This window comes from Amia ocellicauda, chromosome 17 (genome assembly GCF_036373705.1).
Source record: "Amia ocellicauda isolate fAmiCal2 chromosome 17, fAmiCal2.hap1, whole genome shotgun sequence".
NCBI classification, from domain to species: Eukaryota; Metazoa; Chordata; class Actinopteri; order Amiiformes; family Amiidae; genus Amia; species Amia ocellicauda.
Genome location: NC_089866.1, coordinates 15,797,403 through 15,869,265, shown reverse-complemented (window position 1 = coordinate 15,869,265; position 71,863 = coordinate 15,797,403). Strand labels below are relative to the sequence as shown.

Below are 71,863 nucleotides of genomic sequence, written 5' to 3'. Positions count from 1 at the left end.
TGTTCTGGCAGACCACATGGGTTTGATTTCAGACTGCAGTGGCAGTGAAGCCTTGAGAAACTGCACTGATGTGTTCTAGGCAAAGAATATAATCTGGTGGGCAAAATGGCAAAACAATATGTTGTGGTGTTTTTGTTTCTCCGAATTTAGCAAAGCTGTGTAATTAAAATATAAATAATCAATCAATCAAGCATAAGACGTAAGCCAACGCCTTTCCAACTCACCCAATGAACAGGTCTGTACTGACTCCTATGGCATAAAACGCAGTCAAACTCAACTTTGGCGCAAAGCTTTGATTGAGTGCTTGCAGTAACGTATGCGGCCTTATTGACGGAGTGTCGATAGCAATGTATTATTTATACCTTTACTCATCGTATAAAAATATTAAAAGCTTTGATGTGCTTTGACCTGCTGTGGAACTTGGCGCCCCAGGAATGTGTTGAAGTAAAAATCAATTCAAATGCAATGTAAATAGGTGGATTGCCTGCAGCGCACAGATACATGGGTATATGAAAGCCATCTCAAGAGCAGGCAAAATTAATGCAACTCCTTGAACTGAAGAAAAGGGGGAGGAGGGGAAGAAAAAGGCAAAAAAGAGCAACGAGACCCCTCCTGCACACACCTGGGACTGTGGTCGCTGATCGTAATCGCTCACGTCCGTCAAAAGATTAATTTCTACGACATTCGCCCGAACCACAAGAAAGTAAGGCTCAACAATGTAACTGAATGAGAAGAGCTGAAAACAGTGTAATTAACCAACACGTTGGTATAAGTCACGACAAGAAACATTCACACTTCAGCACAAAAGAATACTTAATTGGGTTGTCACTCACCTCCTAATACTGCAATGATATCTAGGTGGAATTAAATAGCTCTGGTATGAAAACAAATTAAAAATAACTGGCGCAACAATGTCACAGCTCTCAAGTCTGACGCGCTGGGCGTGAGTCCCGCGCATTTCCCGCAAAATGTCGTGTGCGCACCCAGCGGGAGCGGTTTCTGTGGCTGCATTTGTATTTGTGACAGATTGACGTTTTGAAAACGTGAGAGCTCTGCATTAGGCCAGCCGAGGAGCCGAGCGGTACCATTTCCACAGGCCCCGTCAGGTGCCCCTGGGCCTGTCAGAGCCAGTCCAGGCGTTCGGACGTACCGTTACGTCCGCTTACGTAGCCGCACGCAGCGTCACGACATTTTGAAATTGGAACTACAATGATGGCGGCTGCTATTGATGCGAGAGATAGGATAGTAACTTTTCCCATGAAAGAATAGCTAGATAATAGAATAGTGCTTGTACACTACTGTTAAGTTTAGACACCAAGTACTTTTTTCATACTCAGTAGAAGAAAAAAGATCAATAGAAAGTTTACCAGCATTACACTTTGTTTTCATTAACCATAGAGTTGAGCTGTAGAACATACTTTGTATTGTTTTCATTAGAACTCATTATACCTATTCCTTTTTCTATGCATATGCGAGCTTGCATAATTAATCAGTATATTTGAGGATGCATGGCTAGATAGTATGACAAAGAAAATAGTTTGTTTTGGGAAGTTGTCTAAGCTATGGTTGGTAGCTTATGTTTGTTTTTGTTTGCATTGCCAAGAAGCAGTGTTTCCTTTGAAATAGTGCTTTATTCTGTACTGCATCCCAGTCTGAGTAAATGAGTTGTTTCTTGCTTTACCTGTAATAAATAATTTCCATACTCATTTCTTTTTATTTTTGAGCTTCTGGTACCCTTAACAAAAGGGCCTACAGTTACTGATTGTTAATTTGAGGCTTTTGTCGCAAGTAATAGCTGAAGCCCACTGTGCACTGTACTGTTGACTAATCTGATTGATACAAGTCATATACAAATGTATATGTGGGCATAGACTATTGTGTTTGTATTCTATTTTAAGAACTTGCTCCGGATTAATGCGTACTCAGGTAAAGTGCATAATGTCAGGGTGGTCCCAAGCCTATGCTATTATCCAGAGTACATTCACTTTTTGGCATGCAAACATGGAAAACTGTAAGACTGTGTGTTAGATATTCCAAAAACATTAATAATAAACAAGTTTATTTTCCAGGCTGTTTTTTTTAACACTGAACCCCGAATGCCAAGTGCCCCAAACCGCATTTTGAACTTTCGTGTCTCAGATTCACTTCCTGAGGCTGATGTACCTAATGAAAATGCAATGGAAACGCAGGCAGCAGTGTTTAGGTCAGTGGTCTCCAACCCTGGTCCTGGAGAGAACCTAATACACTTAATCTTATAGGTCACCTTAAATCACCAACTTCAATGGGAGTTATTAATCAATTAAGCAACTCAACCAAGGGAATTCTTGAACTCTGAAGGTATTCAGATGATTGCTCCAGTGGTTTCTAAATGACTGAATTCACCACACCACCGGCTTAATTGTTTCAAATTAAATAAATACTTTCAGGTGTTTAAAAATTGGCGATAGAAGGGTGACCTCCAAAACCTGCTGGATAGGCGCTCTCGAGGACAGGGTTGGAGACCACATGTTGTTTAGGTGTACGGGTACAGCTTGGACAAGCCAAGGTGCACCTAAGTGTGGACAGTGGAAACTGGGTATTAGGCCACTGCTAATATCTGCACTGGCATGCAGAGACAAATTACAGTTAATAGGATTAACCCTGTAAAAAAAGATCAGAAGATAGGGCAGACAGTCAATGTAGCCACTGTAAATACTTTGAAGGAAAACTACAAACAAACAGTAACACTAGTAGGTCTATTCATTCAGCATGCCCCACATTACCACTAATGTTGCTTTTGAACATATACTATAAATAAGTGCCTGGTTGTGTTCGAACAAAACTAAAACTTACCCTGGTCACATGCAACAAGCTTGATTCTTCTGATCTTTCATGTTGCACATTTATAGCTCAATTCAATGGTGTTTGCCTATTTTGGTTAATTAGTTTACATACATCACACAGTAAGTATTGCAGAAATAATCATAGCCAGAATAAACAAAGTAACATAATAAAAAGTAAATGAATTGCTCAGACTCCTAACACCATAATCAGCAGAACACCACCTGCTTGTTGGGAGTCCAAGAATTAAATATTAAAAGTTGAAGATTGGTATAAAGTCTCCTGGGAGTATGAAAATAGTCTCAACAGGACTGGAGAAATGATGCTGCTTTACAAAGCAAAACAGTGAACTTTTGATACCTGTGATACATTTGGCAAATGTTTGAGAAAAAAAAAAAATGTAATTGTGCACATTTGACGATTGTGGGAAAACTGGAGCCAAGGTCCCTATTTTCCAAAATGTTCTCTCCTCTGGGCTACTGCATGCAAGTTCAGACTAGTTTACTTATTACTTCAGTTGGGTTCTATTGGGAAATGCCCACTTTGTGTCTTTTTTTTTTTTTTTTTTTTCTTAGGACCTGTTATGCAAGAGATAAGGAAAATAAGATCCATTCAGTAGTTTGTCATAATGAGGAGGCTAGGATTATGAAAGTGACTTTTTTCTCAATCATTCAAGAAAAAAGGTTTCCAACCTTCTTAACAGATACGGAATGGACAGTTTAAAAGATAAAGCAAAGCAAAGCCCAATAATTCAACTGTTTACAAAACCTCAAAAAATATTTTACTGAAGACAAGCACAGAAGTGTGCATTAATATTTTGGGTAAAGACATTGGATAAGAAATTAATAATATATATTTGCCTTCCAAGAGCACTGTACAAAAATACAACTGCACCTCCTAAAGCTGCAGCAAAATCTGTGTACTTGTCATCTAAATACCATTACACTACCTTAGTGATATTTTGCTTCTTCCTAGCTGTGCCACTGGCAACAACCTGCGAGGGGGGAGAGAGAGTAAAAAGAAAGAAAGAAAAAAAAAAAAAAAAAAAAATCAGAACATCAACATCCTAGTCATTGTTCTTAAAAAATGACCCCATTCAGGGTCAATTGGCATGTGACACCACTTGGGGCACAGCTAAGGGGCCTGCATTAAAACGGCAAAGAACCACAAAAATGCCAACTCCCTTTTTCCAAGAGATACAATTCCCCTCCTTTCACAACGCACAGACAAGTAAAAACAAAGGGAACCCAGCTTCTGTTGGTTTAGTACCTTCAGGCTGGGGGCAGATAGATTCATGACACACTATCTTCCAGGGAGTTCGAGAGGGAGAGGGAAGGGGTAGGGGACGTTCCTGTGGGTACTGGAAATGAAGATTCCCCGAGATCCCAAATGAAACCCTGTGCCACAGTCCAGACCCCCAGTGGAGAAGGGGCCCCATCCTTTATTGCCATATCATCAATCACAGCCAGTCCAGATGCTGGAGCCCAACTGGATAATATTTTAGAATCTCCCTTCACTTTTAAGCAAAGTCAATAGAATTTTTTATATATATATATATTTTTTTTTTAGCAAAACAGGAAGGAAGTGAACACTTACTTTATTGGACCAGTTTTCATTGCAGCTGGCTCTCAGGGCAAGGCTACTAGGCCTCAGGATATTACCAAGAGGACACACAGTATATTGGCATGTTAGTCTAGTCTCAAGAGCGCAGGTTATGAAAAACATTTTTTAAACTAGACGATTTTTTTAAACAACTAATTTAAACTAGAATGACGGGGCGTTCAAATGTTTCCGTCCCAAATTAATTGTGAAAATGTATTCTGTCTAGACACAAGAGCTTCACATATTCAGTGGATACTTGCATAGAAGCACCTTCTACCTGAAACAGGTTCACCTTCCAGACATACTAGTTCCAGGGTGAGTAAGCTTAACCTGAAGAATATGCCACAAATGATACAGAAAGGAAAAATGCAAGTATTTTTTTTCCCTGTCTAGGGCCAAAAACAAAAACTCTTGAAGGCTTGCAGATCACATATACATTTTTTCCTCATGCCACACCTTACTGGTATATTGCTAGGAATGTGGAGGAGTGATCTGGCTTAGGGCACTACAGTAAACCAATGGCTGTTAGTGGGACTCTCTGTAGCCTCCACACAGATAGCAATGTGCCATTTTAGGGGTGGGTGAAACTACATCTCCACCTCTCCTCCATTTCAAGTTTCTGCACTGGTGGATTATACAAGGGAAGTTAAAAAGCATCTCCTTCTACCCTCTGCTGGGTTTGTGGAAGAAAGGGAGGAGAGAGAAAAAAAACAAAAAAAACAAACAAACACTAACCACTAATAAATAGTCATCACAGGCGTGCAATCTGCAGCACAACCACAGGTGTAACTCACAGCTGGTTTAAATCATTAAAGTACAAACAAATCAAAAGGGCCTGTCTAGTCATTTAAAAATAGAAAAAAAAAAAAAAGCTTAAGACTGAATGATTAGCAAGATGAGCCTGATGTTCTGTATCTAATCGAGGAGAAAAACATTGAAGACTTAAAACAGTTTTAATCACTTACCGTTTTTTTTATTTTTTTATTTTTATATATAATCTCATTCTGATAGATCAATATACTGCCAAACATGGTCAATTGTATCTGTAAGGGAGGAAGAAATTCATGCATGATGGTGAAATGACAAATTAACCTGTTGGCTTTACGAGTAACCATGAAGCGCACTTCAAAACGACAGAAATTGGGCAAACGTAGCTCTGCAGACATATCCGTACATTCACAAGTGTTAACAGACACGCTCACAGAGCCCGGCCATCACAGCACACATTTCTGCAAATCAGTGACAAGGTCCAGACACTAAGAAGAAGGTGATGCACATGTTCGTTTTCAATCAAGCTTTTAATGAAAAGATCATAAAATAACAGTTTCTTTTTCTCATTGCTGTACATTAAGACTGCAAGATTTTGAATGCTGAGGTCAGCACACGTTTTATACTGAATTATATATTTTTATGACACGTTGAGTTTTGAGCTGCAAACTATATGCAGCCCTGACCTGAATAGAAGCTCTCTTAGGAGTTGGAACAGAGCAGAGCTTGGGTGTTGCCAATAGCAAGGCAGGCTCAAGGCTTCAGTAAAAAAAAAAAATTCTTTGTCTCTCAATTATTTATGGTCAAACAACCTGCTCCTCGAATTCGGTGCCTTTGAACTGCAGATTCTCCATGTATTATTTACATCCCCAATCTTTTACCGGACTGCGCTTTTTAGAAACTTATTTTTTGTTGACCGAAAAAGAATGGCAAATAAAAATAAAAACAAAATAACTTTTCCCTCCTCGTGGTTCAGTCTGGCGCATTCCTTCTCCCTCTGTACAAAGAATAGCAGCTCTAATTAATGTGCGTTTAAATTTACACTTTTTGTTAAAAATTGCTAAATCACAATTACAGACGGGGATAGAGCTGTTGATCATTATTTTTATTACACTATCTGTTGTAATAACACACACACACACACACACACACACACACACACACATACACACACAAAGCAATCTTAGTCAGACGGTATCTGGAGACTGAAGCTAAACTCTTACAGCTGATTTCACAGACCTTGATTAGCATTAGTATTTGACCACCCTAACTATCATAACATAACATTGAATAGTGCTAATCTGTGCCTGTGAAACCAGTCCTTTAGGTTTTCATTCTCAGCGGCCTATCAAGATTGCGTGAGCAGTTGTAAACATGGTATATGGTTTGGTTTGGTTTGGTTTGAGGTACTTTAAAATGACACTTGCACAAAAGAATGTACCATGCCCAACTATTTACAGAGAATACTGCTGCATTAGTGGTAGAAGCATATAGGTTTAGTAAGGATAATGGGCTAGAGCTCACAATTACACTGGGGGGAGGAAATATCTGCAAACGTTTAGTGGAAGAGTGATGAAGTAAAGCTTGAGAAGATGATGTCAGAAGGCACCTGACATGACTGCATCTTATCAGTTTGGTAACTCTAAGTCAAACAGAACACATACACTGTTTGCATTGGATGTTATAGCTGACTTTGGTTTAATTTGACAAGAGAAAAACTAAAAAGCATTAAGGGCTACATATGTATTGGTAATTTAGGGCATCTATGGACCTAAGGAGGGATCGAACGGCTGTTTGCAAAAAGCCAGGGGATAAAGAAATGACAGGAACAAAACCGTTAATAAAAGCTAACGAAATTAGTAAAAAGTGATGTTTGCGTGTCCTATGAGGTCTAAGAGACAGAACTATATATATATATATATATATATATATATATATATATATTTAAGTTAATGTGGATTAGCTTTCGTAGGAAAGTGAAAACTAAAGCTCTTTCGAGTCCCTGCTATCTCCTCTATGTCGTTTAAAGCTTTGCAACACTGAATAATGAAACAGAAATATACACATTTATAACACTAAAATGAGGTAATGACACAAACTAATTAAATGAGGACAGGTATGGGTGACTCAGGGACTCGTTAGAAGTTTTTCAAACATAAAAAAGTGCATTTCATAAAGCTATTTAAATCCACATCTGTACAAGAAGATAAATCAAGAAAGAGGAGAAGATTAAAAAAAATAATTTAAAAAAATAGGAGGTCTTTGAGGTTAGAGTGTGTTTTTTTTTTGTTATTTAGTTAGTTTGTTTGTTTCAAAGAGCTTTGGCTTCCAGAGGAAAATATGCATCAAGATCAGCTGAATGTCTTTTTTTTTTGTCTGTTCTTTGCAAAAAATAACAAATAGCCTTGCACATCTATGCCTTAGCAACACCCATGCTTTGGATCTAGAAAACAAATAGAACAACCTAAGTTCAGAATCTGTACATCATTTTACAGTTATTCCTCAGGTGGTGGAAAGATACTGGCAGTGCTTAAATGACAACTTTGCCAATAGGGTTTACTTTTAGTGCCAACAAGAAATGAGCACTTACACACATGATCGGCAGTACAGAGTGAAGCCTAGGTTGTTTGTACATTTTAGCAGAGATAACAGAGTATATTTCAATTGTACAAAGAATGTCATTTATCTTCTTTGGGAAAAAATAAAAACAAAATACAAAAAAGGTCCATTCCTTGTACTAACTTCACAGGTTATGGTTTATGGCTATGTTTTGAGTCTCATTTTTGTTTTCTCTTAGCTTGAAATCCTGTAAAAAAAAAAAAAAAAAGGTTAAAAAAAATTAATAAAAAGAAAAGGACCCTGTGCACTCTTTATTTCACATTGCGTGAATCCTTAGCAAAAGAATACAGGATCTGAAAAATAAATACATTCATTACTGACAATAATAGACATTTGATTAAAAAAAAGAACACTGTCAATAAGTGTTTGCACCATCTTTGTATAAAGTGAGGCCAGTCAGAATACAGATTTGCTTTTCTCCAAAAAATAAAAAAAATAAAAATAAACAGGCAACACAGTTTAGGAAACTGGAGAACAAATAATTTGTATGTAAAAATAACCAACAGAATAACATTCAAACTCCAGGTTACTGTCACAGCTGAGGGGAAAACAAAAGGAAAAGATCTTCCAAAGCAGACCCATCTTCGGTACCGTATTTGCCTTAAAAAGATCTCCCAAAATCATAGATACAAATGTAAATATAAAGCTTCTGTGTATCTATATCATTTATGAAAACCCAACACATTCATATAACTATTTTAAATGTTTTGGGCAATCCTTAAAAAAAAAAAAAAAAAGATAAGACAAGACCCCTTTTTTAAAACTCAACCCAGCCCCTGGCCAACCGTCACCCTCCTATTAGCTCGTTCAAGCCAGGCAACACTGAGCCACAAAAGAGCAGGCATCTACAAAGACGGCACAGCCAGCTGGAGGGGGCCCTTGCTAAGACCCTACCCCCATTATTTAAAACAGGCACCGGCCTTTTCTCAGGGTCACAAAAGCATGTCAAAATGAATGCCTTGGCTTTGGCAGCAACTTAGGGAAAAGCAACAAAACTCTTGACTGGTCTCACTTCTGCTGAGGTCTGAAACTGTAAAAGTTTATGTAAACTGAGATAAATACATACGTATCTTTTTGAGCCACACAAGGTTCCATAATCATTCAAATGTGCTTTGGTTTAAAAAATAGTTTGTGAATTTGGGTATGAGCTTTTTTTTTTTTTTTTTTTCCTTCTTTTTCCTCTCTTTAATTCTGTATACAACTTTGCTACTATTTTCTGAAAACATTCTGTAACTAATGACTAAAGTATAACTTTTTTTTTTTTTAGTTTTGTGTTTTTTTTTTGTGGGTTTTTTTTTTTTTTTTTTTTTTTTTTGAGCTGCCCAACCTCTTGTCGAGGCTTTGTGTTAATTGAAAAAAGTACCCCCCTCTTAAAATCTTAAATAGGAAACTAGTGTTTTGCTTTTCATCATTAAAATACAGAAATTGATACAATACTATGTCTTACAAATGTAGCTGAAAGTCCTATACTCAACCGTACAGAACTATCCCTGAAGTTTTGAGTAGTAGTATTACTGTCACAGTTTGGAGTTTTTTTTTTTTTTCGTTTTTTTTTTTCGTTTTCTTTTAGAAGATTATTCTACTGCACGCACCTACTTATTTACTGAGAAAGAGAGATCCTGCTGTACAATATATCCTTGCTTAACACAGACATTATGCTGTACTGATTAAGTGCTGATAAGTACACATTGGTTTACAAGCAATGCATCAAGGATTCCTGAATGGAAAGAAAAAACAAAAACAAAAAAACAGCATGCATCGTTTCATCAGAAAATCAGGAAAAAAAAAATTAAGTGATGTCCTCCATTTCATACTAGCTTCAGCATTAATGGTGAAGGTTAAGACTATAGTTTTAAAATGGCTGGGGGAAGAAAACGTGGCACTTTGTGCAGCAAATAGAGCTGTATAGGCCCTTAAGACTGCAAGGTGCTGTGCCACAAGAGTTTTCAATTAACCTTGTTCTCTGAAAGACTACATGTGACTTAAAACTATTAAAAAATATATATAGGACATAGAGAACAAGGAGTTTCTTAGTATGATCTCTGAACACAACTAATTTTACTAAAGGCAGAAATAAAATAAAAAAAGCTTGGAATTTTCCCACAATAAAAAAAGAGAAGACGGCAGGAATCCAGGACACAGAGCCTTAAACTGCACTCATTCGTTCAAATTTTGACCATAGCTGCATCCCAACAATGACATAAAATGCACTGGTAAAATAATAAGAGGACTTTGGAGAAGGGAGAACAAAATATAAAAAAATCAATGAGTAAAGGAATGCCTATCCAAGACTTGCGCAGTGAAGGTCCCTCTACATACAACATCGTACAGGAATAAGAAGCTGGACAATCTCTCTTTCCTACAATCCAAAGGGCATCGGTTTCTCTCAGGGACTTGCTCATATTGGCAAGGGGTAACGGATTTGTTTTCTTGTAGTTTTCATTTTTGTTGTTATGTTTTCTTTAGTAACATTCACCCTTACTCAGTAACATCATGCAATTGGCCTACAAGAGGGCTCAGACTTTGTCATTGTTAATAGTATCATTACTATCATATCAACTCTGAGAATGAGGAACAACTGTAAAGACTCCAGTAAAGGGTTGATAACATTCTATACCAGTATCACTGTGGTGGGTACAAATCCAGTTGAAAATTTGGAAACAAGAAAAAGGTCGTTTCTAACCAAAAAAAAAAAAGAAAAACATCCAATCCACTCCTATTATTTTCAGTTCGAGCTTCACACATCTAACCTAAGCTAACAGGCAAACTTAAAACTTCACATCTTTAAATCTGATTACAATTTGTTTCCTTGTTTGTTTGTTGTCTGTTTTTGGTCTGAACTGAAAAGAATATACAACTCAAACCCTGTTAAGACACAGGCAAGTACAATTCTGAGAAGGACCCCTGTAACAAAAAAGAAAAAAAAGAAAGAAAAAAACAATGGATTGCGGGAACATTGTAAACTTTTAGCAAAACCGAAAGTTTACAGTTTTACCAGCCCACCAGTCAGCAGAAGTTTTACTTTGCAAAACAAACAAAGACTTTCATTGGTCATAAATACAGTGGTTAGATAGACACGAGAAAGGTCTCACTGTAGATTTTGTTTTGTACAGGAAAATAACTAACAAAAAAACGCTAAATAATTTAGTCTGCTATATCAAACATTTACTCACAATTTAACTTTGGTTATGAACTTCTCTAGTAAGTTTATCTGTTAGTCCGTCCCATTCTCCTTGGCATTTATTAGCTCTTTGGAATAAACTTCCACTCACCACTAGTCTACTTTCACCTATCTTCATCAGGAAAGGTAAATACAGTACATTTTGAGGAGGTAACCCTGAATACACAGGACCCAAAAGCTATCCTTTCTTTAAATAATAATAATAAAAATAATAATAATAATAATAATAATAATAATAAACAAAGCCTAGCACTGAAAACTTGTGTTGAAAGATGGGCAGGTTAAAGCATTGTTAATTTTACTGTTCTCTGTATATTTTATACATTTAATTACATTTAGGAACCCCCTAGTCTTCCACTAATCAATGTATTGTTCTTAAGAATAATTAAGAGGTAGCAAGTTAACAAGCCTATTCAAATAGACTTGCTTGTTTTTTTTTGTTTTTTTTTTTTTTAGTGAAGGGAGGAAAGCTATACATACACAAAAAATATTAAACAAAATGTACCTACAGAACTTGTAGCAAGTCCAACCTACACCAAAAAAAATCCCCCCCCCCCCCCCCAAATAAAATCCCTAACCACCCCGTCCCCCACATATCCCCCCCGCAAGAAATATTCCAAGACTTTCCAGTTTAAACATTCACATAAACATTACAACAAGTTTTCTTTTAATAAAACAAGTACCTCTAGGTTTTTGTTTTTCTTTAAGGAAATATCCCTCTGAACTACAAAACAAAAAACAAAAACTGGAAAAACAAAACTAGAAGACCCCCCTTCTCACTTTCAGAAAACCTGTCCACGCACAGACACCACATTCTAACCATGGGCACGGTGAAGGAGAACGCTATGGGTACCGAAATAACCATCAGGCCACAGCAGGAAGACAGCTCAGCCCCACCTCTCAGACTTGGGGAGACAGACAGAGAGAGAGAGAGAAAGAAGGCTGGCAAAGTCTTAAAAGCAATACAGAATAAGTATTCACTCACTTGTTACCTATTCGTCCAAATACAGGTATAAGTTAATTAATCTAGCCCCCCCCACCAACACACACACACACTATATAGTACCAATTCTAATAGGACAAGGATCCTTCGTCTGGCAATGATTTGTACCAGAGGTTAGTTTGCTATGCAGAGGTGCTCCCTGACTGCAAGAACATATTTAAGGCCGTTTCAGACAACAGTGTGTGCTGGGCGCATTGGGGGGTGGGTGGTCATGGGGGAGGGCTGTATGTCTATCAACAACCTAACACACGCCGTCAAAGAGAAGAATGCCGAAAGTATTTCATCATCGCCTGCTAAAGCGTCCTGACCTCAATCCCACAGAACTCCTCTGGAAGGAGTGGGAATGGCAAACCAGGAAATGACTACCGAGACCAACTTTCATGGCTACTGGGTTATGGGAGGAAGGGCACAGTATTCCTCTGGCCATCAATCAAAAGGATCGTAGCAGCAATTAAGCCCATGGCCGGGTCTACACACTATGAAATCCATCGCAAGTGGCCATCTTTCTGTGTTTGGTCTCAATATATATTTGGGAATAAATAGGGCGTATATTTTAAATTAAGGTAAAGGAGTAACTTTTTGAGAAAAGGTCTTCAACCCACAATGCGTCATCTCTCTGAAATGAACACGAACAAAAAATAATTCACAGAGAGCCTCCATATGCTCTACAGGAAAAAAAAAAAAAAAATGCAGCAAAATAAAATAAAAAAAGGTAGGGAAAGAGAGGGGTAAACAAGTATCTGCCTAAAGTGGTCATGATGCAATTTCAGTAGCCCAGTGGCTTTCACAGCTAGTATTAAATAAAGAGTCGTTTCATCACACCCATGGTTATCTTCTGAAGCGAGATGACCCATTTAGAAACTCTGAACAGAAGATTCTAATTTTGTTTGTTAGTTTGTTTATCTTCCTGCTGCAGACGGCAGAGAAAGTACATTCTCTGGAAATCCACGTACGTCTCTTTATTTGTGTAACATACGCATTGGTTTGTTTATTTGTTTTTACTTATTATCTTTTTATTAACAATTCGAAGTCTTTGGCTTATGTTGGGGAGGTATGCATTCGCAGATGACTGATCAGGTTGCGCTGCTGGGTGAATTTGCCACCACACAGTTGACATTCGTACGGCTTTTCGCCTGAGTGGACTCGCATGTGCTCCGTCAGTCTGTACTGCCGAGTGAAGCGCATCCCACACTCCTCGCAGGCGAAGGGCTTGAGGCCCAGGTGGCTTCGCATGTGGCGCGTCATGGTGCCCCTCTGGGTGAACATCTTGCCGCAAATGTTGCAGGGGAAGGGCCGGGTGAGCCAGTGGGTCTTCTCATGCTGCCGCAGGGTGGCGGGATCCTTGTAGCTCTTCTCGCACACCGAGCACTTGAAGGGTCGTGCCTCGGTGCCGAACGATGCATTCTGGGTGGACAGGTCTTCCGCTTCTTCCTTGATGTAGGAATCCTCTTCCTTGATATACAGCTCCTCCTCTGTGTGCGTCTCCACGTGGGCGTTCAGCTGCTCCGAGCTAGGGAAGCCTTTCCCGCAGGGGATGCACACGTACAGGTTGTCCCCGTAGGCCACCGGCTCAAAGCCCTCTTGCCGGTAGACGTAGTTGGCGCTCGTGTGGCCGCTCTCGTTCTCGCTGTGGCCGCTCTCCTCGCTGTTATCCTTGCCGTTCTCCACATCCTCCTCTTTGCACTGGAAGGAGTGCTCCGAGTTGTAGCCCACGCTGCTGCTGCTGCAGCCACTGCCAGTGCTGGATTTGTGGTCTGCACCCTTGGGCCCCACGATGACGCCGTTGGGCATGGGCTTGTCATCGTCAGCTTTGGTGCTCTCCAAGGCTATGTTCTCTTTTTTAGGCCACTCTTTCTTGCGACCAGAGTGGCGCGTGCTCTTGCACTGCTGTCCCGTGTCAGGGAGGGACTTGCTCTCCTCACAGCCCCCCCCGCCCAAATCCATGGGCTCCCCACTGTCCAGGCTTTGAGGGTTTGTGATGGAGTCTTCAAAAGAGGCACTGTTGGCTGTGGATACTGAGGCAGATTGAGGGGATTCCTGTTGGATGCTGCTTGGACTGACCTCCTCTTGGGTCGTGCACAAAGAGGGGCTCTTTTTGGACAGGTCGAGGCCCAGCTCCTGATCGCCGGAGCTGCTGACATTCCCGTTGCTCCCGGTGTTGTTGTTTGTCACCCTGTTCAAGGAGTTGGAGCCTTCAGCGTTGGAATTGCTGATAAAGATCTCGACGTCTGCGAGCTTGTCCTTGGGCAGCTCTTCGATCTGCTTCTTCACACCATCCTTTGACCCTGAATAGCGATTCTGAATGACCGGCGTGGAGGACAGCCTCTGGTTCCGAAGAGGCCTCCCTGCGTTGGGGGTAGTAGGCTTGCTGGGCAGAGGTTTTCCGTTGCGCTTGAGCTTCTTTCTACAGAGGGCGGCCAGGTCGTGGAGCTGGAGGTAGCTTGCTGCTGTCAGGAGGGCGTTGAAATTCTGATCGCTGGTTTGATCCGTCGATAGAAGCTTGCCAGTGTAAATAAAGTCCAAGATCTGCCGGAACACTGACGGGTTGACCATGTCAGTGTCCAGATTGATCAAGTTGTCGTGAAGGACCAGGGACTTAAAGTATATGCTGCTGGCCGCCAAAATGTTCTTGTGCGCCCTAAAGAGTGCATTTTCTACCACGATGATAACGTCACAGAGAAACCCTTTGGCTCTTTGTTGATTCAGCTGCAGCAGCAATTGTTTGGCATGATTTGGCAGTTCCATTTCCACCTTCTCTTCACACCCCTGTACCACCTGAAGGGAGAGGAAAAAGAAAACAAAAAAATAAATAAATTGGGTTTCCACACTCTGAAACACTGAAAATACTGAATAAAATGCCTTGAGAGACTATATATAATAGTCACGTACAAACCACATTTCTATATCCATGACTGTACCTGTGCACAGAAAAAAAAACTTGAAGTATACATGCAGCCCCCTAGCCTGCAGCATACGGTGCCCACACAATTGTTTAAAGGCAATACAATCATGTTATACATCAGACAGTTTCATCCTGCCTAATTACACTGGGCTGGCCACAAAAAGCACAAAAGCATCAAAGCTTGTTCAATTCTTAATGATGCAAAAAAAAGTTTAAAATAATTACAGCTTTACACAACAACGTTCTACAATTATGCCACCTACATAAACCGATTCATTTCAGTCACCCCCCCTCCAGGTCTGTGCTGTTCCTACGCCACATCTGTACCACACACAGGTCCTTGGCATTCAACAAGCAGCGCTAAACTTTTTAACTGTCAAAACTCTTTCCTTTCGTGATTTAGGAAAAGAAAAACATCACATACAGAGTACATATACATTGATAGGGCATACGTTAATTGATCTCAGCAGAAATTAGAAGTAAAATATTTATAGAAACACTAAAGGTATTACCCAATAGCCAAACCCTGCTGATGGAAACAGCAGCACAATCAATACGGTCAGAGATAATATTGAAATCAAATTAGCTACATGGTCTCTATGCCCTGTGGACCCAGAGGTTGCAGGTTAATTAGGATATTACTGAGAAACGGAATGCGGTTCTACCAGATTACAAGGACAGAACACAGCAGCACTGGGAGAGGAATGAAAATACAATACAAACTTAAGGAGAGAATGTCTCTCCAGGGCGCTTTACATTTTTAACTCCCTTTTTTAAAAAACATGACAGAAAAATCTGAGAAATTCAGCAGTGTTGGGGAAATGTAAGGGAAGAGCAAGTGAAACAAAGAGAAGACAAGAAAGCGAGGGGGAATAAGGAAAGACTTCTGAATAATTGAGCGTCTTTGCAGTTATGTAGGAAAACAGTCCACTATACCCACAGTGCAATAAATAACTAACGAAATAAATAAATCACTGCACGCCACAGCACTGATTTGAGTGCTTAAAAGCCGAAACAATTCACAGTTGTCTTTATTCCTTTTCTCAAGCAGGTGAATGATGCACATTTCACTTTCTGCCTCCAGCTCGGAGAAGTTCCAGCTGCAGAAGGAACAGTCTGAACAGTTACAATTTTCGTATTTTCCCAGCTCTCCAAAAAACCCTGTTTCGGAATGCTCTTTGTGCTGTCCATTAGTTCCACACAGAAAAATGTCAACTGCGGGCCCTGGGCCATTGTTTGCGGACGGGGGTGGGTCGGGGGGGTGGACATGAGGGGAGGGCAGTGCTGAGGATTAGCTGAAACCTGATCAGGTAAATCTGTGCAAAGTCACGCCTGGGTGTGGCAGGGGGCCGACACGCACCTGATCCTGTGACAAGTGGCTGGCAGGCCTCAGCTCGCTTTTCCCGTGGCTTAGCGCAAAACATTTGGGACTGGATTTTTTTTTTTCCTGCTTTCCAACCCCCCACCCTCCACCTACTCCCTCTCTTAAAAAATGACTCAGCAATGGCAGACACCGGGATCATTTTCACTTTCTCCAGTCAGCAGTGAACACGAGCCAACACAGGAACCCTTGGCAGAAACTCAAAAACAACTTTCTAGCATATTTCATAAGCGATTATATCACCGCCCTTTTACTCAACATTAGGTCCCCTTTGGATTGGGTGTTTATTCCTTGACATTCTGCCTGCTGTTAACGTTGCAATCAACCACTATCAAGCCACTTAAAATCGCTTTATCTGCCGACCACATCAATGAATCTGAAATATCTTTATAGTGGATTTAGGGCTGAATTGCTGCATCCTATCTTCTGTAAGATCAGTAGCATCATATAGCATCTGTGTGATAGAAGGAAAGTTTGATGTGACGTGATCTGAAACCAAAGGGGGGGAAAATACTAAAACAAAAACCATTAAACAGGATGCCTTTTATTGCCTTTGCATCATCATCACTACACATTCAGATTTAAGTTTTCAGTGACTGACATGAAACAACTGATTAGCTTTCTTGTGTTTTAATTAATGTGTGTGTATTTGTATGCAGATACACAGATTTAATTTCCTTGTGCAAGAAAAACTGGTTGCTATACATCTCAGAGTCAGTGATATCTCCTTCAAAGCAGTTAAAGAGAAATAAATTCTGTTGCTCTCAACTCTAAACTACACTCAAACCATAATCTAAACTGAACTAAAGCAGAATGACTCAGATTTGCAACATACAGCTTCAGAAAAGAACATTTATTCATCAGAATAAGAAGTGAGTGGCTGTAAATCAACCAGAAAGAGATAATCTAAAACCGAAGCTCCCGATTACAATGACAAAAACACGTTACTTTTCATGTATGTGGAAAACCAACTAAACAGAACACAATGAAATGCAAATGTGGAATAGTCCATTTTCTGCTCTTTTTCCCCCCCCCCACCCTTCTTTTTCAATTTTCTTGGCACTCAGTAAACTAGTCCCAGCTCAGTCATACACTTAGTACAGCCATGACCCCAGAACAAGTCACTTCACCTCCCCAGGGCTTCAGAGCATCCTTGTGTGAAAACAAGAGCAAGTACTGTACAGTCCAGCAGTAAACTGCACACGTCACCCCGGCTCAGTCTCACAAGGCTGTGGGGTTACTGTACTGGACTAAAGAATTAAAGGGCAGGGAGGGAGGGCAGACATGCAGTTAATGGATGTAGAACTTCCCAAATACATGCAATTTAATAGTAAAGTGATATGTGAGGAGGCTGAAACGGGCCCTCAAGCCAAAGCCTGCAGTCCATGACCGAGTGAGAGCACATGCAAGAAAACGGACAGAAAGACAGACATTGCGTCAAAAGTGGGCATTCTGCTCCCCTTGTCCTGAAGAAGCAATCACCCAGACAATGTCTTGGTGACCTTTGCTTTCCTAGTCTGAAAAGTTTTGAGCCCCATATAACAGAACCTTTTGGAAAAATACCGAAAACTGGAAGCAGAGTGCCGTGCAGTGCAGTAAATTACCCCCCCCCCATAGTATGCCATTCTAGCAGCTCACTGTTCTTTTGTTTTGACAACCTTCTCAATTAGATCCATCAAGACACTTTATATATATATAAAAAAAAAAAAAAATTGAACACTGGAAGAAAAACTGGCAAGCAGGATCCAGGTCTATTGTCTCAACTACAACACACAAATCTGCAATCAGAGGAGCAACTTCTAAACGAACAGATTTTGAAACTCAAGGAGTCTGCCAACACACACTGCATCTCTTCTCATGTGGCCTCTGGCACACTTTCAAAGAAAACAGTGTGTTTGAATGTCTGCCTGCTCCCACAATCAAACATGATACTGTGTTTGACATAACTTTGTGAAAAAACTCAAATGAAAGGAAAAACGATAGCAATGTTTTCATTGTCTGGGCAGCCAGCAGCAAAAAAAAATTTTTAATACCAGAATGAAGCATTCTCTCCGCTTAAACAAAGTTGATATTATCACTGCAATTAGATCAAGTGAAATGGCCTGATGAGATAACCAGTACTTTAATAATAATAACAATGTATATCAGAGTATATGTATATGCATTTTTCAAGGAATTAATCTGCATAATTAAATTCTAAATTTTAAAAGCAAGGTGGGCTGGAGCCATCACTAGAAAATGCGATTAACCCTTTAGCTACCACAAAAAACATAGATGCTGGAGGGACAGAAGCACTACAGATTCAAATGGCTGACAATACACAGAACCACAGGTTTTCAGAGAAGAAGAAGAAGAAAAAAAAAAAAAAAGTGGTTATGCCCTAAAGCCAAAGTGTCTCAACTTCACAGATAAGCAGGCAGTTAGAGGGTTAACTGCATCCTCCTCAGCCTTGCCTCTCCTAGGTGCCTTGGGAATGTGATTAAAATCGACAAGAACAGCCAGTTTACTGTTTGCAAGTCTAGTACAGGATCATCAGGTGCAAATTCTCCTGATTAACCCCTTCTGCGCTGGGCACAACATGTTGATGCAATAGGGTGGTAAGCACCATAAAATAACATGGGTGGAATTCCATACCTGTGAGTCAGAAATGAAAAACAAAGAAACCACAATAAAATTAAACCGAACATATAGGAGACAAAACAGACTTAAGGACCAGTATTTTCTTCACAACTGCAAGCATTGCTAATCCAAGCTTAAAGAAATACCAGGATGTTACCCAATCACAATGCACTGTTCAAAATGCTCATCCATTTAACATGCACCCAAGAACGAACTGTGGCACAGCATTGATCACCAGCATCAACAAATCTGCAACTCAGTAACTTATCTAATTCTAGCTCAACTCTCTTTCCATACTTGGGAGATGCAAGCTTTCCTACTACTAACAGGCTGTTGCCAAAAATAGGCAATGCAGTTATTAATAGATATTACACAATTGTAAAAATACAATATTATTATTATTAATAATAATAGTGGGACTATAAATGTACAACATGCATTTTATATTTACGCAAATTATATTGATTAAATGCAGAAAGCTGCGTAAATGTATCTGACTTCTTGCATTATCAGTGTTGATTGTACACACACTGGGGTCAAAGAAAATAAATATATACTGGCCAACCACAACCAGGTCTGTACAGAATATTCCACATCCAACTGAGAGGCCAAGACAGCTACCCAATTCACCAACCATTATAATTCAAGGTGAGGGAGAGCTAATACTAATATAGCAATAATTACTAATAATAGTAATCAAACAAACACAATCTAGTGATGGATGGAGTCACTCGCTGTACCTTCAGGGCACATGTTTATTGTTAATGTAAAAGCAAGAGATTATAAATCATTCACATATTAAGTGTTGTGAACACTCATACCACAGCAAAGCACAGCTGCGACTGAAAAGCACTAAACTATTGGTGTAAGACCTCCTGTCGGCCCTCCGAGCAGAAACACTGCAGTCAAGTGGCAGCCTAAAGTGCCCCTTTCAGTCACACGAAAACAGAGAGCACAAGGCGATTTTTTTTTTTTCTTTCTTTCTTTCTACAAAACACACTTTGTATACAAGGAAGTCAGCAGTAAGAACTGTGACCTCCCATGTGTGATTTTCATACAGCAGTTGGGCTCTTAAAGGGGAATGGCAAGCTGGAAAATGCAATCTGATGGATAAAATTGTTATGGGCAGAAAATAAACCCCTTGACGTGTAGGATTAATACATAGCATTTACAGTACAAGAGTGCCAGCTGTATTCTAAACGCATAGCTGGCATAAAAGCTGGCATTTCACAAGTACTATTATTTTTTATTTTTTTAAAGAGACAGAAAGGATGATTGATGATTTAAACAAAAAACAAAAAACTGGATGCGCTAGAAGGTGACAAAACAGTGCAACTACCATGCTGAAGGTTTTGGTGCCAAGAGTTATTCAGTGGAAAAAGGCAGTAACTATCTCACGTCCAGTTTAGAGATTGGTCCAACCTATAATGGCGGCTTTATCCTCTACAGGTTGAGATACATTAGAGGCACTATAATAAATCCTGTGTCCACACAAAGAGAAAGTGTCACAAAGACAGGTTTATAATGTAACTTCCTGTTCCAGCAAACTACAGGACTGTTCTGTGATGTTCACAGAGGTTGTCTCTGGTGGCATAACAGGGGATAAGTGGAATATAAATATCCAGTCACCTTCCACAGGGGATTTCCCCATGATCTTCTCTCTGCATGGTAAATTCACCAATCACCAATTTGTTCTCTACACTTGAAAAACACTGGAAAATTGGTAGCGGACTTATTGGAGGTGGAAAACCTGGAACAATTTCCTCCTCTCGTGCAGAACATCTTTGAAAACCAAAAACAAAAAACAAACAGCGGCTTAAATAACCACCTGAGATAATAGTAAAGCTTTTTAAAACTCTACACAAAGTTTGGCAAGAGCAAGAGACCTCCAGGGAACACCCGCACCTGAAGGGCATGGAACGGACGAGAAACCTACAATGGCGTCAAAGTTTCGAGAGGAATCTGCCACGGTGCACAAGACGACTACTGGCTCTGGTGTGGTGCGTCACAAGAGCAACTCAGCCCTGGGCAGCAGGAAGAGAGCTAAGGCAGGGGGTGGGGGGTGTATACTGCAGGGAGGACAGACCCAGTCAAGCCAGTCTTCTTTCAGCAGAATACAGAGCACAGAGCACAGAATCAAGTACAATCCTAAACAAACACATGGATGTCCAAGTCAATTGTATAAGAAATTAGAGACTAATGAGATCTGGAAAAAATACGGCATACAAATGTGACAACTGAAATGTTATTACAGAATGGATTGAAGACTAACCGTTATTTATGCCTTTATTTTTAAATTCAGGGATTTCTATGAGATTCCTGTATTATTTTTCATATATTCAAGAATGGGATACATCCACCGTGGACTGTTCAGAGTCATCAACACCCCTTAAAAGAAGCAAAATCGTAACATTTGCAAGATGGCCAAAAATAGGACATCTTTTACACACCATTTCTTTCAAAGGGTCATTCAAAAAGAGCAGCACATCTCAACTGACAACCCCGACAAACATTTTAACTTGTCATAAAGAACTCTTACATCATACATTTTTCTTTTACCTCCTTTATGTGCAATTCAAGCTCACAAAGTGTTACAGAAGGGAAGATGTTCAGAATCCCTACAGTGTCCTTTTTAAAAAGGTTTTCAGCAAACGTTTCCCCGTATATTTTAACGAAAAGGTGTTCAACGTGTTGAACAAAGAATGTGCATCAGAACTGGCCCTAAACAGGTCGCACTCGTCTCCCAAGAGCTCTGTCCAGCATTTATTATTCGAGCAACATGGCCAAAGCGGCTTTCACGGGCGAGGCTTCTCGGGTTGCGTTTGTCAGTTTCCCCTCTTGGTGATTTCACTCAGGTTCAAGCTGGAAAAATGTTAGGGGTTTTCCCTGGTTTCAGAGACTCCAATAGGACTTGATTAGAGAAATTCTTAAAAAATGTAATTGAGCACTCAGGGTACAAGCTGACAGTTACTATATTCATCTACAGTGTAGAAGGCCAGACTCACCCCCCACACCACCACCATTTTTCCATTTTGAATTCCTTCCTACAGTTCAAAGCCAATTAAGACAATTGTGCAATGTAGGCATTTCAGTTACTGCTGTTTTTTTCATTCTAATTATTTATTATTGTCATTGTTGTTTTTAACTGTATTCTCAGCAGAACGTGACAATTCAGGCTGCCTCCTAATACTTAATTAGATCTTGTGTATGTTTTACAAATTCAACCGCCTTTCATGCAGATTGAAGGCTTTCAACTCACAGAGCCGCCCTGGTGCAGAGGTGCCCATAATAGCGTAACGCAGCACCGCTCCTCAGTATCTGCTGGATCTCGTGTGCCAGTGATGGATTATGGGCAATCTATATGCAGTGGGGGACACGTGGGTAGAGACTGTACTCTCGCTGCATACACAAACATCACACACCAGAGTTGGCCTTTATTATACATTAAGCTGTGGAGGGGGGGTCTACTGCATGGCTACGGTACAGTGGTATTAGTGCATTCCGCCTGGCTTACAGAAACATATCTATATAAGACAGCACTTCAACGAAAACGAGCCTATGTTTCAGTGCAGGAGGAAATTCCATGTGCCGTACAGACGAAAAGCCATTTCCTGCTTTTGTTTAATCTCTGCCACATTCGCCAGGTATGAGTAATTGCATATTTTGATGATCGTCATGGATATACAGACAAAAAAAAAACAATAAAAACAAGGATGTTATGAATTGAAAGCTCTGAGTGAGCAGGCCACCGTAGCCAGGACACTACATGGTACTACAGGAGATCCCATACTTTCACCTTCGCAGAACGTGTATAAATGACAGAAAACTACAGCACAGCACCAAGAGAGATGGCAGTCGCCTCCCTCAGCCAATAATGGAGTGTGCCGGGGATTTTCTTTTTTTTTTCCTCCCTGACTATCAAAAGGACAGCACTGTTTATGGACAATGGGAAAGGCCTGTATCCTATTCTATACATTGTTTAATGCTGCATTTTTTGTGTGAGATGGGGGGGGGGGGGGGTGGACCTTCGTTAGGTGTACCAGTACTTAAAGCAAGCATCAGGAACTATCTGCAGATCCTCATCAGAATATGCCTGGCCATCATTGCTTTCTGTTACAATCAGCAGGCCTGTTTAATAACAGATGAGTAGGATGGGAGAGGGGTATGATATATATATATATATATATATATATATATATATAAAAAAATATAAAAAGGTTTGATTTCAAGCAGGCATGTTCCAAACTGATCGTAATCCATGGTAATTCCCTCCACATTTGCGATTGCTTTTCAACACCCTGAACTAAATGCCAAAATTGAATTTGTTCAGCATTCCTTATGCTCAAATCAAACTGGAGGCCCAAAACGTCTGCAACAATGGTGTACTCTGGTGCTTCAGCTGGCAGCCTGTCCATCCACAGTAGAGAAAGTATGAAATTGAGCACACCGACTGGAGACCTCGGGGAAGAGCTTCTCAGTCTGTCTGCAAGACGTCTCAAGACTCAGAAGCAAAGGACACAGGCCCTGTATGAGCAAATTTGACTGGTAAAGTTCAGTGAAGGTGCATATCAATACTCACATTTCTCACAGTATAGATCAATTGAACATTACGCATACTGACAGGGGAGTTAAATCATTGGATAATTATAATCTTAAAAACACTGGAGCGCGCGTCCCGAAACACACTGAACACGTGGTGCGATGGCTGTTTTCTCACTGTAGTGTACGGTTTCTGCACTAGAACAGCTATAACCTTTAAATCTGCCCAAGGCCTGCACACAGGACTGAACATCACTTTACAGCCACACATGGATCTTTCTTGCCATTCGTCTAAATATACCAGTCTGCTCATCAGACTGTACAGTACGGTACAGTATCCTCCTCTCCAGCACTAACCGCATCAAGTGTCTTAATATCCCCTTTACAACTTGGAAGAAACCTTCACTGCAGGTGCTCTACATGTTAATGTACTCTTGGTTTCTTCTCCTTGCACTCATTATTAACACCATCTAAAAAACAAATCGAAATGAATATACAAAAGGGGGGCATTTTGCTTTTTTAAAGCACTGCTCCACAATGGCAAGAACAAAACCATTTTAAATTAAATTGCCAGTAAGGCGGTTCATTGTGGTGAACTTATAAAGACTTGTAACCATTCCAGACCACAGATTAACATGTTGCCTAATGCTGAACACACTTGGGAAAGTCTGCAATTCTTTTGTAGAAAAGTCTCTTTGAACAGCTTGGGGCTTATGAGACAACTGGCTACAAACTCTCAGACTCAAACTATGAGCGTTTGCAAGTCTCCACAGATATAATATTAACAACAGCATGTTCATGAGTAGCTTTGACATAAAAGTGGGCCTGCGCAAACCGGGATATCCTGCAGAGAGAATTGCCTTAAAATTCTCATGCAGCATGAAGGGCATTTGTAGAGGGGGATTTCTTTCATAACATGTATGTTTATTAATCTGAAGCCCCTACTTTAATTATCTATTGCTCACCTTCCATCAACACAATTCAAACTGACAAACCAATACCCTGCAGCGAGAGTTAACCCTTTAGCGTTCATATAATTGAAACTGACCAAAAACCAAAACTGAATTTTGGTACTCTACAGTGCAAATTAGTATTTTTTTAAACCGTAATCTTAAGATATTTCTAAAGAATTTGTGAACAGCAAGTTATCCTGGACAACCGGTTTTCTTCTGACAAGATTACATGGCAACACAGTTCAATCTTTCACCAAACACAGCAGCTCTAAGTAAGTCTCTTATCCAATTAATCTGGATGGTCTTTCCTTTCCTTAGGCTGCATATAAATGGTTAGATCAGACTAGACTGACAGTCATTTCAAGACAACACCATATTTCTATGAAGGAAATGTATATTACACTGCATTCCTCCATTCACTTCACTACAACAAAGCAGGGTGCCTCTTCAAAAAGTCACTTTTGCAAAGGATCAGAAAACCCCCAGGGTGCTCATGTTTTTGCAATCACTATTATGGGGGACTAAATTACAAACAAAGCCAGACTAAACATGAGGGCTGGTTTAGTGTAACCAAGAGACAACTATAAACACTGATATCCAGACATGACCATCTCAAACAGACACATGGGTCCGGTCTATGTCATTGTACTACAGGGCTCTGGCCTGTACTAGAATATGCCACAAGACTGTCTTAAACCGTCTTCAGCAGCTTGCGGACCTTGCTGCCCCTGGGACCAAACGTCTTACCCACGTCACAGGCCCCAACCCAGCATCTGTGAAGATTTCAAGAGCAGCTCTTTCCTGCCTCTCTAACCACCATCAAAAGATCTTCCTAAACCTGTTCTGGAGCCCCATCCTATATTGCATAACCTTTGCTATGCATTTCATATCATTGCACATGACCCTCCAGGGCCGGAGCTCAACAGAGTCAAAATCCCACTTGTTTTAGGGTTTCTTCTCAGGGGTCCCAATGATGGTGCTCATCCTAAAATGCGACTATGAGCGATACCATCCAGACTACAGGGGGTGCAGACTGTTGGAAAGCAAAGGTGTGGAGGGCAGGTGAAGGAATCGACGGGCAAACAGGCTGTTATGCCCGTTGGCATTCACAGGGATGCCGAGGCTCCAGCGCGGACAGACGGCCATAGTTTATTTCAGTAATTTAACGAGCACCCTGTTAACATCGCCCGTCTTTGGATCTAATCTGTACTGACATGGCACAGTACAGCAGCTTGTAAAGCACTCAAGCATGGAGCTGCAACAACACAGGTGGAGAGGAAGCCAGGCATCCAACCAGAGCTTCAGCAGTGACCTCTGGCGACTTTCACAGAGCCTGCATACCAAGACGGGCCACACACCAGCAGCCACGCCAAGAACGCAGCTGGACCACATCATGGTACAGTCAAACGGACCCAACGCAACCCCCGAACTGTTTACAAGGTAAAGGACAGTGCTGTGGAAATACCATTTCTTGCAGACTGGGTACAAGTGCCTTACCCATTCATTCACACAGCATTCGAACTAGAAAACAAATACTTTGCAAATGAACGCTAATTGGTTCTCACTGCAAATGCACCCCCACCCCTCCCAGACGCATAGTTAAACACAACCACACCGGCAGGAAATGATAATGGGCTGGACGCAATAAAAAATATATATTTGTAAAGAGTAAAGTGCTAGTTCTGATTATCAAAACAAGAAAAACAACCGTTCATCAGAGGAGGGGGGGGGCGTGTAAATAAGCACCTTTTTCATTCACATTTGTTGTCTCTAGCTAGTATCCAAAGAATATCAGCGTCACCCTTTTCATCAGGAAACAAGGATTTTAAGGTTTGTATCTAATCAAATCAAAGGGCAGTTTCTCTGCACATCTACATCTTCTCAGCACAGAAGAATATAAATTTCACCATACTTTGATAGAGTGCGCATTGGTATTAATAAATAAAAAATACTCATGCATACATGGAGGCTTTCTGCATGAGAATGCCTTCCAATGACACATTTCAGTACGATTTATTTACCTGCCAACATTACAACACGGAACGATATGCGCATTACGAGACGCACACATGGGTTATGGGCTGGAACTTGTGAAGCTATCATAATCAATGTTGAGGACTGCTAAATCCATGTACATCCCAATGCTACCATAATTACAATGTCTCCTGATCGATACCACCGTGAGTGCTTGTGTCCCAATTCCACGTCTCTTTCGAATGATTGCAAAGGTTCCTCCAGAACACTACGGTACTACAGAATTTCCTACAACATCACCCGCGAAAAGGACACCCCCTTGATTTGAATTTCCGTTTCAGCTGTCAGGCAAACAGTAGCCCTAGTATGGTAGTTTACTTTCGTGTACAGATGCCTGCATGTTGTGTGCAGATGAATATTGCTTGGATTTGTTAGTCAAAGTCATGCTGACCAGCTGCATCTGAGTTTAACTCACAGACTATTTTATCATACAACACCCCCCCACCCCACCCCTCTCACATCCACACACACGCATACATCCCCACTTCCCCCACACAGAGGCTATCAGGGGAATTTACAGAAGTGAAATTTCAACATTTTCAGATCAGCAACATGCATCTTTCACCCCTTTGTCTTCACTGTAACCACAAAAGGACTATATGTGAAGGAAGAGTTTCCTTTATTACCTAACACACTAGAATCTTTAGGGTTGCCAAAAGGGGAAACGATGTACACAGAGAAGCATGGAAGACTCAAACTTCTCTGGGATGTTATTTTTGAGACAGCTTTGCTCCATCCCCTGTTGCACACAAAACAAAAATATACTGACATTCAAAACTAGAGGGACCACAATGTGTCACTTTCCTGCCTTCTTTATAGGAAATCCCTGCTATAAGAAAATGAATGTAAATAAATAAATAAATAAATAAATAATACAGAAATGTAATCTCCCAAAGACTGATCAATCCAACATGGAATGTCTTACAGCGCTCTATATATGCACTCCAAACCACAAAATAACAATCTAGTCCCGTTTCAGTCACTTATGGAAATACGCCCAACACACCAAGCGGTTGTCCACGAGTTATTTAGGATGGTCCACAATTTCTCAACTTTCTCATTCAGCAATAGCGACAAATAGGTAATTATATATCAAAGAATGATACGGTTTATTATAACATTTTACCAATAACTGAAATCTGACTGTATGAAGTTCTTTGAAACACGGCATATCAATGTATCGGTCATTAATCTCTTTCCTGTCACAGTCTAGTCTGATCATCGCAATGTCACTCTTCCAACATCTGAACAGAATCCACCACTCAGGTCATGTCCATTTTAATTAATATTTCTGGTTACTTTGTCTAACCACGCTGCTTTTCAGGAGATGGTGTCTTTATAGTGGCACCTAATGTGCCACCCTGCAGGGACACATTTTGTCCTTAGAGCCAGGCAGAATGGAAAATTGTGCCCAGTCTAAAGCTGGCATGTCATTCCAGTGATGGGATATATTAATATGCCAACACAATGGTCTAGAACATACGCCTATCTTAAAATACTGAAGCAGACACCTGAGTGGCAAGCAGCTACATTCCTGTGATGTCGGGTGCATTCAAATTCTTTAAAATTTAAACCGGTATGGTTTGAAGAGACTTGACAGTTTGTAATCTGAAGCCACAGACCTGCATAACAAAAACACCTTGGAAATCATCATGCCAACACGTTTTTGTCATTATGATGGGGTACGAAATTAAATGCTAGATTCAATCTGAGGCAGAGGTGTAAAAAGTGTGAACGAAAGAACCAAAACACAAAACGTCCAACTTACCATGTTAATTAGAGGTTGTATCACCAACCCAATGATTGAATTAGACACTCAGTGTTAGTTGTAAACCCCTGAGGAGCTTGTCTCTCTCTGCTATGCTAACTAACTCACTATCTCACCAGTCGAGCTCTCTCGGGCTAGTCACTGGGGCGGAGAGTTCAAGAAACTGCCACTTAAAGTTCTGTGGAATTCCCTGTTACTTGCAGCTTGATACAATCATACACACTTCCCTTGTCGGCTTGATTTTAAAATAAAATAAATGAAAGCTGCACTCATTCCGGATTAGGCAAATGAACTGCCCCCTCAGTGGAGTGGCAGGGCACCTTTGTTTTCCCCTGTACCTCCCGATCTGCTTGAAGCCCCGTGATAAAACAGGAGGTACTCAGCTCCAGCACAATACCTTAAACCTTAGTGATCACCCGGCCACAGTCACTTCACACACAAGAGCACTTTTGATAGACTACGATAAAACCCGAATAACCCCAAACAAGTTGTACCACAATTGCTGTATGTGTGTGCATGTGAGAGAGAGGGTGGCGAAGGTGTGTGTGTGTGTGTGTGTGTGTGTGTGTGAGAGAGAGAGGTGGGGGGGTGGGAGAGGTTGTGTGTGTGTGTGTGTGTGTGTGTGTCTGAGTCATACTGTCCTACCTGGCAGTATTGTTTACCGTGAGGTTTCGAAAGAGCATTTGTCTGTCAATGTGTTTGGTTTACAAACGATGAACTAGTCTATACAGACGTAAAAATGTCACTTGGGCCACAATCCTTCCCAGAACCCCCACCCCACCCCCACTCCCCGAACAAAAACAAACAATCAAGAAACACAAAATCATGTGTAAGCCAGGGCACAAAATACACATGCACTCCCCATATCGATCAAACTTTCCAAGCCCTCACCATTTAAAATGCTGCTGTGCATCTGAAGTATGAACAGAATAGTGTACAAAGCACATAGTATCTAATAGCCTACAGTGAAGCCTGCTACATAAAATATCTCCTTTTTTACCGACTCCACAAATCGTTTCCCACAACCCGAGGAATAGTGAGGGGAGTAAATGCGGTTCCTGATTAATATCTGTATGGTTACTGTTGTTAATTAGGATTATTATACACGTTACACAGAACCACGATTAACAGACCCGAAATTAACCATTTCATTTTACACAATTTCATATAAATATGCACAATAACAAAAAGCAGGAAATAATCCGCAATTCCTGTGTGTCACCCTAACAATCGGATTTTGCCAGATAAAAAAATTACAATAAAATAAATTAAAACCACACACACACACACACACACACACACACACACACACACACATCTGAAGTAAACTGTTAACCCCCAGTGCAAATGCTGTCATAAACCTGATCTTGGGAGTATGTGGACAAAAATTAATAAATCTATACTTTACCTGCTTCAATGAATGGCGCTCATAGCCGCTTATTGTAATTAAATTATCCAATTAAAAAAAAGCCAGCGTCGATCGTATCAATCGATTACCATTTTCGGCATGTCGTGCATTTGCAAACGATTTCGATGCCCACCTCGAGTGAGGGATTTGACAATCAAACATAATCAACCATTAAGGAAACGAGAGAAAAAACGAGAGACGAAAAGCAGGAGAAAGCAGCCCTCCTCGGTGCGCACAGAAGCAGACCCGTGTGCGGGCTGGACTGCAGCTGCCAGTTCACCTATAATACAGATTATTGTTTTCCTCGGGGGAAACTTCACCCCGTGGAAAACAGGCAAAACCCTGAAATAAAAAATAACACCCCGGTCGGAAAATTGCCGGGGCATTGCACCGGTTAGTAAAGCACAAAAGCCCCGTGTTGTTAGCCTTCGCAGGGCAGGTTTAACCAGACAACACGACCCGACCGCATCTTGCCAGGCTGGTATTGCTGGCTCTAGGAGTAGGCACGAACAAGAGGAGACCCTTTTTGTTGGCACACGATTGTAACCAATTTTGCAACAAGCAATTAACTAATCCCCCCGGCGGCCGGACCAGCCCGGACCCCCGGCTGCAGCCACAATGTTACAGCAAGCTTAGATATGTGCAAAAAGCGAGCACGGATAATATTTGGGTACCTTAATACATCTGTAAGCGCGGTTTCAGTTTACCACCCTGTTTCTCATCTCACAGCCTTCCGAGCGCCATCTTGCAAGCTTGTGACGTTAGGCTCTCACCCCTGACCCAAATTTGAATAGAAGCCAACCGAAAAGGGGAAAAAAGGAAGAAAAAAAGAAAAGAAAAAAAAAACACCAGCAGCCCTTGCCAGCACGAAACATTGGATCCAGTCGTTGGCAGCTACTTTATACCCGGATTCCCACGTTTAGTACAGCTAATGTCATTGGACTTGCAAGAATTAGACATTAAAAGAAGGTATGCATGCATGCATGTGTGTGTGTGTGTGTGTGTGTGTGTGGATATATGCTTTTTTTACACGTGCCTATGAAATTAAAACAACATTGCATCACCATTCTCGTAGATTAGTTTAATTAGCATTACTAACGTTACAGATACACATTTGCATGTTACAATACTAAACATGCGTTTCCTCATTTTAAAAGACGTGTTTATTATAAAGCTCACTATTATTATTATTATTACGAAGAAGAAGAAGAGGAAGAAAAATAAAATAAAAATACTATTTTGCAAGTTATCCTTCACTTCTACTCGAATTTGTAGAAGTTTGCATTTGCCTAAGCATCGAGATTTCAATTTAATTTGCCCACTTCACTATTTACACCGACTTAATGGGTTTCATCAGGGGAATTGGTCTATTATTCCCTCCTCCGTGATGTGGGCAAGTGTTCAATAAATTTACCTTCAATTGTTTTTTCGAGCGGCTTCAACCTGAGCAATATTAAATCACATTTGCATTGAATTGCATAGGACGATAAAGGACACCTATAGCAACCGTGTACACAACACACATGCTTCATATAGAATCGTTAATAATTCAAATTGCACTTTAATTTCTAGTTGAGGTGCCTGCTGCATATGAACCATTCAACATAAAAAAAAAGATACCCAATTGTCGTCTTTCTTTATTTTATTTTTCTGTTCATGTGACATGGATGCATTTTAAGACACCTGAAGTATCCAGCCCCTGACGTGGTCACCTGGCATCACAAATAGCCCCTCCATGGCAGCCAGCAGCTATCAAAGGCTTTGTAAACGTGAGCCAGCCCACAGATCCCTCCAGCAGATGTTTCTATAGGAAGTGAGGTCAGACTCCAGAGCCCCCCATCCCCCCACGACTAGAAAGGTTGTCCTCCTGCCCACGATTAATTGTGACTCCCTCTAACCCGGATCACACTCGGAGCCCCATTAAAACCCTAACGATGCTCCGTCCACCATTGCTGAAAGCCAATCCCCTTTTCATTTCCGTCCCGTGTTTCATCTCCTAGGTTATAGTACACATGACACGTTAAATGAGTCTGTATTTCTATATAATATCACTTAAAAAAAGTCTTACAGTGTGTAATAAATCCCATCTGCGGTCAAATTAAATTCGCACGCCAGCTATTACACTGCGCACTGCAGAGCTACTGCCAGCCTGCAGATAAGATTATGTATATATATATATGAGTGCATTACAGCTGAAAATAATATGTTTGCATACACGTGAGGTGACCCATTCACCTATGGATATGCTCCGTAAGTGTATAATATAGATAGAAATGCTCTCCAAAGCGCCCCCTGTATCCACTGCAGTCCAACTCCCACCTTTACAGCCCGGATTGAGTTGAATCTATTTCACAAAGGGAATTGCCACATTGTTTCATTCTGGATTCTTTATTGCATCACAGGCTCGTTGTGTTGTGTTGTAACCCTTCACCTGGCTGCGACTGCCCTCATTGTATAACATCTTGAATTGTGTTGTATTCTGATGTTTACTGTGGATACCCAATGTAACTTTTGCACTGTAGCAATACCAATACAATACATGCAGATGTAGAATGTAAGTTATATATTTGATATAGTTTCGTCTTAGGCAAAGACATCATCAACAACACATTTCAAAAATCCTTTTATTTGTCTTTATTTGCCCACCCCACTCTAGAAAGTATTTACTACATGGAAGTGGAGAGACATAGCCCAACGTTATGATGATGATGATCAGTAGTTGCAGTAGAAGTATCTTAATATTCATTGGAACCAAATACTGAAAAATAAATACATAAATAAAGTTTGAAAACGACACAATGCGTGTATAGTAATGATGAGCTTCTGAATCCGCCTAAAAGCAGTACAGTGATATAGTGAACTTACAGTAAGACTGTACTGCGCCTGACGGGGACACAAGAGCACAGCGAGACAGTGATGGACTCGCACGACACCTTGTGGTTTCATGGGGAACTGCACCATCGGACCCGCAAGGCGACCCCTAACAATAAACCAACTATGTTTGCATTTTAAACCCATCTTATTAATGCCAATATTGTACCGTTAAGACATGATGTCTAGGAAAATGCGTGCATACATCGATGTGTGTGCGTGACTTCAGACACTGGCCTACACTAGGCTCTACTACGTTTTGGCGAAAGTCCAAAACCAAACCAAAGACACCTTTTCTACATATGCGCCCTCCTACACTATTTCCGTTTTCTATAGGCTACGTGCGAAACTGGCTAGTGACAGACACCGCACATGTCTGTCTGGAAAGCTCGATATGTTTATATGATATGAGTAATATATGGTAAGCCCTACAATTATAATGTAGCCTGTATGTTTTATAATTGCGAGGTATTTAATCCCTATCCGACGTCTGTATATATTGAATACAAGTTAGTATCAGACTGAAGTAACATTTAATTACACTAAAATCAGATTATCTTATTTTTAATGTACACATTATGGCTTGCTGTGCAGTGCAATGCTAGCTCTGCCCACTAGAATTAGCACCTCCAGTCCTGGGACGCTGGTCTCCCATCGCTGGTGTTTTTGCAATGACGCGAAACAGCCGCAAGGTGCTAAAACCGGCGCAACACCTAAATTATAACATGGAAAAACAAACAATAAACATAAGACCAATACATAATTTAATGGCACACCCTCTGTCGCTCTTCCACTCTCCCACACACACTGTATCCAGTCACCGGCCGTCCCAAAGGCGGACTATAGGACTAGATGCTGGACATGTAGCACAATTGCCAACCTCACATCAACTGACCTTCTTCCACATGGGATGAAACCGGGTGGATTCACACAGGGTCCATGACCAGACACGTTCACCTTATTATCACATAATCCTCACTGTCCACTCTCTCTAACTTCTGTCTCTACATAACTAGTAGTAAAAACAAACTTAACTACAAACAAATATACCATCAGTTCACAGGACAATAAGTTACAGCCATGTGGAACTAACAGTGCGCTAATTTACTTTTACATTGTTATTTATTGGATTTCTATACAGTTGGTACGCAATATTTATCGATACCAACACATACATTAGATTACACAACACGAGAAGAAATACAAAAAGAACAAAAGTAATGATACAAACTATTTACTTATGGCATAAAACAAACAGAACAGACATTGCATAAGAAGAGGTTAATATTGATTAGTTGGAACAACTATTATTATTATAATTTCGTTTATGTATTTACTCGATTTAGACTCGAAAATTGAAACCACAATCAATACATTAATATATACATGAATTGCTTGTATTTCAAATAATTTAAACTGCCTTTTATGTTATTATGCATTTGTTACACTGAATAATGTCCAATGTTGGTATTGGAGATCACTTCATCAAGACGCGTATTAATAATTGTTGCCTCATCCAGTTGATTTGAAGTGGCTCCAATGCATATTTACAAGCAGAGGCGAATCAAAGGAAAGGTTCAGTAAACTCCGTCTATGTTTTGCATACCACATTAACCGTACTGATTCTCAGACCTGGTGCTTGTTCTCCGGTTTCTGCGTTCACTCTGAAAGAAGAAGAAAAAACAGGCAGAAAAGGGGTTTCACACATATGCATGCACATGTGTGTGTGTGTGTGTGTTTCTTTAGTATATCAAGATGGGAATTCAATATGTCGTTTTAAAATGTTCATTAAAAAAAACAGTTAACATCCAATTAATGTTTTGATGACATGCAACTGCTTAATGACGCGACCTAGTGTCCTGCTTTTGAAATTGCCCTCTATCTCAGTGAGTTAACACACACCTGTAAATAGATGCCCCTGTGATAAAATACAACACCTGTTCGGGAACTATGCAAGGGAGGGGCAAATTATGAACCTGGGGTAACAGGTTGTGCTTCCTTCCTCTGCCAGCTGCAAGGCGGACTGGCAGTTACCCATCGTGTAGACGAGACCAGCTATTTGCAAAAGGTGGAAGACCCCTAACACACACAATTGTATAACACTGTTGTAGCAGCAGCAGATGTAAAGTGCCAATAGGCTGTACATCATGCGTCTAAAACCAGTCTAATGTACTTGCTTAGGATCAAAGTAATCGAGCATTAAATATCAATTTAGTCTGCTGGCACTTGCTTACCTGTGCTTTCTGCAGACCGGTTTCCAAACTTTACTAAACAGGGTCTCCCGGAGCTGAACGCAGCCCCGCAGGTACAGCAGCGGGGTGAGGGCCGCGTTCAGCCGGGGCAGGGTCCGGAGCGGGTCGGTGCCTTCGTTTCGGAAAGAGTAGCATGGGGATCCTGCGAAGTTACACACGATGATATGAATGAAAATAGGTAACCAAGCCACTAGAAAAAACACAGCCACCACCACGATCAGGTATATGGAGGCTCTCTTGCTGTCCCGCTCTAGGGACGGAGGGTCTCTTCTCAGCTGGTACTTGGCTATGATGAATAACTTGATATTGAGCCCTATCATGATGGTGACCGCGCAGATGTTGCCCACAAACGTCCCGAAACCCGTAACCTGTTTGGCGACCCCGACCGTCACTAAGTTGTTAACCGCCACGATGCAGAAAGCGTACACCCAGAGAGCGCAGAGCACCAGCGCCGTGCGGCCGCGGCTCACTCTCTGGGAGTAGCGGAAGGGCGCCGCCACGGCGTGATAGCGGTCTGCTTGCGCTGCCAGAGTGGCCATGAAGGACAGGCCCAGAAACGTGGGCGCTATATAGAAGGTCCTGGTGGGGGAATCGTAGCTGTCCCGCACGTTTATGGCGCCGACATAATAATAGGAGACCCCGGAGCAGACGTCGCTGGAGCAGGTACTTAACATGTACATAGCCCGGTTCTCCAGCCGGAGCAGCTTGTTCAGGACAATGGACAGAAACACCGACACGTTCAGAAATATGATGGCAGTGGCCAATATTATGTTAAAGAGGAATAACAGCACATTGCCAAAGCTATCCAGAGGCAACACTGGTGAAAGTGTCATTCTTATTAATATTAGTAGTAGTAGTAAAGTGTACTTGTAGGAGTAGTTGCAAGTCATGCACTAGAGATATATGCAGCTGAGGTAGTTACATAGATCGCAATGCAGTATGAATGAAGTGCCCAGCCACCCAGCCCGGGTTTGGCTATATATTCACAGATACCCGCAGGGAGTCGGGGTCTCAGGGGCTGAATTACCGGCACAACCCAAGAGCCCCGCCTCTAGGCTGGGCAAACTTGGGTGTCTCAGAATTAAGGCATCCAGTCCAGATAGGTTTTATTTTCTTAAAGCAGGGTTATAGTTATAGCCTACGTGTCACGATCTAAATATTCAAAGACCCATCTATCTAGGTTTTAAAATAAACTTGAACAGATCCAATTAAGAACAATTATCACATTGTAAACGTATGCCAAACCATATAAAATCAGCAACTCAACAAGAGATGGTAAATATGAAATATTTAAAAGCCCTCCAACCCCCCACATACTGCCGACTAAGAAAATAGAAAAAGGGAAACATACATCATAGATACATCATATATACGTCACAAATTCGCACCCTTCACACAACACAGCATAACCTAAAACCTATCTGTCTATCTATCCATTTTCATTCACAGTATATATTTGTCAAATGCAAAACGATATAAATGTGCCCTAAAACATTACTAATCAGAAAAAAGAAAAGGATGAGAAAATATTAGGATATACAGTAATAATTAAGCACCGTTAATCAATGGAATTGCACGTTGTTGGATACGCAGTAAATTAATCGAATAAAAAACAATAAAAATCGACCAATCGTGGACACATTTGGATCCGGGTATTCATTAGATCGAGCGGCGGGTCTCTCGCCTTTCTGGGATGATCCTGCAAAACAACAACAGTACAATTGTATTATATAAACATTCTGTAAATGAATCACAATCTACGGATTAAAGTTAGTTCGTCATGTTTAACTTAAATTATAAAACGTACATACACATATTAGCCCATACATTTGTTCTCACTGTGTGCAAACACCGGCTTAACGCCTGAATACATATCCGTGCATTTCATTAATGGTTAGAATTGTACAGAAGAGCATTGTGCGTTTGCAATTAACTGTTACAGCAAACCTGTTTTCCACAATAAAAATGAATAAATCATGTATGTGGTTTTGATATTTACCAAAGTGCATCTCTGTACAGTACTTTACAATTAACGACTAACTGTACAAACCTTTTCCCTATCTGACCTACGAATATCGAGGCTGATGGAATGGATAAATCACTTAAATTACATTTATCGAAGGCAAACGGGCTTCCACAGAACCAGACATCTGATGCGACTAAACTGGCACAATATCACGTTGATGAACAATAGTGACCAAAACAGCAATAATCTTCCCACAACCACTACGACTAAATGAATCTCTCTCTCTGAGCTGTCCGGGGCTCCCTATTCAAGTGAAAAGTGGCGATCACGTACAGCTTCACATTCAGGCCGATTATAATACAAAAATAAATTATGTTGGCCACCAGGGTCCCTAAGCAATCGAGAGCTGCACCATTACAATGAAGTAGGCTTATACCCACACCACAGTTCGAGTTTTAAGTACCTGTCTGCCTGAGCAGCCAAAAGGGAAAATTGGGCGCCAGGTGGGACACTCTAAACAGTTAAGGTTCTTAACCGGTTCTATTTAGAACCTTTGCATTCTAAGATTTTTTTCATTAAAAGTTTCGATTAGGAACAGCGAGGTCCGTCGTAAACACAAGGGATCATTTAACAACCCTTTTTCATCATGATCGCAGTTGATTTAATATACATTTAAGGTTCTTTAAGGATCCTTGTTTGCAAGTAACCTTCTCATAAGAACCTTTTAGGGTTCATCCCCAGGTACTCTAAAAAGTTATTAAAACCTTTACGTCTTAGAGTGTAGGTATCATTCCTCTTTGAAGAGGAGTCCTGCATGTAACCGGTTCTGGCTCCTCATAGTTTTGTTTTGAACACTATGCCGAGGAGCACACACAAAATCAGCACCACAATGGTGGTGTCAAAAAGGAACCTGAACACAGCAGGAAGACGATTTCCAATCTATCGGGTGGCATTGCTAAAGATGGAGACGTTGCTTTGGAGTTCACCCAGCTGTCTGTAAATAGCCTTTCATTACTATTCTGCAGAATAAAACAAATCAAAAAAATGTAGTCATCCATTTGACAGGTGTAGTTTATCAGCCTCAAGTGGCTCATTAAAATCTGGCTTTGCGCATGAATCACTATTGCGCTATTCATTGTGACTGTGTCGTGGGAGAGCATGTTTGTTTGCAGTATTTTTTTTTTAATGTTTGTTTTTAGAATCAAGTCTTTAATGTTGTTGTAATGTAATCAAGGCTCCTCCTCCAAACCTCCGGCTCTACTACAGTAGAGCATCAACTGAAGGTCCTGATGGTCATATACGGTCTCTGGTGACATGAAAAGCAGGAGACTGCAATAACATAAGACAGAAAAAGATCCCACGTCAGGACAACACTGCGATTATATTTTAATGTACTCATAAAACAACGATAAAGAAATACATCAAGCGAGCTTAATAGCTCGACATTTTAATAGCCTAATAATAATACATGTAAAAAACTGATACACGTTGTTATTTGCAAAGTAATTACGATTATTACACATTGAATTGTGTTGTACATTTTCTCCTGAAAAAAGTACGGTGTAGAAATCCAGTTTTAAAACAACAAACTGTCATTGTGGTCATATACAAATAATGTATACTCACACACTACTGAGTAATCCGTGGTTACTATAAATAAACTGAGGAAAAATAAAACAGACCACATGAAGAAAAGGGTCAAATTGGTCGTAATTATTATTATTATTATTATTATTATTATTATTATTATTATTATTATTAATAATAATAATAATAATAATAATAATAATAATAATAATATTATGATGCATACATTTCTATTGAAACATTTTCTACATGAATATATTAATGGGGCAAAAATAGTCTGTACTAGTGTTAGGACAAGAAAAGTGTTCTTGATTACTTAAAAATAAGTATATGCGGCAGTATATAATTAATTATCCTATATATAAATAGTAATGACAAGCAGTTCGCCGAAACATGCCAAAATAATGTGCAATAACACTAATTCTTCTAAATTATTATACAGGTCAATGCCAAAAATAATAATAATCATGTTTTTGTGATTCTTTAATGTTTCTTCAAAGCTTTATTTTTATTTGAAAAGTATTAGAATCCAAATGTCCAGCAGCGTCCTGTACAACAAAATCGACCATACAAATTTTACATCAAATCCAAAATTATTATTTTAGGTATATATTGTAATTAGAAGCACCAACTGCATAAAATACTCTCAATCCTTTAACGGACTAAACATAAATAGGCCTACATATTACTTATTCGTTTATATTCTATATATTATATTAAGTTTTAAGCGAAATTCAAAAATGTCTTCCCATGTATACGTGTCAAACAAATACTATACTATCTGTAAAAGTAGTTATTGGCTATTTCTAGCTGTTTACAGAGCTGTAACAAATATATTCTGAATGGAACAAATGTTTCAGAATTGGTAACACCCAAAGAATAAATAATTACGTAATAATAATATTTTAAGCATTAGCATCACAAACGTGCTTTATTAATAAAAACATTTTGTTTAAACACATCACCGTGTTATTTTTTTTTCTTCTAACTTTAACAATCTCTCTCTATATATGATTTTAATTTTAAATAGACTACGTGTTTAAAAGCGCAGGGAATCGCTTGTGTAATTATTTTGTGTATCATTTTCAGCCATTTAAATATTTCGTTCTTTCTTTCATTTTTGTATTCTGCAAATAATTGTTTTGAAACATTTTTATTTGATTTTATATTTAGAAAGTATTTATACCAACATTTAAACTGATTATTTTGCATATAAAAGGTTGTTTAATGCAAAGGATACACGCTCTCCTGTCCCACATGACCCTTTCTGGTTTCTGGGTTAATTCAGTATGAAGACAAAGACAAGTACACCTTTAACCTGTAGACATTATATATATATATATATATATATATATATATATATATATATATATATATATATATATACACACACACACACGCCGTTTTTACCTTTGACGCTGATTTTCAGAGGAACGAACACGAATGATTCTTACTTTTCGTAACTACAATATTGACATACTTTTGAGTTTTAACCATGTTCTTATACAATACATAACAAAGTAGATATGACATAAACATATCCCATACTTAAGTCATATGTAAAGCTGAGGGATATTTTAAATGTAAATTGCATTTCAAAATGCTGGAATAACATTATTTGGGATCTTGTATATGTTTAATATACAGCAGGAAGACGTTGATTTGCATTATCAATACATTTCTCAAAAACATAGAATCAATTATGTTAATTTTAGAGCATTAGGTCTTCAATGTGTTTGGACACTTTCAAGTGTAAATAGAATGTCAATACATATAATACACATATCATAATAAACAGTATCAATCGTTACATTCTATACTTACTTGTATATATTTTTGAAAACATTACCAACTGGTTCCCATTTGGTCTTCGAGTGACTGCTGCTTCTCTGAACTTCGAGCGCCACCTACCGTACAGCCATGTAACTGCAGCGCTCGGCATAGCGACAGCAGCAAGACTAGACTGCATGTTTCTGTAATTAGCTCTTACGGAGACTGTGCACAAAAACTGAGGAGGAGGAGGAGCAGAACAAACTGTGTCTTGTGTCAAATGTAATGCCGCTTAAGATGTTCTGTTCCAACAAACTATGTAAGCAAAACACCCAAATGCAAATAATATTTTCCAGCAGGTCCCAACTACTTTGACAGTGGCCTAAACTTTGGCGCACTAGCTGCCATCAATCGGTCAGATTAGCAATATATGTGAAACCGGTTATTCTGGCGAATTATGAGAATGGCCGCCCATAAGCATGTCCCTACATCTGAACTATCCTCAGGTAGGCAGACAACCCGACGCCAGGAAGACACGCACATGTATGACTAATAACAAAACATATTCAAATACAGAAACATAACTCGCTGTTGAAAATACCTGCGTTAGAAACGAGTGTTGACACATACAACGCCACCAATAGTGGTGAAATATTGGAAAACAAGGCTGTCATTTGCTTGCATAACAAATGCAAGGAGCAGTGGTGGTGCGTGTGATAGGGAAATAACTTATATATATATATATATATATATATATATATATATATATATATATATATATTTGCAAGGGGGGTTTCTGCTGTGAGGCTGATTGATTTAGGGGTGTGGGTGGAATAAGCAGTTTATGGTTGAGAAAAGAAGGCCCACGCACTATGCAAAGGTCCCTTGAGCTGTAATTAAACTGTGTTCACCGACTAAACGAATAACAGCGGGGAGTATTAAAAATGTCAATGTACACGAATCGACTTGACGAACCCGCAGCAGCAGCAGCATCCCGGGGTCATGAATGGAGGAGAAATTGACAATCAGTAACCTGCACCCACGCACAGGAACGCGAAACGCTCCTCGTTAATCTGTTGGATTAGTAGTAGCCTACAGTTCATCCACTGATTAAAATTATCCTCAAAGCACGCATACCTCTCTGATCAAGTCAATTAATCTACAATAATGCATATATAGTAGTTTGTTGTTTATGTGAAAAATGACATTATGGTGATTATGATGGTGGTGGTGGTTATTATGCATCCGTTTTAATTATAAGCTATTATTCACGAATTGAATTTCTACCACCTTCATATAGCTTCTGTAATTATCCATCGGTTCATATACAGAAAGCAGTGCCACTGGAAACAGAAAACACAATCAGATTAATGAAATTCCTTTCCATTATCCAACTATTATTGTCGTGCCCTGAGAAAAAGACGAAGACTGAACAGCGCTAATTGCTCCCAGGGTTGCGCTGCCTCCGAGAAACGCATTATGTTAATATAGGTAACTTGATATATATATATATATATATATATATATACACACACACACACACATACACTGTTTAGTTTAAATAACAAGCATGATACACCTGACCATGAGTAGAAACAACGGCATGCTTTCCATTTTGCACACGCACTTCTCGGGTTAAATCGTTACATAACAACAAAGCACATGCAACCTGCTTCGGTAATATTTACTTATATGCGACATGTTATTAATATTACGGAGTCCTATTGGATTTATTTTCAGGATCAACCCTTGACAAAAAAACAACTGCACCACGTCCGAAGAAACTGCGAGTTTAAGGAAGAAGAAATACAAAATTAAAAAAAATCTGAAGTTAAGTCCATCAGCCATCTAACTCCTATTGCATTCATATTTCAAGTCAAATAAATTACTATAGACTACGATGCCATCGTGTGCTAGGGAAAAGCTTTCCCCTGTACAGCCAAATCGTGCTGGACTAAAATAACCTGGACCCTAATACCAACCTTAGCCATCTTTCATTCTCACCTCTCTCAGCTGCTGAAGTTTCTGCTCTCCTCCTACGTCACAAACCCACAACATGCGACCTGGACCCTCTCCCTTCTCGTCTCTTCCAAGCAACTGCTCCTGATCTTCTCCCCTTCATCTCCTCCATCCTCAACTCCTCTCTGGCTGTTTCCCCTCTGCATTTAAACAAGCTGCTGTCATCCCACTGCTCAAGAAACCAACCCTTGATGCCACCTCTCCTCAGAACTACCGTCCCGTCTCCCTAATTCACTTCAAGACTCTCGAGCGGGCGGTCCATCGTCAGCTCTCAGACTTTCTGTCCCAACACTCACTCCTTGATCCTCTGCAATCCGGCTTCCGCACAGCTCACTCCACTGAAACGGCTCTCCTGGCTGTCACTGACTCCCTCAGCCGTGCTCGGGCGGCCTCCCTCTCCTCAGTCCTCATCCTCCTTGACCTCTCTGCAGCATTTGACACCGTCGATCACTCCATCCTCCTCTCCTGCCTCGCTGACCTTGGGATCTCTGGGACTGCTCTCACCTGGTTCTCCTCCTACCTCAGCGACCGGTCCTACCAAGTGACATGGTGAGGCTCCTCATCCACCCCCCAACCTCTCCTCACAGGCGTTCCCCAAGGCTCCGTCCTGGGCCCGCTCCTGTTCTCTCTCTATACTCGCTCCCTGGGCCCCCTCATCGCTTCCCATGGTTTCTCCTACCACTTCTACGCTGATGATGCCCAGATCTTCCTGTCTTTTCCCTCTTCTGACCCTCTCATCCCCTCACGCATCTCTTCCTGCTTGTCTGCCATTTCCGCCTGGATGCACTCGCACCACCTCAAGCTCAACCTCTCCAAATCAGATCTCCTCTTTTTCCCCCACTCTTCCTCACCTTCTGCTGACCTGCCTCTGCCTCCTCTCCACTCTCCTTCCTCCAGAGCCCGCTCCTTCTCATCCCTGGCCCCTAAGTGGTGGAACGACCTGCCCACCGAAGTCAAAACAGCAGAGTCCTTGACCTCATTCCGGCGCTTACTCAAGACGCATCTCTTCCCACAGCACCTGTAATATTAGTCCTCTATCCCTGCTAGATAGCAATTCAGCTTATTATGCTCCTCGCATTCTTGATTGTTTTCCTCCGTGCTCCCTTTCCCGTAGCCCTTGTCTGTGACCCTACATCTTGACAGCACTTAGCTTTCATCGTCCAGGATGTAGGAAGTCTCTTACTGTACTTGTGTAAATTGTAAAATGTATTATTTTGAATTGCTATGTTTTAGCTAAGTTGAATTTGTAATGATTGATGCCTTGTACTTCTCTGTATTTTTGCACTTTGTTTGTACTTATGTTGTAAGTCGCCCTGGATAAGGGCGTCTGCCAAGAAATAAATAATAATAATAAAAAAATAATAATAATAATCTTTGCAATGTTGTTGCTGTTGCAGGAATGATGGCCACACAGCACAATCAGGTCATGGCACTGACTGTAGCATTATCATTTTACGTGCAGTGTTGTGCTAATAAATAAACGGATATAATATGTTAATGAATGCCATCAATAATTGATCATTTTAAATTAAATGTTTCGATAGCGCTGTGCTGGCTTCATCAGCTAATGCACTGCGGCAAAATTGGATAAAATACAATGCGTCAATTCAAGAAATGTGAGAAAGCTCAGAGCCAACAGGGTAATTGCTCCCAAGAGAACAGGGAACGCCTGGCTAACGGGTCAATGCATGGTAAAGTGAGCTGGCACTAGTCCATATATATGGCACCGCCCGAGTACATTACTTTTATGAAAATCCACCCAAACCCTGATTTCAGTCAACATGACTGTGCCCCTCTCAGTGAACCATGACTCTGCTGAAGGTTTTATCCTTTTCATTTTTCAAATAGCCTGAGCTATTTTTCAATTTTTATATTCGCACAACTGGACCGAAACTTTCTTCAACATAATTGCAAATCAAGTGTCTGTGTCCAGCGTTAAATTCAGAAATAAAGCCACAGACATCTTCGGTATAATGGCCATCTGGGCAAGAAGGCAATAATTCCATGCATATGTTTCTCAAAGGAATCCAGTCCGCTTGTTCCAACCCCCCACCACTCTTTGTGTAAAGCAATCTCACTTATTTTTATAGACTAACTGCACCCAATCGTAATTTTCCACAGGTAAGTTCTGCTAAACTATACCATAATTGTTTACACAATCTGACCTTTTTATATAACTTACAATTGTGTAATTTTCTCTGGAATATATTGTTTTCAATGCTTTTTCAAACGATTTTTAACATTTGCTTATTCCCACTGTTTATGCATCACTGTAGTCAAGCAAAACTTAACTTTATAGATTAACAGCTCCAGCTAGCACCTAAAAGTGTATGTTAACATTACTACTATTTTATCTAATGCTTGCAGCAATCTTTGGCTCTAGGTCTGGGATAGATGGTACTGTAACAAACATTAGATAACTTGAAAATAGGAACAAATTGACAAATAGTTGGTTAAAAAGCTCCCAGTATTTATTTGTACTTTTTATTTCTTTCAGAATCCACCCAGCCTGGGAAATATAAAAGAAGGATATTGAACATAAGCAAGGAATAGAAGTCACGGCCATTTCTGACAACATGGTCAACGGATCCTTGTCCGATTAATTAAATACATCTCCTCATTTTCAATAATATATATATTATTTTTTTTTTATAAACAAATACTAACTTTTTGAAGATTTTGAAAAAAGGGTCACCAATCAGTGGCTTTCATTGCATTGGGCGTGCTTATTTTTAAAAATGATAAAATGTAAGTTAAGGGTTCTGAAAGTGGAGCAATTAAAAAATGTCCAACACTCTATTCCTAAACTGCATCTGCTTTGGTGCTCAACAGATGAGAGAACTGCATTAACGATAGAAACAACTTTCACATCTTGTATTTTCAAGAATATGTACTGATATAAAAATGCGACCTCTGGTGGACATTCTGATTAAATCATCTCCTATATTTCTTATTGTTAGCTGAGCAAGAAAAAGATGAAGCACAAAAGACACATATAATTCACCTGTACAATAATAATTTCCAAAGCAAGGCAATTAAGGTATTCCTGAACATTGCCTGTATTTCCTGGAGTATTGTACTGGTTAAACGGCACAGGTGTGCATCATACAATGTATTTCTCAGGTACAGGGCCATATTTTACAATATGCTAGTCTATACCATTTATATTAGAACAGAATATTCAGGGATGGATATAATGTTTATCAATTTATTAACTGTGATATAGTTATCTTCTGCAAGGTAAGTTCTACATATATACATTGTATATTACATATTTTATATTAACTATATTTTACTTATGCACATCTGTAATTGTATTATGTTTGATTTGTAATTTTTTGTTATGTATTATTACAATTTTTGTATTGTATTTTGTATTTGTATCATGGGTGTATCAAGAATGGTCCACCACCCAGAAAACATTCAGCCACCGATGGCGCTGTGGTCGGAAACAGCTCATTGATGAAAGAGGCAAGTCGGAGGTTGACAAGAGTAGAGTAACAGACAGGCTATAGTCAGTCAAATAACAGAAAGAGGCGTATCAGAATGCACAACTCATTGTACCTTGTCACTGATGGGGTATGGCAGCCGATTCCACTCATGTCAGCGAAAAACAAAAAACAAGAAACTGTGGTTGCAGTGGGCTAAAGAATGCAAACACTGGACAATGGAAGATTGAAAAAACATCACCTGGTCAACCGTTTCATGCTGATAGGGAGGACCGGGATATGGTGAAAACTGCAGGAGTCCATGGACCCATCTTGGTGTGAACAATGCAGGCTGGTGGTGGTGGTGGTGTGCTGGTGTGTCTTTTTGCAGCACATAGTGGTTCCCTTGATACAAGTGGAGCAACATTTAAATACCACAAGATATCTGAACATTGTTGCCGATCAGGTGCATCCCTTCATAGCAGCAGTGTATCCATCCATCTGAGATTGGGTTATTTCAGCAAAGTTAATGCTCCATGCCACAAGGCTAGGATTGTACAGGAATGGTTTTGGAAACATGGCAGTGCATTCAGCTTACTGCAGTGGCCTCTCCAGTCAACGGATCTCAATCCAATCTCTGATGAGATGGACTGAGCTTTTTGAAGAAGAGATGCACCACCATCCAATTTGCAACAACTATGGGAAGCAATGTAGTCGACATGGGCCAACATCCTTGTGACAACTCATTAGTGGGTTGGTGTACCTAAAAAAGTGGTCACTCAGTGTATCTACAGCAATGCTACATCAACAATGACTCCACCAAAACACTAACCAGATCAAGATCTGCAGAGGAGTATGTCAGGAAGACACAATCTCTCCAAAACTCTTCACAACTTTGGACTGGGAAGAAAAAAGTGATCAAGTTAAACAATTTATTTAAACATATAATTTGAGAACTACATTGTCATATTTACAAAAACATCTGATGATCTACAGCTTCAATTTCAAGTACTCTCAGGTGCAAGCAAGAAATCTGGTAGATCAACAGATACTTGATGAAGTAAAAAGAAGAAATCCAAAGAAGAGTGAAACTGAGTAAATGTGGAAGAAACCGCACACTGTTGAAAGGAAGTCTACCCATTTGCCTGAAGAGAAAAGTATTTGATAAATACATACTACCAGTGCTCACTTATAGTTGTGAAACCTGGTCAATAAATGCAAAAATGTTACAGAAACTGAGGACAACACACAAAAGCATGGAAAGATGTATGCTTGGAATAACAAGAGATAGAAAAATAAATGGATCCGAACCCAAACGAAAATATGTGACCTCATTAAAAGAGTGAAAAAGTTAACATGGCAATGGGCCGGACACATTGCAAAAAGAACAGACCAAAGATAGACAAAGTAAGTTATTGAATGGATCCCAATAGATTAAAAACACCTAGAAGATGACCAGATACCAAATGAGAAGATACAATTATAAACTTTGACATGAAAAAATGAATCTGTGGATCGAAGCACGTGCAAACATCTTTGGGAGGCCTTCACCCAGCAGTGGTTCGATATGGGCTGATAAATATCACTATTATTAACATGCTTTGTCAATTCATTTTGTCACAAAAATGCATCAATAATAATGAATGGGAAAGTATCATGTGTTGAATTTCTGAGATATAAAATTTATTTTTTGTTTGGTTGTTGTTTTATGGTAAAGACAAAATAAACATTTTAAATTATTTTGAGCCCATCGGTTATGAATGTGCATGGGAAACATGAGGCTTAAATTGTGGACTAAATGATTACTATCAAATGAAATTATGGAACACATTGCAAAGACAACAGAAATAAACTGCAAATGGCTTCAAAACATCCATGTGGCTAGCTTTAAAAAACATCAGGTCATGGTGGAGTTTTACATTTACAAAACTAAATATTAGAGGTTACTTCTTGATAGCAATTAATTCAATTTGTTTAATTTTGTAGCTTAGTACTTTTAGTAAATTAACGTTTTGAAACACTTCTATACAAGTTAAGAAACTTTCTAGTAAAGTACAACTTGATTTGTTACCTGCAGCAATTGTCTCCGTTGTCTCCTGTTCACACATTAAGTACAGAACACCATAAACTCCAATGCGTGATATGTTAAATATATTAAAATATTAAATAAAAACAGATGCTATACATTTTGCGTATCTGTCAATATAGTGCCTAATTCTGGTCAGGAGCATGTGCTTAATACGCGGTGTAGGAAGTGCAGTAGCTTTAGCCGCCCTGCCGCCGCCGTGCATTCTGGGAGCAGTCATTCGATCCAAGATGGCGGCGAGCAGGAGGCTGCAAAAGGTAAATCTCCTGATCTATCTATTTTCATTATTAAAATCCAAAAAATATTGATAGATTCGGTCGGTAAGGTCGATGATATCAATACCCCAAACAATATAGGTATTAGTTAACACGGTTGGGACCCCATTTTGTCCCTGGTTACGATACGTTGTTCCTCCCGAAAGAGAGAGACGGGATATATTGTCTGCTGGGGAGTGAGGTCGGCACCCGGCATATTAGGCCGTGGATGAAGACAACGCTTTTGCGGATTAGGCAACTCATTTCCCCCTCCGAATAAACACAGGGATTGATTATTAATTGAATATATTGATCCATAACTAACGAATCCGTCCACGATCCTCAGTTAAAACTATGTGTTTTGTATATTTTCCGGGGGAAAAACGGTAGTGTGGTTAAATAGATTGGAAAGGACGCCTGGGTTACTTTCTCTGACACACAGGAAGTGCACTCGTATTGTCTGAATCATTGTGGGATTATTTTGTGAATCACAAACCGGGGCCGTCGAGTCCTAAACAACAGAAACATGTTCAGATTCGTCGTTTTATTTCTAACCAACGACTTTTAGTTTTGGTCTATTCTCGGACGGTAAAATAAAACCCAAATCCGGCCATGTATGTAGCTAACGGTACGTCACACTTTACATAATGTGTATAGTCATTTTGACCATGTATGAAATTGGGTTTCTTATTGACGCTCTGTCCAGTGGATGGATGCTTTCACTGTCATCGCTGGTTACTCTCTGTATTTAAAAGCTACATGAGGGTCCCTTTATGCTGGATTTTATACACTATCGCGCTGTTATTTGGGATATATTCTAGCCCATCCCTTTCTGAAGTTGTAAATAGAAATCGAAAGCGAAGGTGCGTAATATGAAAAAAATAATCTCAGGAGTGGATTTAACAGGTCCCACAGATTTCCCCGTGTCTGAGAGGTTTTATTTTCACACCCTTATAGCCCCGTAAGATAGCTGTACTGTAGGGGGCGGTGATATTTCAATATAGTTTTTTTCTTTTCTTTCTCGAAGTAACGTATCCGCATAGCATCGTGATTAACTGCCCAGTGTTTATTTGTTTTAACCTTAAACGGAATTCCCCGTTTGAGACCCTTCCCACATGCCAAAACAAAACCGAATCTTCTGAGCTCTACGTCACGAACAATGCCCGCAGTTGGTGTGACGTAGCTGTGTTACAATACTGCAGGGAGTATTCGGCGTGTCGGTGTGTGGACACCCGTGTCACAATAAAAACGGCCAGGTTGCGTTAGGCGAGACGTGGACAGGTAGAGTTAAATCGTGCCTGGCTGTCTCCACCTCTCCCCCCTCGCCATAACTAAACAGCATTTAAATCAAAACAGATCAGTCGCTCCTGGCAACAGCAATCGCACACCAAACAAAAACAGATTGGTCGTCTAGATTTAAAAAATAAATAAACTCACAAGGCATATTATGTGCTTGTGTGTATGTATATACTTTTTTATTTTTTTATTTAGACGCAGCAGAATTAAAATACAAAACGTTTTGAATAGATTGTCGTCCTAGCCCCCGCCCCCCCCTTTCAGGGCCCTGGATCACAACATCACAAATTGACTTAATCTTTCATGTCACTAAGGGTCCAATTTAAGATGCCTTGCGTTGCTCCTCTTTATATTTTCATCCCAATTACCTGTTGGTAATTATAAAAGCAGCTGGACTGATCAAAATCCATGTACCGTCTGCCTTGAGACGCCCTTCCCTTACCCTAGTGATCTACATTAGAGTGGTATGTTCAGAAACCTAAAACTGGGGATCAGTGACTCCCTGTGTGGGGAGAAGTTATTTTCTAGCTTTGAGATGAAAGGGAGGCTTCTAGTATTGAGCGGAGCAGGCTCTCTTGACACACTCATGCCTTGTGTGGAGTTTGACATCTCTATTTCTGGTTTATTCAATTTCAGAATAACTAGGAAATTAAATAGTTGGTTTTGTGTCTGCAAAGACTTTGCTAGCTCTTTCTGTCTATATGATGCATGCATATTCTTATTTTTGTATTCTTTCCCATGATGACTTGCATTTAACATCAGTTTCATTAGTTTCCCTTGGTTTAACACCCATAAGGAGTTCAGCATATCACAGTATGTTATGCAGTCAAGCCACGTGGAGTGGAACAAAATATTGATAACAAAAAAAATCCTCACCTGTGTTTAAGTGTGTGATATAGCTTGGTAGATAGCTCTGCCTTGCTATATATAAAGTGTTATCTTTAAAAAGTCGGGTGTGCTGAATTTCAATATCTGGAGCATCGGCTAGTGTGGCACCACCGAACACATCTGTTATGTCCTTACTTATTTTTTAGTATTCAGTCCCCTTCTTATAGCACTCTGTTTTGGTGGTTAGTATAATTTAACACGTACCATTTCTTAACCTGCTTATTATATCTTTTTGGAGCCCTGACAAAGGTGTAAAGATTAGTTGATTGAGTTGAGATGGGAGGAGGAGGGGGGGTGTTATCTGATCTACCATTTTTTGTATTATTTTGTCCTATCCTGAATCCGGGTGCAACAGAATTAAAATAAATATATATGACAAGCATGTATATATTCTTGCAGAATAAATGGTGTGAATGAACTGAAGAAGGTCCGCACTGTTCTATTCCCGTGTGGCTCAATGGTGTTAATGCATATTTATTTGATCCCGGGGGTGCAGTTGCTGACCTGTGTCCAAACATACCCAACAAACAGTATTATACAGTCCAGTCATTAATCTGAAAGAAAGTTCAAGATTTACAAGTAATTCAAATAAATACATATGAGGAATAACCTGTCTTTGGCAACTTATACGTTTTATGCGTAACTTCCTTTTGCAACTGTCATGTTTTTTTCTGCCAGGGGGCAAACAGGGTTGCTATGTGTTACTGAAACTGAGGCAAAGGGAGATGACATCATGAAAGCATCTGAAACCTGTAGTTCTGGATTCTCTCACAGAAGAGCGATTCAATGAAGTGGTGTTCATCCAGCAGCTGGAGTTTAACCACTGCCTTTTTTTCTCCCCTGTTTTGCAGGAACTTGAAGAAATCCGCAGGTCTGGAATGAAAAATTTCCGTAACATCCAAGTTGATGAATCAAACATATTGGCTTGGCAAGGGCTTATTGTTCCTGTAAGTATGCAGTTGCTTCACAAACGTTCAGACAAGTGACCATAGAGCAGTTAGCACTTCAGAGTGCTGCAGCTTTACGGGGGCCTCAACTAATAGAGATGCAGACTCACAAACTGGAGGCTGCCTTGTCAGTCCAAGCAGGTTCATTTATAGATCAGAATTTTGCATAGTAAGCCTGTTTCAGTGCATTGAGTAATGTTCTCCTGTAATCTAGTATACAGCTAATTCGTTCGGTTGTGCATGTAATTTTTTTACTTGGTGCCGTTGGACAATTTTTTTCATTTAGTGTAGCAGCAAATGTTTAACACAATTGCAGGCTGTATTCATGTTTAAATATATATTCATATTACACACTACCTGAGAAAATTAAGATGTGAAGATAATACAATGCCTTTTTAAATTAAATTTTAATATATTTTTTAGCAATGGATCACAATTGAGTTCGGTATCATTCATTTTCACTCAAAATTGAACTTACCATTTTATTAATGATGCTGGGGCCAGGGAGGGGAGTAGAGGGGTGACTGCCCTAAGTATTAACAAACCAAAAGCCTTGTATGCATTTGAAAAGTATTCCCATCACAGGCTTGCTGTTAAGCCTTAATCAGCTGCTCTTGAGTCCATCACCTACCTGATGTGACACTATCTGTTAATAAAAACGGGAAATGAGTATTGTTTTGCAGCATGCCGTAATCGAGATCTGCTTTACTCATTGTGAAACCACAAAATATACCATGGAATACATTTTTTTTTCTTTCTAGTTGATCATTTTCACATGCTACCATTGTGCATTGTGTAGGTGGAAATAAAACAAGCTTACAAGGAAGGGATCTATTAATCCGTTTTATCGTTTATTATAATCGTCAATACCTGCTGGGACACCCTGCATCTTGGTGGCGCGGTGTTCTTGGGATGTTATTTTCATGAAGTTTCTGTCTTCCTGAAGGATAACCCTCCGTACGACAAAGGAGCTTTCAGGATCGAAATAATCTTTCCGGCTGAGTATCCTTTTAAGCCCCCCAAGATCACTTTCAAAACAAAAATCTACCACCCCAACATTGACGAGAAGGGTCAGGTGTGCCTGCCAGTCATCAGTGCGGAGAACTGGAAGCCAGCTACCAAAACTGACCAAGGTAAGACTTGCATTGTTGTCATGAGGTGCAAATCAGGGCTACAGTAGGGTCAAAGTTCAGTGGGTTTTATAGTCTGAAATGGTAAAAAAAAAAAAAAGTTTTTTATATATGTAATTGAGAGGTTTAAATTTAATTGTAAATGATGGATATCTTATGTTATAGTAAAATTTATATGTTTTATCTTCTGCTGGTATAGGGAAAATGTTTTATTTATTTCTAGAGTGGCAATGTTAGTCAAAACAGATTTTCCTATAAATAGTGTTAAAAGGGGGAGGGTGATTCCAGACAGTCAAGGAAAAAATGTATATATTTATACTTGTACAAAATATATTCAATCTGACAAATGACAATTTAAGTAGGAGGCACTTAACTCTGAAACTGTAAACTTCAACAGAAGTAAGGTGTTAAATTTTAACAGTAAAACATTTTTATAATACACATCGCAGACTGCAGAATGAAACTCGGGGCTACTAGTGCATTTTTATTTCAGGCAACACTGCCCAAAGTCAATAAAACTAGCCAAAAACCAGCCCTATATATATATATATATATATATATATATATATATAATTATGACTAACCCAAAGTAAATCAATATATGCACAGAATCTGAGATTCAAGAAAGAGACATTATTTAACGGTAGTAAAAACGCATGTGCCTGCTCAGTGTAATGTTGACGATGTATTTGCGGAACGACATAAGATGAGACGATGTTAGTTGGGGAGGATGACTGTATGCACTATTATATACAGCAGTGCAAATACAGGCAGAATTATGGGTACTGCCTTGTAATGGAAACAAGGGCTTTTGCTTTAAAAAAGAAAAAAAAACTTGTTAAATGTATAACTTTTTTTTTGTTGTTGTTGTAGTTATTCAGTCCCTCATCGCACTGGTGAATGACCCCCAGCCGGAGCACCCTCTGAGGGCTGACTTAGCAGAAGAATACTCAAAGGACCGTAAAAAATTCTTTAAGAACGCAGAAGAATTTACAAAGAAACATGGTGAAAAGCGACCAATGGACTAATACTTGACAGTGTGACTCCCCCCCCCTCCCATGCCCAACTCTCCCTGACACACACACACGCATACATACACACACAATGTCATTCTAGCAGACCCAGAGCAGTGCATTTCAGTCGCATCTTGATCTTGAAGCAGGACTCTTTGTGGATCACAGACAAGTTCCACCTCTCGGTGTTAGCTTGTGGCTGTTACTAACTTTCTACTGTTTTCTTAAATTCAAATAAAAAATTATTAAAAAAAAAAAATCTATACAAAAAATATGGTTAGAAAACTACCTGTAAAGACAGGGATTTAAAACAAACAGGAAAAAAACACAATGTTCAGTTCTGCTTTTTGTTTAAAAACAAAATGAAAAAAATCACTGCTTCATTAGAGTATACATGCGTTGCAAACCGTTTTGACTAATGTTATCAAAGCCAGATATTATGCCCTTCAGGAAAAAGTAAGAAAAAGTCGTGGATGTAATTGTTAATCTTTCTTTTCTTTACTGTCACATCTTCTGTGTTATTTCCTTCCCAAGAAAACATGTCTTAGATAAAACAAAACAAAAAGCAAAATAACAAAAACCCGCAGTGTCCTGGGGTGTATGACAAATGTTTCCTATTTCTTTTTTTTCTTTTGCTTCTAAAGTTGCACTGTGTTCTGTGGAACTAGCTTTCTACATTCTTTAACTTCAGTTTGTAACATATTGAATAATCAGAATTACAGCATAGTTACCAATATTGTTACCAATTACAATGTTTCAAAAATTATAAAAAGGAAAAAAAAAAAAACTAAACGTGTGATTGAACATATTTTTTTTTATTTTAGTTTTTCTTCAGATTTTGTTATTCTTTCACACATCACATTTCCAGCTGCATTTTTCCCTTTTCTGAATTGGACTTGTAGCCGTATCTGTTGTAGCCCCTGCAAATTGTGTACCTTGCCATCAAAATTGGTCCTTTATAATTATATTAAATAAACTTGCATTGTTTATATAATGGGGCATTATCTTTAGAAAAATAATAGTGACTTTTAAAGCAAAAAGACAAAATAATGACTTGTACAATACTAAACCAATACAAACAACATAATTTCAGTTATCTCTCTTTCATAACACCATCCCTGGGAGCAGAAATTTAATTCATAAGGCTAGTTAATGTATATTTTTAAAAGCAAATAATTGTTCCAGCACAAGTAGATCTGAGTGCATGTTGTTTTACATCCTCCACACACCTTACACCTGGCTAGTGTGCTTCATAGTTTGGGATACATCTTACTTCATAGTCCATAACCAGCTCCTATGACACGTTGTAGTTTTATACATTTAATGGTTGAGCTTTTTTCTTTCCCTTCAGTTTCATAATCTACACTTCACTGATATCTCTTGAATAAGGGATATAGAGCAGACACTCCTCAAGTTAACATTAATCGACAGTGCTTATGCAGTAATATAGAATTATACAATGATTTTTGTTTCGCCTGCCCCTATGATAAGTATTTTTTGAATGCATTGCTTTTTTTTCCGCTTTTTTTTTTTTAATGTAAAGTAACTTTTTATAAACTACTTTGGAAGTTTAGTTTTCTTTTTTTTTGGGTGGTGGGGTGAAGTATAAGAAGGAAAAGTTATTCCCCTGTATTGTGAAGCACAGTGCCCTTACCCAGCACAAAACCGTGAACGCAAAACGGCAGCTTGGTTATTTGGAAGTGATCAGAGACTGGGGGTGTTCTAATTAATTTTAATCTGGAAGAGCAACTGTAAAGTGAGTGTAATAATTCTGTAATTTGGCCCAATATTTGATAATAAAAATAGGCTAACCATTTGCAGTTTGTCATGGTTTTGATGCTCAGGTCTTAAAAACTATTTTTAAATGAAGACATTGAGTTCAGAGGCTTCATTTTAAAAGTACATATATATTTAGTGGTTCTAGTTCTGGTAGGAACATCCTGTACGCTGTGTGTGTATAAACTTAGCTCTTGTTGTGGGTGGGGGGGATCCACAGCCATATTTCATAAACAACAAAGTCATGAATAATGGATAGACTGAAGCTTGTATTTTCTCAAGGAGTCACTTCCCATCCATCCATCCTCCCAATTGTAAAGCAAATGCTCCTTGCTTATCTCTGAGAAGGCCAGGTTTCATTTTGAAGTCTTTCTGTATAACTTAAACCATGAACAGGACAGTTATGATGTGGGGAGGGTAGTGGTGGGGCAAACCAAGACATTAAAGTAAAACTCTTGCGGCACCAAACACAACATTGGCAGAAATGTGTCCTCGTGCAGCCTTGGGATTCAAGGTATTGCAACTTAACCTAAACTGTGACATCACTGATGTCATTGTGACACAATAACGCACAGTTCTAGAAGCTTGGCAACAAAAGTCTTTCAAAAATGGGAAGGGGGTTGTGAAGGGTAATGCAAACGTCTTCATAAATGATCTACAGGGAACATGATTGCCAAACACATGATCTACCCCTTTACTACAGAGTGCATTTTGGACCATTTGAGCATTCGTCATGTTAGCAGTTAGTAATTCGATATCGGGTAGGAAGAAAATGCGTAGATGAAAGTGAAGAATACAAGCTTGCTGGTGACGTCTTGTGTTTGGTTTGGGTCTGTTTTGTTTTGGTATCCCAGTTGTTTTTGGGAGTTCACACTGTTGTGACAGTCACTCAGGCCCTGTATGTGTTGTTTACTTTCAAATGGAAATGCATGTTGCTGAGGATATAGTGGAAAAAGGGCTTGTTTGAAGAAATTAGTTAAACATTGAATTAACTTGAGCAGAACAGTAAGCAGGGGGAAGGGAGGGGAGGGAGTTAGCAACATTAAAACTCACTTTTTTTTGAGGACAGAGCTGGGTCCTTTCTATCCAGGTAAACTTATGTAGTTGTGTAATATTACAGAGGTGCCACAGGGGGGATGCATACTGAAGAATACTACACATGAGTAGATGTAAGAAGATATGCCTATTTCTGGGCTACAACAACTGCAAACTATTAAACTATTAAATTCTGGTTTTAACTGTTGTCTGGGTTTGGTGTGTTGTATGTCAATAGGGATGAAGACAATATAGTCCTGTATAGTCTTGTTGAACAGATTACACTCCAAAGCAACTGCCACAAGGAAGGGACTCAGGTCATTATGATGTGTATGAGAGTACTCTTCCACCTAGAGCCCGAGTCCACTACATGTGTGCTGCTGGTCAGTGCACTATTGCAGAGAAGCAATTAATCGGACCAGATCAATTTTATTTGCATTATTTTCAAGACAAAAAAGAAAGGCCTGTGTTTAACCAGCCTTCACAATAAAACTACCACTCTGTGTTAGTGCTGTGGTTTAATTTGACACTAGAATACAGATATGGTCATTTAAATCAGTGCCCTTGGGGTTCTTATTAATCACTATTTTTAGGATTAGGAAAAATAAGTATTTGTTTTACACAATACGGATATAAGTGTCTTGCCACATCCAGGCACTGTTCAGAGTTCCTGTCAGTGATCCTCTCGTTCCAGGATGTGCGTGGGTGGAGCACATGCATCACTTCCTTCACATGTGTGCTGATATTTATATCCACAGATTAGTCTAGATCTGACTTTCTAGTGCAAGGTCTGTCACTGAAATGGTCTTGGAGATCAACAGGACCTTCTGGACAGCAGTTTACTGTTTGAGGTATTGTGTTTACTAGGCCTCTCTGCAAAGCTCTTGACTGACAGCTGTAACTGCAGCACCTTCAAGCTGGCTGTAGAAATAGCACTTTGGTTCTGTGCCGAAGACCCCACTATGATCTAGTTTTATTTTCCCAATTGCAATTGTTGGCAATTACGAGAGAGTTTAATTCACAGACATTTCAGAATTCAAATGTAGACGAACAATACAAACTTCACAGCAGGTGCATTTCCCTGTCAATGGATAAAAGTTAATGTTTTATTCAAAGTGTACAATAGAGAGTTCTTTTTATCCTAATGGTTATTGTTAATTTTTTTACAGTCTGTACCCCCTTTCCTAGTATTGTGTGTTATAAAAGCATGTCATTTGTTTTGGCAGTTAATAAATACCATGCCTTTTTTTTTTTTTTTAAGTATTCCTCTTTCTAAACCCATGTTGCATAATTTATAAAAAACAATATTACAGACCACAAAAATTCAAATAATTTAAAATACATTTTTGGGACCCATTTTTAAATATAAAAATATTAAGGTTCAAGGAATTATATCACTGGGTAAAATATGAAAGGATAGCAGCCAGTTGTTTCATTATGCTTCCACGATCCAATGGAGTTAAAATGTGCATCAGTGATTTAAAAAAAGTAATATATAGCATATATTGAGCTCTACTTTTTGCACTGTGGCTGTGCAACAACCCGTTAAGGTTTTTCAGGTAGAGAATTCAACAGGGACTAGATACTCAAAAGTGGGCCTTGCTGGGCCCTGCCACATGGGACTCATTTCAGAGGTCTTTGAAAGCACACAGCTGCACTTTCTTCTCCTTGTAGAACTCCAGCAGTGCAGGGTCCGTCAGAGTGTCCAGTTCGTGCTTGCGGTCCAAAGACTGCGAAAAATCGTCGGCGCCCTCCCCACAGCCTCCTTCGTAGGGGAGGCTGGGGTACCCTGGGTGGACCATTAGCTCCACTGTACGAGGCCGGTCCTGCTTGGAGATCCCAAACAGCGACGACAGTTCACACCGGGGGGTGGTCACACCGTTCTCTTGGGCGGATGGCACCTCTATAGCCTTGCAAATAGCTGCTTTAATGCTGGCAACCGACATGTGATTTCCCATAGTTGTGAGGCCAATGTAGGCATCAGGCCACCTGAGAGAAGCAGCCAAAAGGAGATAGAATGAGAAAAATATGTTCCACTTCCCCAGTGTCAGCTGGGAGGGTATTACTGTTAAAATTGATTTTAACATTTAACCTAGGATATTCTGAACATAATGGGCATTACAGAATGGGTGGATTTACAACCATTGTATACAGTGTAACTTAATCTGTTCTTCCTCTGGGGTTATACAGTTTGCTTTAAGGTATTATTTTCAAATGGATAATTCACCCTTTTCAATGTTCAGTTGCTATATGTAAAGCATAGCCTTTGCCTTATTTTATTTTTCTGCACACACTGTTATAACCACATCCTACAAATGATAATGATGTTTAAAGTCCAGTGTTCCTTGGGGCGTGTCTTTATTGTAGGCTGTCATACAGATATCAGAAGCTCAGTCAGAAGGCAACAACAAGTCCATATACAGACCCAACTAAACACTACTCTGCTCGAATCATTAAAGAAACCAATAAACCTGGAAAGTAATTTCAGAAATTGGAGATTAAGGATTTGTCAAAGATTTTAAAAGCAGTTCAAAACTATGCACAAAACACACAGAGACAGACTGTCAAAGCAAACTTAAGAAATATATATATTTGAAAGCATTCTTACTTTACAGCATTTTTTCACACCTGCCTAAACCTTTGGACACTACTGTGTGTGTATATACACCGATCAGCCATAACATTATGACCACTGACAGGTGAAGTGAATAACACTGATAATCTCGTTATCATGGCACTTGTCAGTGGGTGGGATATATTAGGCAGCAAGTGAACATTTTGTCCTCAAAGTTGATGTGTTAGAAGCAGGAAAAATGGGCAGCGTAAGGATCTGAGCAACTTTGACAAGGGCCAAATTGTGATGGCTAGACGACTGGGTCAGAGCATCTCCAAAACTGCAGCTCTTGTGGGGTGTTCCCGGTCTGCAGTGGTCAGTACCTATCAAAAGTGGTCCAAGGAAGGAAAACCGGTGAACGGGTCATGGGCGGCCGGGGCTCATTGATGCACGTGGGGAGCAAAGGCTGGCCCCTGTGGTCCGATCCAACAGACGAGCTACTGTAGCTCAAATTGCTGAAAAAGTGAATGCTGGTTCTGATAGAAAGGTGTCAGAACACACAGTGCATCGCAGTTTGTTGCGTATGGGGCTGCGTAGCCCCAGACCAGTCAGGGTGCCCATGCTGACCCCTGTCCACTGCCGAAAGCACCTACAATGGGCACGTGAGCATCAGAACTGGAGCACGGAGCAATTACATTACATTACATTATTTGTCATTTAGCAGACACTCTTAGCCAGGGCGACTTACATTTGTACCCATTTATACAGCTGGGTATTTTACTGGAGCAATCTAAGTGAAGTAACTTGTTCAAGGGTACAACAGCACTGCCCCACCCGGGATTTGAACCCACAACCTTGACCTACAAATTCCCCAGATCTCAATCCAATCGAGCATGTGTGGGATGTGCTGGCCAAACAAGTCCGATCCATGGAGGCCCCACCTCAAAACTTACAGGACTTAAAGGATCTGCTGCTAACGTCTTGGTGCCAGATACCACAGCACACCTTCAGAGGTGTATATATATGTCTTAAGATATAGTATAAATCAGAATGTAAATTACAATTCTCTCAACTGAATTCCAGATTGAGTGAGAATTGAAACGGCCCGAATGTCCCTTAACAACAGCGTTGGATGTGAGGAACAGCAAGGTTGGTTGAAGTTCAAATTTGAACCAGGTATAAGCCTCCTAAAAGTATTTTCATTATTTTATTAGCAGAGTGAGTTATTATAAATCACTTTCAAGATCATTCTTGACCTACTGGTATGAGACACCTTTTAAAAAACATTTCCCTGCCCTCACCTGATGCCGTGCTTAAGAAAGATCCCGACAGATTCCAGAGCGTCCTTTTCCACCTGTGTGTAGAAGTCCTTGAGATGTGGGGGCAGCCAGGAGCAGGCGTGCAGCCCCGGCTCTACAGGAACACGCGTGAATCGGATCTGATGGTCGGACAGCACCTGGGCAAACACCTCTCGCACCCCTGGGGAGATCGAAGACAGGCAGGATCAGCAACACCACTGAAACGCCAGGATTTGTGCCCCTTGAAGTCATAGGGTGGCATTTTAATCTTCTCATTCTAATGATTCATTCATTATTTTTCACTTTATTATATTAACACTTTGTTTAAACAGACATCAAAGCACAAAACAGAAGAATGTGGCACCAGCAAGTGGGTGGAGGAGGGGGAGCAGGGTTGCAGTACCAGATTTTTTAAATAGGACATATAATTATTTTTAATATCAAGCAAAGTTTGACAATTTCCTATAAAACCCAGACTGTCTTTAGACCCAAAGTTGCTCACAGTCAGTTCCTCTGACCGCCATGGCCTACCTGGCAGGACGTGAACGTGTTGATGCCCATCCATGTGATAAGGTAAATGGCCGGTCAGTTCGCAGAAGAGCTGAACTTGTGCCCTGAGTTCCAGCTCCACCTACAGAAAGAAACAAGCCCAACAATCGGCATCAGTAAACAGGGCCGTAGCCGATTACAACAGAACACTGTCATTGCTAGCAACTGCACTGAAACACTTGTACAGTCAATTAAAAATACTAAAACTAAAAACTAAAATAATCTAGGCTCTTACAAAGGGTTTTCACAGTGAATAATTGTACATTATCAGAATTGGTGTTGTCAGACCTCGAATAATGCAAAGAAAATAAGTACATATTCATTTTTAAACAACACAATACTAATGTTGTAACTTAGGAAGAGCTCAGATGTTGGGTGACTTTATGCCACTCTTGGCGCAAACATTCAAGCAGCTCGGCTTTGTTTGATGGCTTGTGACCATCCATCTTCCTCTTGATCACATTCCAGAGGTTTTCAATGGGATTCAGGTCTGGAGATTGGGCTGGCCATGACAGGGTCTTGATCTGGTGGTTCTCCATCCACACCTTGATTGACCTGGCTATGTGGCATGGAGCCTTGTCCTACTGGAAAAAAACAGTCGTCAGAGTTGGGGAACATTGTCAGAGCAGAAAGAAGCAAGTTTACCTTCCAGGACAAACTTGTATGTGGCTTGATTCATGTGTCCTTCACAAAGACAAATCTGCCCGATTCCAGCCTTACTGAAGCACCTCCAGATCATCACCGATCCTCCACCAGAATTCAGAGTGGGTGCGAGACACTGTGGCTTGTAGGCCTCTCCAGGTCTCCATCTCACCATTAGACGACCAGGTGTTGGGCAAAGCTGAAAATTGGACTCATCAGAGAAGATGACCTTAGTCCAGTCCTATACGGTCCAATCCTTATGATCTTTTGCAAACCTCAGCCTGGCTCTTCTTTGCTTCTGACTGATTAAGGGCTTTTTTCTAGCTTTGCATGACTTCAGCCCTACCCCTAGGAGCCTGTTTTGAACCGTCCTCGCCATGCACTTCACCCCAGCTGCCGATTGCCATTCTTTTTGTAGGTCACTTGATGTCATCCTATGGTTGTTGAGTGACATTCAAATAAGTTGGCGGTCATCGCAGTCAGTGGAGAGTCGTTTTCGCCCACTGCCAGTCTGTAGCTTTGTTGTCCCCAATGTCTGCTGCTTGACCTTGTTCTTATGAACCGCCGTCTTTGAAATTTTAAGGATGGAAGCAACCAGACACTAACTGTATTCTTCTGCCAGTACAACCAGAATTGAACCCTTTGTTTCCTCACTCAAAACTTTCCTTTTCAACTCTTTTGGCATGGTCAATAGTTATTTTTTGTTTCCAATTAATTCTGAGGTACTACTAGCACTGTTTTTGCCATCCAGCAGGTCCTATTGCAAGAGGATAGTGAAGACCACAGCAGTGGTTTTTATACTTTTCCTCGTTAAAAAATATTTGATTCAGGTGATCACCTAATCAGTACCTCATTCAGTAGAATGTGTGCCTGTGTTGGAATTCAACAGACACTGGAATAGAATGGCTGCCATACATGTAGAGATGCTGATTTAAGAAGAATTTGCAGTGGTCTCTTCATTTTTTCCAGAGCTATAAATATATACAGTATATATGTGCGACTGTGTGTGTTGTAGTATTACTTTCTGCTTTGGCATTTTCTATTATTTCAGAAAGGCAGGGTTAATAAAGCTCAAATCCATTTGAATGACTTCTTCATTATAACTCGGAATACATTACTGCCTTTAGATACAGCAGGTTTTAAAAAACATAATCAACAACATTAAAATCTGCTGGCATTCCACTGCCTCTTCAAAGCAATCATATATGCAACACTATACCTCGCCTTCTCAAGCCAGATCTGACAGTAAGCCACAAATAGTAATTTTGTGAAACCAGAAGCAGACTGTTAAAAATATACCTGATCTGGTTTCATGATTTTGTCAGACTTTGAGGTTAGGAGATCTAGTGATGAAGTGAGAACTGTGTATGATCTGAATTGATAAGATTGTTCAAACCAGGAAATACTAAAAAAAAAAAGAAAACTACACTGTTACATAGTTACATGTAACAGAATGTGATACTATAATCACAAAGTTCAGTTATAAAGCGTCCCTTTGTATATGGTATATGTCAGGCAAATTAAGGTAATTGTAAAAAGAGATGATATGTAAAAAGCCAAGGCTCCCCAAGTGCCAAGATGTCAAGCATTTCCTTTACCCCTTTGCATCTGCACCACTCCCTTGTTTTCGGTTGGCCTGCACTATTAAAAGCTACATACTGACCCAAGAGGTTTATTTCCCCCCGCGTTTCTCCCTTCTGAAGCATACCTCTGCCATCTTCAGCTGCCCGTTTCGTAACGCCTTCCTGAAGCCCATTTTCCCATGAAAGAATCCATCTTCATTCAAGAGAGAGGATCTCTTCTGGAGCCGTTCACACACCGGGAGCCCCTCAGATAGGTTGGCGTGGAGCCCGATTGGAATGTTATACCTAACAGAGGAAGAGATGTCTCCAACAGTTCTTATATGGTATATCCACATCTATCTGTCTGTGTTCATACATATACAAACATGTTTCAGAAGAGAATATGATACAAGTCAACATTATTCTAAAGCAACAATGCACATTTTGCAAAATATGGAAGGCACTCCGGTGCACAGGTTAAAAAAAAAAAAAAAAAAAAGTATTTAACTCTGTGTTTATTTATATACACACAGGCAGAAGTGTATATTTTTTCTCTCTTTATTTCTACACACACAGGCCCATGTGCTTACCTCCTTGCCTGCTCAGCTGCATCGTGGGCAGAGCTTGCGTTCACCAATAGCGACACGTTAGAGATTGCCCCTGCCTGGAAGCTCTCCACAATGCCTCGATTCCTCAGCAGACAGTATCCAAAATCATCCCCGGTTACCACCAGCTTGAGCCTGGGCTGCGGCATCCTCACTGGCCGGAGCTACCCGGGGTGCATGGAGAGGGAGAGGGAGAGAGGGAGAGAGGGAGAGAGGGCTGAGACATAGTGTGCGTGTGTCGAGATCCAGACATGTCCTTTTCTGGGGGGAAATCTGGGAAGAGCCTATATAGTTTAAAAAAAAAAAAAAAAAAAAAACTGGGACAAATGTAGCCCCTCCTATCCATTGCATCAGGAATTGGTGGTAACACTATATAGGAAATGATCCGCTTTTTCCGTGTTGGTTTACAGTGACGGGATTTGACGTGTGTTTGTTGTTTGTTTATTTGATTTGTTTCCCCGTCCTTCGGGGCTAATACTTGTTTGTAGACATCCTCTGCCGACTTTATCTTCAACTGAATTACACAGAAAATATATACTTTCCATTAAAAAATACACTTAACTTTGTACATGTATATACACAAGTCCGGTTGGTGACCGACACAGGGCTGTGTTACTGTAGCATGGCGAAGTTGCAGTGCATATACAGCCTCTCCTCTGGGATATCTATCTCTACAGACAGCAGCACGCCGTCCATGTGGATCGGTTTTTATTCTCCACATGAGCAACAGGACCGGGCGCACATATGACGGAGAAAATGGCACCAGACATATTCCTATACTGAACAGTTCCGTTTCAGCTTACATTTAACAGACCACTCATATTGATAGAGGGTTACACACTACAGTAGCATTGTTAAAAATTAAAAAACAGCCCTTACCCATCTTCAGCACGCATATATCTCCATCAAAGCTGTGAGCCACCAGTCGCAGACACGATTACATTACCACAGCCTTTACAATGTTGCGGGGTTGGCTAGATTCCCTTTCCGGATTGTCACGCCCTCTAGCGGGATCAATGCGAACCTCTTTGAAAACCAATTGTGAACTTGTTCTCACTTCAACCCACAAAAGGGGGAACCATCACTGGTTTGTGAAGATCGTGATCTCTTCGGCATTATGCATGGCATTATTCTTCCTACAAACATGTTAACTACAAATGCTGGTGGGGGAAAAAAATTAAAAGTTGAAATGCAATTCCAGGCCAACAGAGTGGAGTCGCGTTAAGGCTCTGGACTGCTAAGCGGAGGGTTCGAGCCCAGATGTGGAGACAGCTGTTGTACTTTTGAGCGAGGTACTGTACATAGATTGCTGGAGAAATGGGTACTGTAAAAACAAACAAAAGATAATGTGATATATTCTAACAATTGTAAGTCGCCATGGACAAAGGCATCTGCTAAGAAATAATACATATTATAGCCTATTATGGATTAAAAAATAAAATAAAAAGTCTTACCATGTAGGGTACGATGTAATCTGAAAGGTGGTGTCTGGAATCCAAATGGGACTATACCAAACCAGTTTAATATGGGGATTAAACCCACAGCTCCTGTCGGTCGAGGCTGCTCTCCCTGGAGCTGGAGAGACATGTCGTGTCACTGCTGAACATGACGCATGTTTCAGCCACACCACGCGTGTATGTGTGTGTGTGTATGTATGTATGTATGTGTGTGTGTGTGTATGATGGGTTATAACAGCTGTTCCACGACCACAATTCTTCTACACCGGAGACAGGGAAGTTATAGGCTTCATTATAAAACCTGGATGAATTTTAACCAATGCGACGTGTTTTATTTAAGGAAATCCTTATCATATAACCATTGACAACATCATGATAACAAACTTATTTTGAGAGATAGCTCAGCGATTATATTTGCATAATGTATGAAGTGAGAAGCAATGACCTTTAACTCCATCATTGTAATGTACACTTGTAACTAGATTGTTCGTTTAACAGTGACAGTGCAGTGCAAGTACATTGTGCGTGCATGTTTGAACATGAGGAACACGGTCGCAATTAAAATACACCAGGTCTATTTCAAATAAGTCAATAAACACTGTTTTTGTCCATTACCCTCACAAGATACCTTTACCTTAATTTGCTCGCCGATGATAGACCATTGGTGTCATTCTCAACAATGACCCAACATAGGAACGTTTATTATTGCGTCATTAGTTCCAGCATATTATTTGGAAACAGTATATGAACAAAACGTGTCTGGCAACTCGGGGGTCTTCTTGAATGCGATTGGCATACCTCACTGCTTTTGTCAAAGCTGTTGCTGACGGGCGCTAACTGTTCAACCTTCAGACCATGGAGGCACCCAGGCAGAGAGGGGCTCCTCCTTGCGCTCTGGCCCCGGTTCAAACCCACACACGCCGGCCTGGGCGGAGGCGGCCTCTGAAAGGGATTATAAAATCGAGGCCCTGGAGAACAGAGGGCCGCTGCCAACGTCCAGCATAATCCTTGGCCCTCCGGTGCTCCTTAACACAGAGGTGTAATCGAAAACGGGGAAACAGTAGGTGCATTTACACTGCCTTTTCTGATCTTTAACAAATGTGCAATGACATTTTCAAGAATATTTATATCTTTAGCATGTTCTATATTTAGCTATTTTTACATTGTCCTGGACCTTCCTTCGTTTGTTTTGTTTTAATATCACCATCACTATTGTGATTTCTCGATTATCATAAAAAACATAGGTCAATTAACTTTTTAAAACTTACCAATTCTCGTGAACAGCTAACAGCTGACTGTTCGTTTTTGACATCATTGGATAAACTTGTGTCCTTCAATGCTGTAGGACACAATAGACTTAAAGTTTGGACTTACATGCTAGTTCACATGCAAAGACCACTGGGGCTGCTGACAGTTGATCCTGATCAAATGGCAGTGTAGCCGTGATACCACTGATCTGGATCAAATGTACCAATGCATTTGATCCGGATCTGAGAGAGAGAAGGACTTCACAACAAACGAAACATAGCACGACCCCCTTAAGCAAGACCCCCGCCAGCACGTCATCAAAAGACAGGTGAATATAATGCATTATTTCAGTCAGCAGTTTCTTGGAGAAACCGTAAGAATTCGGTTTAATTTAATTCAAACTTGTTACAGACCACAGGACTCTGTATAAAGCATGGTCTTGTTACATTTTAAACTAAAGGCTCAACCCCGCATCCTTGTTGTATGACGTCAGGTCCTTGTTTCAGTTTCACATAAATGTACAGTGTATATTCACATACTATGCTTACATTGTGATTGTGAGGGCAATTAACTTTCCAACCCAATTCCAATTCCGTTTTTAATTCCCATTTCAATTCAGTTCGACTTCCAGTAGAAACTGTTATGGCAATGGCAAAAAGGGGATTAGGAATTGAAAAAGTGGAATCGACCCCAAGCCTGGTGACTACGATGTACTTTGAACAGATAATCCATTGAAGAAATGGGACCTAAAACTCGTAGTACTTTCTTCCTGACACTTTCCTCTTCTGGTATGATCTGTAAAGCTGCTCAAATCAGATAATATTGGCTCATGCCAGGTTCTTTATCGATTAAACATTAAACGCATTACCTTATCAGACTGTAAACTGTATTTAAATATAGAATAAATACTGACATTTGGTAAATGTACAAGTTAATGTATGTCTAAAAATACATTGTAAAACAGAAAACTGAAAACACTTCCGCTGGGTGCATGTTCCGTAATTTGGAGTATAAATGGATCTGGAGCACAGGTGTGCTTTCCCGCGTCACTAGACTAGACAGCTCATTGGCTGAGCCCGGGCTTTGAGGATTTAGGCAGCCAATCGGAATGCTTTTAGTGGACAGTCGTGCTGGAAAGACAATGGCACTTGCAACCAGGAACACTGGTACCCAATCATCGTGAGAGTTCAAGCTGTAGACACGCCCCCGAAACACACGACGGCCAACCAGAACGTAGCATGTGTAACAGCTACTTCCGTATACCTCGACTTGTCAAGCTCTGATTGGCTAAAGCCTGTGGGTTTGAAAGCACGTCAGATGTTCCTGCCTTGGAGGAAAAAAAGAAAGAAAGACAGAGAAATTAAAGCTACGCCGGCAACAAACAATGAGGTTAAAGCGGGTTTTCCACGAGCAGATCTTTATGACATTGTTTCTCCTCCTGGTCTGTGTTTCATTGCAATGCCAGTGCCGTGAGAGCGAGTTTAACTACGTCACATGCGGCTCCTTGGTGAAATTACTCAATATAAAGCACAACGTGAGGCTGCACTCCCACGACGTCAAGTACGGCTCAGGTAAGGCACACATGTGTCCCTGGATGCTGCTCAGCTTAGCACTGACCCTGGTGGTCTGCTTCCCACTTTAGCCTAAATAACCGAAGCACTAGCTCAATGCATGTCTTTTATTTTCACATTGACTGTGATTGCTAGCCTCGCCCTAGTAGATGTATTCTGCATGATTTCTGATTCTGTGCAGACTGTAAGGCTGTGTCTTTATTCAACCTTTATTATAGCAGTCGCTGATGAAAAGCTGTGCCGTGTAACGGTGCTCCTCGGGTCTGGCTGGACTGATGTTTCACACACGACCATTACCCACGCGTTTAAAATGTATTTCTGTATGTCGATAAACTGATGGTCAGAGTTTCAACTGCAGTTTCTAAATGGGAAGTGTGGGTCTTTGTGGGTGGGGGGGAAACTAATTTGATTATATAATGCATCCTTTTAAAACGACATATTCGTAGCTGCTTGTGTACAACAGCTCGATTTCCTGCACCTCAGGCGCTTAAAAGGGCAAAGTTTCCCCATCTTTTCAAGTCTGAAGTCGCACTTACGTAATATAATATTGTGTGCATCACACCCACCACATTATAAACCTCTACACATTCAGCGAGAAACCCGAGCTTGTGTTGATGTATTCAGTTGTGTAATTGAGGTAGGACATTTATTTATTTATTCTCCCTAAATTAGAGAATTTGCATCGGAGGCAGGTGAAAAACAATGGTGTTTATTAGACTCGGAAGAAACCCTTACATTATTTAAGTGTCAGGGTAATTAAGATGACATCTGTGTGGACTGAATATTTGAATGATTAATCAAAAACATAATATGAAATTAGAACTCCTGAACTAGCTAATTTTAAATTAGGGATACAGATGAGGTCGAAATGATAGTATTGAGTAATTGTTTAATTTAGACTTTTTAAAACTTTGACCTACCTGTGAATTGCACATTGCATTCCTGTATCTTATGACTTCTACAGGTATTAGACAATTACTTCTAACATTGAAATTGAAAACCGATAATATACAGGTTTTTAATCTATCAATCCCAGAGAGGTTATAATTGTGATGTGGTCCAGGCCTTGGGCTGAAAAACCTTTATCCTGATTGTGGCAGGCAGTGGTCAGCAGTCTGTGACCGGGGTGGAAGTGCCTGACGATGCCAACAGCTACTGGCGCATCCGTGGGAAGCCGAATGCCCCCTGCCAGCGAGGAGTGGCCATCAAATGTGGCCAGTCGATACGCCTCACTCACATGAACACGGGGCGCAACCTCCACACACACCACTTCGTTTCCCCGCTGTCTGGCAATCAGGTATATTCACCCGCGCTTATTTAATAAGCTGTATCATCTGTCCCCCCTGAATATAACTACAGTGTGAGCCCCATCATATTCAGCTTTGTCCTCAGCCAGGGGTGGTCAACCCTGGTCCTGGAAAGTTGCAGTGTCTTCTGGATTTAGTTGTATCCAAATCTTTAAAAGCTTAATTCAGCCAATTGTTGGGCTTAATTAGACAAATTTTGTCTGTGTTCAAGTGATTGATAATTTAGAAAGACCTGTAAAACCTGCAGGATTGTGGCTCTCCGGGTACAGGGTTGACCACCCCTTTTGTGTCAGTTATCTTTTTATAAAATTTTGTATCAAAATATATATATATGATTGCTTTCTCATGTATAAAGCAAGTGTTCCACTTACCTAGCACACCTCATCTCTCCGAAAGGAATGTGCCCCATTAAAACTGCTTTCCCACTAAAGTAAATGTTGAAACATTGTAAACTGTCCCTCTCATCCCAGTCTCATGTTGTCTCCCCCTGCAGGAAGTGAGTGCATTTGGGGAGAATGGGGAGGGGGATGATCTGGACGTGTGGGCAGTGCAGTGCAGTGGGATACACTGGGAGCGCGACGATGATGTGCGCTTCAAGCACGTCGGCACTGATGTGTTCCTGAGCATCACGGGCGAGCAGTACGGACACCCCATCAAGGGCCAGAGGGAGGTGCATGGCATGTCTAGCGCCAACTACAACAACTACTGGAGAACCATGGAGGGCGTCTTTATCAAACCCAGTGCGGAGCCCTTAAGGCACGATGAACTGTAGCCCCATGGACCGCACTTCAGGGATTTTTTTTATTTTTATATATATATATATATATATATATATATATATATATATATATATATATATAAAAATAATGGTTTTGTTCTGTTTTGTTTTTTCAACTCTTCCTGGCTGAATCTACATTTCCAAAAAAAAAATCCTTCTGGAATGCAAAAGGAAATTTAAGGTCAAGTGATACAAAATTTTGCTGTCCATTTTTTTTTTTTTTTCTTTTATTTGAATATGAACAAAGTAAGTAAAATTCCAAATGCTTGTTACACCCTCATTTCAAGATCTCATGGTGGGTGTTGGGTGTAATAAAGGCTGGTTTCCCTCGGCTTTTAGCTCTTTTGCGGAATTTGCTCCACTTGTTGACGTTGTTTGTGCACTTTTACAGCTTTTAAAATTGGGACGAAGCACTGCAATGAACCAAAAGCAGAAAAACACCCATGTGGTAGTAATATCGATCACTAGTACTTGTTTTTGTTTTTTAATCTAGTTTAACTGTTTTGCGTCCCTTTTTTTTTTTTTTTTTTCTCTCTTAGACTTCAAACAGTCAAATATAAATCTGTCAGTTTCTGCTGCTCAGCCTTAAATTGTGACCGTGTGTAGGTCGGTCTCAACTGTCAGATGTGACAACAATCATGAAGGACACCCTGTCATTTCTCCCTGTATGTTGTGGTGACCTGTTACAACAGATAGTAATGGAATGTTTCCCAAAATATGAACTTTTATTTATAGATATACTAATGTTTAATTATCATAATAGACTCTGCTCCATTTTACTTTCTATGTTTTGACTATTTCAGCGAAAAGGTTTCTGTTCATATTCCACTCTACAGTCTTTCTAGTGGAGCTGCAGGATGGTGGGTTGGATAAAATCTGTCCATGTCTGTACAGGGGTGAGTCATGTGCAACAGACCGTGGCTGCGGCTTCACTTTGGAAATAACTTTCCAAATAAGTATAGTTTCTCAGATGAGACAATCACAGTTCAGTGACTACTATGATTTTGCTTAGTTTTGCCCATTTCTTAAAGTCATGGAAATCACAAGGGAGCACTTTTACCGTCCTTGAATATACAAGAAATTAAATGTCAATATAAAAGGGAATAGGTGGGAGGCCTGTCTGGTCAGGTGTGGCTTAATCATCCCCCCCCCCCCCCCATACTTTTTAAATAATACTGTATAATGGAAAGGAGTTTTGATTTCATGCAAACCCCATAGTTGGTTTAGGGATGATAATCATTCTGTAACAAAGTAACACAATGCACACGCATACCTGTTCAACAAGCCCGCCTCTGCTCCGCTCCCCAAGACTACCGGAAGGTTAAAGTGTGGCAGCTATTTTAGAGGCACACCAATCCAGAATCACATGTGAACTAAAAGGAAATGTGTGTGTGGGTATATATTGGCTCAGAATTTTTTTCTCTCATGTACTGTATACAAACTGAATGTTTTCCTTATGTTGACATCCTTTTCAGTGGTAGTACTCCAAGTTGGTCTGAAAAAATACTTGGGGCCTGTTATATTGCCCTCCTTAATACATCTGAAAAATCAAAGCTGAGTTTTGGTGGTGTCTTTCCATGAAATTAGTGTGAGGATTTGGGTGGGGGGGACATTTGTAATGAATTGCACTAGGATGTTTATGAAAATTATTAAAAAAATAAAAACTCCAAAGGATTCAATTGGTCTCTTCATTGTACTAATATATTAATATGGCAGATCTATATTCACAGCAAAGACCAGAAAGTGTCATACTGCATAATCCACTGGGGTTTAATTCCCTTCAGGATGATCTTGTTTGCTCCAGGAAAATCCACTGGCATTAATGTATTCCACAAGTTGTTTTTTTTTATCAGTCATCCAAATTAAATTCTAAGGCAAATGAGGAGTAGTTGATGACTTTGTTTTTGAAGGCTTTAATCTGCGCTGTCAAAGTTTTCAAATTGTAAACAGTGCTTGGCAGTCACCAGTCTGCTGTAAAGCTGTAGTCTTAAGGCACTGTTAGTAGGTCAGTAGGGAGCACTGTGTTGAGACAGCCAACGAGATTTGAAAGTGCTATCGATACTTGTCAGATCACATCCGGTCGTGCTTGAAGTTCATTCCAACCACAATGAAGCCAACAGAATGGTCTGAGGATCTTCATACCATCACCTATCCTGAAACCCATGTATTGTATGCTTGATTGATTGATTGGTCGATTACTATACTGAACAAAAATATATAAACGCAACAAGTGCACCTTGAGCAAAATTTGTGCAGTTTTTTCACACAACACAATGCCACAGATGTCTTGAGTTTTGAGCGTGCGATTGGCTGCTGACAGCAGGAATGTGTGCCAGAGCTGTTGCCAGAAAACTGAGTGTTCATTTCTCTACCATAA

General features: G+C 40.2%; 5 protein-coding genes and 1 long non-coding RNA gene across 8 annotated transcripts; 2 read left to right on the top strand and 4 right to left on the bottom strand.

The window, feature by feature from the left end:
- Positions 1-11,583: 11,583 nt before the first annotated feature.
- hic2 (hypermethylated in cancer 2) lies at positions 11,584-30,525 on the bottom strand. Of its 2 annotated transcripts, none has more exons than XM_066689592.1 (2): positions 30,272-30,525; positions 11,584-14,768 (listed from the first exon to the last, which is right to left on the bottom strand). In XM_066689592.1, the coding sequence occupies exon 2, from the start codon at positions 14,736-14,738 to the stop codon at positions 13,032-13,034; it is 1,707 nt and encodes a 568-aa protein (XP_066545689.1). In that variant the 5' UTR covers positions 14,739-14,768; positions 30,272-30,525; the 3' UTR covers positions 11,584-13,031. The 2 variants fall into 2 exon arrangements, with proteins under 2 accessions (XP_066545689.1, XP_066545690.1); XM_066689593.1 differs by lacking the exon at positions 30,272-30,525 and adding an exon at positions 29,598-30,246.
- Positions 30,526-33,250: 2,725 nt separating this feature from the next.
- Positions 33,251-35,553, bottom strand: LOC136713042 (adrenocorticotropic hormone receptor). The gene is made up of 2 exons (XM_066689936.1): positions 34,703-35,553; positions 33,251-34,132 (listed from the first exon to the last, which is right to left on the bottom strand). Exons 1-2 carry the CDS (start codon positions 35,551-35,553, stop codon positions 34,060-34,062), a joined length of 924 nt encoding a protein of 307 aa, XP_066546033.1. The 3' UTR covers positions 33,251-34,059.
- An 8,973-nt stretch (positions 35,554-44,526) lies between these two features.
- Positions 44,527-47,687, bottom strand: LOC136712697 (uncharacterized). The gene is made up of 3 exons (XR_010804871.1): positions 47,562-47,687; positions 46,323-46,390; positions 44,527-45,895 (listed from the first exon to the last, which is right to left on the bottom strand). It is a non-coding gene; the product is annotated as an uncharacterized LOC136712697 (long non-coding RNA).
- A 42-nt stretch (positions 47,688-47,729) lies between these two features.
- Positions 47,730-54,920, top strand: ube2l3b (ubiquitin-conjugating enzyme E2L 3b). The gene is made up of 4 exons (XM_066689420.1): positions 47,730-47,833; positions 50,866-50,961; positions 51,908-52,094; positions 52,965-54,920. The coding sequence occupies exons 1-4, from the start codon at positions 47,807-47,809 to the stop codon at positions 53,117-53,119; spliced, it is 465 nt and encodes a 154-aa protein (XP_066545517.1). The 5' UTR covers positions 47,730-47,806; the 3' UTR covers positions 53,120-54,920.
- Positions 54,921-56,999: 2,079 nt separating this feature from the next.
- On the bottom strand, positions 57,000-65,462 carry ydjc (YdjC chitooligosaccharide deacetylase homolog). Of its 2 annotated transcripts, XM_066689416.1 has the most exons (7): positions 65,381-65,462; positions 64,580-64,700; positions 63,111-63,289; positions 62,667-62,826; positions 60,299-60,398; positions 59,771-59,948; positions 57,000-57,904 (listed from the first exon to the last, which is right to left on the bottom strand). In XM_066689416.1, exons 2-7 carry the CDS (start codon positions 64,580-64,582, stop codon positions 57,544-57,546), a joined length of 981 nt encoding a protein of 326 aa, XP_066545513.1. In that variant the 5' UTR covers positions 64,583-64,700; positions 65,381-65,462; the 3' UTR covers positions 57,000-57,543. The 2 variants fall into 2 exon arrangements, with proteins under 2 accessions (XP_066545513.1, XP_066545514.1); XM_066689417.1 differs by lacking the exons at positions 64,580-64,700; positions 65,381-65,462 and adding an exon at positions 64,005-64,127.
- Positions 65,463-67,135: 1,673 nt separating this feature from the next.
- On the top strand, positions 67,136-71,157 carry sdf2l1 (stromal cell-derived factor 2-like 1). The gene is made up of 3 exons (XM_066689418.1): positions 67,136-67,401; positions 68,502-68,698; positions 69,202-71,157. Exons 1-3 carry the CDS (start codon positions 67,215-67,217, stop codon positions 69,478-69,480), a joined length of 663 nt encoding a protein of 220 aa, XP_066545515.1. The 5' UTR covers positions 67,136-67,214; the 3' UTR covers positions 69,481-71,157.
- The last annotated feature ends 706 nt before the right edge of the window (positions 71,158-71,863 follow it).

Coding starts and splice junctions, on each gene's coding strand:
- ube2l3b (XM_066689420.1), top strand. CDS start 47,807: ATGGCGGCGAGCAGGAGGCTGCAAAAG. Junction 47,834..50,865: donor CGAGCAGGAGGCTGCAAAAG/GTAAATCTCCTG, acceptor CCTGTTTTGCAG/GAACTTGAAGAAATCCGCAG. Junction 52,095..52,964: donor AGCTACCAAAACTGACCAAG/GTAAGACTTGCA, acceptor TTGTTGTTGTAG/TTATTCAGTCCCTCATCGCA.
- hic2 (XM_066689592.1), bottom strand. CDS start 14,738: ATGGAACTGCCAAATCATGCCAAACAATTGCTGCTGCAGCTGAATCAA.
- LOC136713042 (XM_066689936.1), bottom strand. CDS start 35,553: ATGACACTTTCACCAGTGTTGCCTCTGGATAGCTTTGGCAATGTGCTG. Junction 34,133..34,702: donor CCGGTCTGCAGAAAGCACAG/GTAAGCAAGTGC, acceptor TTCTTCTTTCAG/AGTGAACGCAGAAACCGGAG.
- sdf2l1 (XM_066689418.1), top strand. CDS start 67,215: ATGAGGTTAAAGCGGGTTTTCCACGAGCAGATCTTTATGACATTGTTT. Junction 67,402..68,501: donor CGACGTCAAGTACGGCTCAG/GTAAGGCACACA, acceptor TGATTGTGGCAG/GCAGTGGTCAGCAGTCTGTG. Junction 68,699..69,201: donor CCCCGCTGTCTGGCAATCAG/GTATATTCACCC, acceptor CTCCCCCTGCAG/GAAGTGAGTGCATTTGGGGA.
- ydjc (XM_066689416.1), bottom strand. Junction 59,949..60,298: donor ACACGTTCACGTCCTGCCAG/GTAGGCCATGGC, acceptor CGATCTCCCCAG/GGGTGCGAGAGGTGTTTGCC. Junction 57,905..59,770: donor TTTCTTAAGCACGGCATCAG/GTGAGGGCAGGG, acceptor TGCTTCTCTCAG/GTGGCCTGATGCCTACATTG.